The following is a 72,089-nucleotide window of genomic DNA, read 5'->3' on the forward strand; positions in this document are numbered from 1 at the left end:
TTGATTTATATGTAAACGTAATTAGTTTTATTGCCTAAAATGCACGTAATCCTCTGATCTCAGCCTGCTAAATAGCTAGGATCACAATGTGAGCCAATGATGTCTAGTTTGTCTTCATAGATATTATTGTCACAAAATGAGGAGGTTTTCAGTTTACAATCAGCGTGTCTCACTTGTAATCATACAATATTAGCTGTAAGTCAAAAATGCAAAAAGACATTTAAAAAATCACTAACCTTTTAATAGTTTGACAGCTATCTAGTAGGTTGCCTTTAGAAATTAGGAAAAATCTTCCATACTTCATTACCTCTCTCATCATCCTTGTAAAGAGAGAGCACCGATGATCCATTCTTCTCCTGAACACTTCATTCTATCCTGAAACTTATAAGTGGTTTAAGTGTTATCATAGAGATTTTATTTGTGACTAATTTATTTAATGTTACTACAAAATTGATCAAATTACATTCTTCTTCATTTATTACATTCAGTTCTCTGGAATATTATAAATGTCAGTGGATATGACATTAGTACAATATGCAGTTGCCTTTCTTTTAATATAATGGAGGATGCAAGCCTCTGTGTTTGTCAGGAAATTATTCCACAAAGAAAAATAATTCTCTGGGTAACTGAGGTGGAAAACATCATCTGCTAAGGGAATTACAGGTTATATGATTCATAAATGGTTTCTATAGATCATCATGCACTTCTGTGCATGCACATGAATGCACGTGCGCGTGAACACACACACACACACACACACACACACACTTTTCTTTCTCTTAAGTATGCATCCTGAAAAGTCACTGCTGATTCCACACACCAAACTTTTTAAATGACAGTTACAGGTCTCATAGTTTAAAGAGATGTGAGCAGTGAGAACCTAGGATTCTAGACCGCTGAGCCCCTCTGAATGTATTGCACTACAAGTATTTTGTTTATTTGTGTTTTATTTGCTGAACAACATATCTTGTGAAACACACCACATCAATTCACAGATACATTTGAAATCTGCTTTCAGATGCAAAGCACTCCTTTGAGAGGATTGATGATAATTTAATTACTCTCTTGTATGCCAGCTATTAGATTAGTTCCAATGGGGAGATTTAGTAGTTCCCCAACAAATAAAATCTGAATATGCATTTTGCAACAAATATTCATTAAAGTTAATTTTTACTATTGTTGAAGGTTAGATTTTTAGGATAATTTAAAATGAATTACTGAATCAAAATAAACCCTATAGTTTTTTTTTAAGTAATTGATCAATTATTTTTACATGCATTTTATCAATTAACATCTGTAACACATTAGAGTTTTTACTTCCCAACCTTTTAGATGACAGTGTAATTTGTTTTTATAATTATTGGGTGTTTATGAATTGTTTTGACTTTTTTTGCCAGTCCTGGGGAATCATCTGGGCCATATCCATATCTTGGCTGTGGTAAATTATACTTCACTGAACATGCTTGTATTGGTAGCTCCAGTGTGGTCCTCTACCACTTTGAACCACAGTTCCATTTCCAGTTTTCTGGTGGTTAGTTGGAGATAAGATTCTCACAGACTTTCTGCCTTTGAACTGGGATATTTAGGTTTCAGCCTCCTTAGGATTACAGACAGTACCCAACAGTGCCCAGCTGTTCTCTTAGTTTATATATATTTCTCAGCTTTGGTGCTCAAAGTATTAATACTCTACCACTTGAGCCACAGCTTCACCTCAAGATTTTTTTTTTTTGCTTTTTATTTGGAGTTATGAGTCTGATGGACTTTCTACCAAGGCCAATTTCAGACTGTGATCTTCAGATCTTATCTTCCTAAGTAGCTAGGATAATAGACATGAGCCACCAGCATCCAGAAATTATTAAATTTTTAATAAATTCATTTCACTATGTATTTTTGTGCATGGAAGCATCTGGCTTTTGTAAATTAATAAATATGAATATTATAATATAATGGATTTATGACATTTAAGTGAAGCATATAATTCATTTTGATCACTAAAGTGTCTATTGCCTTCTTTCTTCTCCCCTCACTCTGTCCTTTGATTTCCTTTACTTATTAATGACCCCCTTTCTGCCTTCATGTCATCTACTTTTTTATCTGTAATTCACATATGAGAGATATCTTCATATTCAATTTTTGGAGTCAGACTTTTTTGTTAGCAGGTTGAACATCTCTGCCATCTACATCCTTATAAACTCTTGTTTATGGATGACTATTATTCTGGTTGTATATGTATCAAATTTTATTTTTCCATTAATCTGTTGATAGGCACATCAGTGTTCCAATTCAATATTTTCCAACTTACTAAATAAATACTTTCAAAACCTTCCTTAACATATCTCTGGATTTTAATGGTATTTGTTCTGCGATCCTATTTTGGGGTTCTAATTTTATTAGTTTGTTTACACTCTCTCTTTTGGTCAGCTGGTATGAGCATTTGTTAATACTGTTAATGCATTCAAAGAACCAATCTTTGTTTCATCAATCTTTTGTATGGTTCTTTCAGATTCTATTTTGATATATCAGTGCTTACCTTTATTATTTCTACTCCTTACATTGCTCCAAAGAAAATTTATCATTTGCAAATTTTCTGTCCAATTTTCTTCTCTCTGATTTGCAATTACTTATGTGTCCAGTGTTTTAAGCATATTGGGTGTAAGAGTATGTCGCTGTTTCTCTAATCCAGTGGTGAGAAACTGCTTCTTAACCTTGCAACAAACCCAACTTATCTGAAAACTGTGAATACTTTAACTGAAAGAACAAAGGTAACTAAAAATGTAACCAATGACTTGATCAAGGAAGAACATAGAGCATATAAGTAAAGCTAATAGCATACAAATTCTCAACAGGAAATTAAAGCAGAGCTTAGGAAATGGGAAAACTTCCTGTGCTCCTGGGTTGGGAGGAATAACATTGTGAAAATGGTGATATTGCCAAAGGCTATCTACAAATTCAATGCAATACACATCAATATCCTAATACCATTCTTTAATGAAATAGAGGAAGCAGTCCAGAAATCATATGGAACAATAAAAGACCCAGAATAGCAAAAAACAATCCTAAGCAGAAAGAACAGTGCTGGAGGAATTTCAATACCAAACTTCAGGCTGTATTACAAAGCTATAGTAATAAAAACAGTTTGGTATTGGCACAAGAACAGGCCTGAGGACCAATGGAACAGAACTGAAGACCCAGAAAGACTGCAGACCTATGGCTACTTAATCTTTGATAAAGGAGCTAAAAAAATAGGATGGAAGACAGACAGCCTCTTCAACAAATGGTGCTGGCAAAACTGGTTCAACACATGTAATAAACTAAAACAAGATTCTCATATATCACCCTGCACCAAAAGCAATTCCAAATGGATCAAAGACCTTGAGGTAAAATCAGATACCCTGAAAACATTACAAGAAGGAATAGGAGAAATCCTTGGGCTCCTCAGCACAGGATGAAACCTTCTGTAAAAAGGCCAAGAAACACAACAAATCAAAGAAAGGTTGGGCAAATAGGATTGTATCAAACTGCATAGCTTCTGCATGGCAAAAGACATACCTTGCAAGATAAAAAGTAAATAACATGAAATCAGAAAGGGGGTAATTAAGGTTAAAAGGGTGGTCAAAGGACAGAGTGAGGGTGAAGAAAGAAGGCAATATTCTATTGATACATGAATGGTAAAACTGAAAAAGATTTCATTCTTTTCTGATCTATGTAATTTCTCTTGAGTACTATTTTTCTTTTCTTTATTGTCAAAGTGATGTACAGAGGTTATAGGTAAGGCAGTGAGTACATTTCTTTTCCAACTTGTTACCTCCTCCCTCATTTTCCCCTTCCCCCTCCCCATTTACCTCTCCCCTACATGAGTTGTGAAGTTGATTTATACCATATAGTTTAGTAAGTATTGCTGTTGCATTGGTTTTTCTTTTTATCCTTTGTCTCTCGATTTTGGTATTTCTTTTCCCTTCCCTAATTCCAATACATGTATATACAATATCCATGGTAACAAAATCTGTTACAGTGACATCAGGGGTAAAACCACAGAAAAGAAAGACAAAACAGAAGACAGTGGAGAAGCAGCAGAGCCCTAGCTGAGCTCCCTCCGACATCGCAGTTTTCTCACCCCATAGAAACTTTTACTCCTAGAAAGACAGCTTCAGTAAGTTCTAACAGTACAGGGATTCTGACCAGAAAGGAAAAATCGACTTTGCTCATCTGAAAACACAGATTTGAGCTCTGGGCCACCGCACCAGTGCCAGCACAGCACCCGGCATAGCAACTCGCACTCCACGCGGCTAAAGCACACAGTGTAGACCAGGAAGAAATCCTCCAAATGGTGACTGAGCAAGGATGGGCTGAAATTGCAGAGAAAGCGTGAGTACCCCAAGAAAGATATTCTCACTCGCGCCCACAGAGCAGCTTCTGGAAGGTAGCCCTTCCCCCACCGCCAGAGCAAAGCACCATCTTTGCCACTGGCATAGGGTCAGACCAGATTGGAACTAAAGCGGGCCTGGGGAAAGTGAGGACAAAGGAGCCATCTTTGAAAAGGGCAAGAGGGCCCGACCAGTGAAGGCCAGCTCCGCCCAGGAGAACGCCTCCTGCCCAGGTGGGAGGCTTGTCCTGGGCCGCGGCTTAGCCAGAGGTACCCCGCCCTGCCCACTGGAATTTCTAAATTTAAAGCGAAAGGGGCAAGCAGCTATCAGCAACATGGAAACACTTGATGGGGGAACAAACAGTTCCTGAGACAGATAAACGGTCCTATCACAGAGGAAGCCCAATTCCCGGCCCGAAACAGAGCTGTATTCCATAGCCACCTCCGCCAAGGAGGCCACCCCGCCCAGGAGGGAGGAACCACTCCAAGGCAAGCAACTCTCAGCCGGGTAAACCAGGCCAGAGGTGCCCCGCCCTGCTGAGTCCACAGCCTATTCAAAGCCAGGTGTTAAAGGCAGCGGTCCCACAGCAGACAGAGGAGCCACGGTTCCCGAGACTGCTCACGTCCCCATGTACAGAGGATGCCCAAGGCCTACCTGCAAGCTGTGTGAACCACAGAGACCCAGGACTCCACCAACAGGGGAGAAGGGTCAGAACAGATCCACCCCCTGCAAACTGAAAGCAAGTCAAACCAGCCAATAAGGAAAATAGACTGCAGACCATCTCAAGGAAACCAGAGACTGGGGAAAGACCACCCAAACAAGGAGGACTCCATTTATTTTTTCAAACATTTTTTAAACTTAAAAAACATTTTTTGAAAATTTTTTTCACTTCTGAAACGTTATTGGTTTTTTTGTTTTCCATTTTTACCTGTTTGTTTTATCAAGTCTTTTTTTGTTTGTTTTTCTGTTTTTTTTCTTTTTCTTTTTAAAATTATTTTTCTCTGTTTTGTGCATCTGTCTTCCAGTATTTTTACTTTATTTCTCTCTTTGCGTTCTCTTTCTTTAAAAATTACTTTCCTATGAATAATCCCTCCACTCTTTTCTGCTAACTCTCCATTGTCTATCATTTTAACCTTGTTCTCTCTACTGATTCTACTCTTCTCCACATTTCCACGTCACTGAAACTAAACCAAAATCACCACCCCCCCCAACACATTTTACTCAATTCTCTTTACTACGTCTAACTTACCCTCCTGACTTACTGCCTGGACATTCAGGTTCCATTGACTCCTGGTTATTGGATAGAGAGTATTCCTGCTTAATCTGAGTGAATTAAAGGGGTTCATAGAGAAAGCCAGTCCTAAAAGAACTTAATATAAGAACAAGAATTGCTTATAGGGTTGTAACAGTAAATAAGTAACTACTGAATACAGGGCCCAGGATCAGTTGTTATATTGAAATTGTATTCTTTAGGAATACCAAATCTAATTTAATAGACAGGCATACAAGGTATCTGTATATAATTGTAAACTTATAAGATTTACACAACAGTGCTTGGTAAGGGCTGCTTTGGGCCTTAAACGGTGCTGACAGGTGCTTGTAGATTGGCATTCCCAATCCAAATAGGCAGAAGAAACACAAGAAAGATGGCAAACAATGGAGTTTTTTCTCCCACTCAAAACAAGCAGGAAATAGAGCAGTCAATCAAAGACATAGAAGAGAGCCCCCCAAATTCTCTACAAAGTCTACTGCTAAACATGATAAATTAAAAGCTTGAATCTTTTCAGTTAATTATTCTAGAGCATGACCAAGACCCAAAGACCAAGGCTGAAATCAGGAAAACAACTCCTTTTGCAATAGCCTCAAAAAACATAAAGTACCTAGGAATAACCTTAACCAAAGAAGTGAAAGACCTCTACAATGAGAACTTTAAAAACATGAAAAATGAAATTAAGGCAGAACTAAGGAAATGGAAAAACCTCCCATGCTCCTGGATTGGGAGGATTAATATAATCAAAATGGCAATATTGCCAAAGGCTATATACAAATTCAATGCAATACCCATTAATATACCAACACCATGTTTTAATGAAATAGAGGAAGCAATCCAGAAATTCATATGGAACAATAAAAGACACAGAATAGCAAAAACAATCCTAAGCAGAAAGAACAGTGCTGGAGGAATTACAACACCCAACTTCAAGCTGTATTATAAAGCTATAGTAATAAAAACAGCTTGGTATTGGCACCCGATCAGGCCTGAAGACAAATGGAACAGAATTGAAGACCCAGAAATGAACCCAGAGAACTACACCTACTTAATCTTTGATAAAGGAGCTAAAATAATAGTTTGGAAGAAAGATAGCCTCTTTAACAAATGGGGCTGGCAAAATTGGCTGAACACATGCAACAAACTAAAACTAGATCCTTATATTTCACCCTGTACCAAAATCAATTCCAAATGGATTAAAGACCTGGAAATCAAAACAGACACCCTGAAAACACTAAAGGAAGGAGTAGGAGAAACACTTGGGCTCCTTGGCGCAGGACGGAACTTCCTTAACAAAGACCTAGAAAGGCTACAATTCAAAGAAAGGTTGGACAAATGGGACTGCATCAAACTTCAGAGCTTATGCAGGGCAAAGGACATAGCTCGCAAGATAAACAGAAAGCCTACAGATTGGGAGAAGATCTTTACTGGCCGTTCAACGGACAAAGGCCTCATCTCTAAAATATATGCAGAACTAAAAAAATTATCTTCCTCCAAAACAAAACCGCAAAAAACCAACAGCCCCCTCATCAAGTGGGCTAAAGACTTAAAAAGAGACTTCTCTGATGAGGAAATGAGAATGGCCAAGAGACATGAAAAAGTGCTCTACATCATCACTGGCTATAAAAGAAATGCAAATCAAAACAACATTGAGATTCCATCTCACCCCAGTAAGAATGTCATATATAAAGAAAACTAACAATAACAATTGTTAGAGTGGATGTGGCCAAAAGGGAACCCTACTTCATTGTTGGTGGGAATGTAAACTGGTTCAGCCACTCTGGCAAACAGTATGGAGATTCCTCAGAAGACTAAATATACAACTCCCCTATGACCCAGCAGCTCCACTTTTGGGTATCTATCCAAAAGACCACAAACAAAATCACAGTAATGCCACCAGCACAACAATGTTCATCACAGCGCAATTTGTCATAGCTAGAATCTGGAACCAACCCAGATGCCCCTCAGTAGACGAATGGATCAGGAAAATGTGGTACATATACACAATGGAATTTTATGCCTCTATCAGAAAGAATGACATTGCCCCATTTGTAAGGAAATGGAAGGACTTGGAAAAAATTATACTAAGTGAAGTGAGCCAGACCCAAAGAAACATGGACTCTATGGTCTCCCTTATTGGGAATAATTAGTACAGGTTTAGACAAGTCATAGCAGAGCATCACAAGAGCCCAATAGCTATTCCCTTATGAACACATAAGATGATGCTAAGTGTAATGAACTCTATGTTATGGAAACGATTGTTCTATCACAGTTGTAACTACTTTCAACGTTCCATGTGTATCTATAGCTTCTATTATTGATGATGGTCTTTTATCACTTTCTTGTGGTTGTATCTACACTATCTCTGTAATCTTATCTGAGTATATTGGAAACTGAGTATACTGATATTAGAACTCCGAAATTGAAAGGGAATACCAAAATCGAGAGACACGGGGTAAAAAAAGACAAACAACGACAAAAGCAATACTTGCAAAACTGGTGTAAGTGAACTGAACACCTCATGGGGGGAAAGGGAAAGAGGGAGGAGGGAGGGGGGTATGAGGGACAAGGTAACAAACAGTACAAGAAATGTATCCAATGCCTAATGTATGAAACTGTAACCTCTCTGTACATAAGTTTGATAATAAAAATTTAAAAAAAAAAGAAAGACAAAACAAATAGGGCATATTTTCACATGGTATGTTGAAAATAACAACAGCAGTGATAAACCAACTATGAAGGCAAGAGCATAAGAAAAATCATGTTATTATGGTCAGCATAAAAGAGAAAAAATTCTATTGTGTATGTAATCTGCATTTTTTTTTATACACTCATCTACTGACGGGCATCTGGATTGGTTCCATATTTTAGTAATGACAAGTTGTGCTACGATGAACATAGTTGTGCTGGTGGCTTTAGTGTGGTCTTGCTTGTAATCTTTTGGGTAGATTCCCAAAGTGGGGCTGCTGGGCCATACGGGATCTCTATGTTTAGACTTCTTAGGAACCTCCATATGGCTTTTCATAGTGGTTGAACAAGTTTACATTCCCACCAACAATGTAGTAGAGTTCCCTTTTGGCCACATCCCCTCTAGCAATTGTTTTTTTTTTTTTAATTTTTATTCACAAACTGATGTACAGAGAGTTTACAGTTTCATACATTAGGGATTGGATACATTTCATGTACTGTTTGTTACCTCCTCCCTCATACCCCCCTCCCCCCTCCTCCTTTTCCTTTCCCCCCATGAGTTATTCAGTTCATTTACACAAAACAGTTTTGCAAGTATTGCTTTTGTAGTCGTTTGTCTTTTTTACTCTGTGTCTCTCGATTTTGGTATTCCCTTTCACTTTCCTAGTTCTAATACCAGTATTCACAGTTTCCAATGTACTCAGCCAAGATACAGAGATAGTGCAGGTACCCCATAGGAAGGGGATACAAGAAGATCATCAATAATAGAAGCTATGGTTACACATAGCACATTAAAAGTAGTTACAACAGGGCTGGGGATATAGCCTAGTGGCAAGAGTGCCTGCCTCGGATACACGAGGCCCTAGGTTTGATTCCCCAGCACCACATATACAGAAAACGGCCAGAAGTGGCGCTGTGGCTCAAGTGGTAGAGTGCTAGCCTTGAGCGGGAAGAAGCCAGGGACAGTGCTCAGGCCCTGAGTCCAAGGCCCAGGAATGGCCCCCCCCCCCAAAAAAAAAAAAGTAGTTACAACAGTGATATAACAATCACATGTTTACATAACATGGAGTTCATTTCACTTAGCATCATCTTATGTGTTCATAAGGTTATAGCTATTGGGCTTTGTGCTCCTCTGCTGTGACTAGCCTAAACCTGTGCTAATCATTCCCTATGAGGGAGTCCATGTTTCTTTGGGTCTGGCTCACTTCATTTAGTGTAATTGTTTCCAAGTCCTTCTATTTCCTTACGAATGGTGCAATGTCATTCGTTATTATAGTTTTCCTGATAATGAACATTCTTACTGGGGTGAGGTGGAATCTCAGTGTAGTTTTGATTTGTTTTTCTTTTATGGCCAGTGAAGTAGAGCACTTTTTTTATGTGTCTCTTGGCCATTCTCATTTCCTCTTCAGAAAAGTCTGTTTTTAGGTCTTTAGTCCAGTGGTTGAGGGGGTCATTGGATTTTTGAGGATTTGTTTTGGGTGAATTTAATTTTTTGAGTTCTACATAAATTTTGGATATGAGGCCTTTGTTGTATGCCCAGTAAAGATCTTCTCCTAGTCAGTCAGCTTTCTACTAATCTTGCAGGCTATGTCCTTTGCCATGCAGAGGACATTGATGCAATCCCATTTGTCCAACCTGTATTTGATTTGTTCCATTTCTGGGCCTTTATTAAGAAAGTTTTGTCCTGTGCCGAGGAGCCCAAGTGTTTCTCCTATCCCTTCTTGTAGTATTTTCAGGGCATTTGATTTTACCTTGAGGTTTTTTTTTTTCCATTTGGAGTTGATTTTGTTGCAGGGTGGTATATAAGAATCTAGTTTTAGTTTTTTACAAGTGTTGAACCAGTTTTGCCGGCACCATTTTTTGAAAAGGCTGTCTTTCTTCTAATCTATTCTTTTAGCTCATTTATCAAAGATTAAGTAGTCATAGGTCTGCGGGTTCATTTCGGGTCTTCAGTTCTATTCCATTGGTCCTCAGGCCTGTTCTTGTGCCAATACTATGCCTCTGTCAGAAAGAATGGCACCACCCAGTTCATAAGGAAATGGAAACACTTGGAAAATATCACTAATATCACTTGGAAAATATCACTAAATGAAGTAAGTCAGACCCAAAGACACATGGATTCTATGGTTCCCCTCATAGGGAATAATTAGTACATATCTAGGATAGTCCTAGAAGGAGATAACAAACAATAGCTTAAGAGCTATGTCAGTATGAACACATAAGATGATCCTAAGCAAAATGAACTTCGTTATAAAAACAAGTGTATATCACTGTTGTAGTTTTTTTCAACATGCCATGTGTAACCATGCCCTTATTTTAAAAATGTTTTTCTTTTTTTCCTTCTTTTCCCATATTCCCTTCACATGGTTTTACCCCTGATAGCATTGTAACTGATTTTAATACCCTGGATATTGTATATATGTGTACTGGAATTAGGAAAGGGAAAGGGAACACCAAAATTGAACAAGAAAGAATAAAAAGACAAACCAATCCAACAGCAGTACTTACAAACCTTATGGTGTTAAACCATCTGTATAACTCATGGGATGGGGGAGAGAAATGGGGAGGGAGAGGTGGGGGAAAATGAGGGAGGAGGTAACAAGTTGGTTAAGAAATGTACTTACTGTATTACAGGTGAAATTGTAACCCCTCTGTACTTCACTTTGACAGTAAAATAAATAAATATGTAAAAAAAGAAAAAGATACAAAGTTCACAATGCATGGCTGCTTTTTAATGAAATTCCAGAAATCAAGCATATCCTCTAGTGGTGGATACAATACCAGTGAATATTTTGATTTATTAGAGGATGGGCATGGGGTGGAGACATGGATTGACAGGAAAAAGTCGAAAGGATGGTTTGCCATTTTACGAAAGGATACATCTTTTCCCTTAGCACTGGTTTCTAGTGTAGTATGCTCTTGTATGTAATACGTAGGCTATTAATTTGGTGAAAAATTACAACAGATCAGGAAATTACAGTTCATATTTTTAGAATCAAAAATTTTCCATACAAAGGTATAAATGAATATTTATCTCTAGTTGATTTTTAGGACTCAAGGTGTAAATAGTAACATCAATTATGGGAAGTAAAACCTTGAGTGCAGTTCTTTTTTGAATGATAAACAATTGTGCTTAAAAATAAACAATCCTAATTACTATATCTCTGAAGGGGAAAATTTGCCTTAGAATCTCATTTCTTTGCACATTTTATAACTCTCATCACAACAGTCTTGAATATCATTTTCTCATTCATTTTCAATGTTCATCATAAGTGATGCTTCCTCTTGAAAATTTCACTTCATTTTGAAAAGTACTCAGATTTTCTTCTTTTCTATCACACTCACTTGTCTCTTCACTATAGCCTGCTGATGTTGAAAAGAGGTTAAAACCACTGAATTCAGAACTCTTAATCTGGGTTTCTGTGCCTCTCCAGCTAGTTACTAAACATAGTTTGCTTAAGTCTGTATCAAAGACAAAGAAGAACTGGAGTAGTTGATGGAGAGATGATGCCTAAACACCACACATGACCATCCATTCTACCATCCACCAATATTTCTTTCTACTCTGGTCCAGTTAGGGTCTAGGAAGGAAAAGGAGAATATCATCAGGGGATATCTCACACAGGAATTGTATTCATGTTGGACAAAACCGGAAGAGAAGCAAAGGCACACTGAGCCCTCCAAATAGAAACTCCCTTCTAATTGAGTTGATTTAAAGAAAGCACAGTATGTATTTTTAGTGCTAGATCACAAAAGACCTTCGTGAGCCTTTGTCTACTTTTAACATGCATTGATTCACCATTCATTCTACACTTATTCTAGTTGAAATGCAGGTAACAAAATGCCTTTTCAGTGTAATAGTGTTCCCTTTTGGCCATATCCCCACCAGCAACTTGTTATTAGTTTTCTTGACAATGGCTATTCTAATTGGGATGAAAAGGAATCTCAATGTTTTGAATCACATTTCTTTCATGACCAGGGATGTTGAGTACTTCTTTAAGGGTTTCCTTGCTATTCTCTTAGCCCACGTGTTAATGGGGCAGTTGTTTCTTTGAGGATTTGTTTTGGAAAACTTAGTGTTTTGAGTTCTAAGTATATTTTAGATATGAGAACACTGTTGGTGGGAGTGTAAACTTGTTCAACCACTCTGGAAAGCAGTGTGGAGCTTCCTCAAAAGGCTAAACGTAGAGCTCCCCTATGACCCAGCAATCCTTCTTCTGGGCATTTACCCAAAGGATCACAAACAAGGTTATACTAAAGTTACCAGCACAACTATGTTCATAGCAGCATTAATTACCAAAGCTAAAACATGGAACCAAACCAAATGCCCTTCAGTAGATGAATGAATCATGTAATTGTGGCATATACACACAATGTAATTCTATGCTTCTATCAGAAAGAATGACATTGCCATATTTGTAAGAAAATGGAAAGACTCAGAAAAAAATCATACTAAGTGAACTGAGCCAGACCCAAAGAAACATAAACTTTATGGTCTCCCTTATTGGTACTAATTAGCATATGTCTAGGATATTCCTTGCACATGATTGCAATAGTTCAATATCTATGTATATATCAAAGATGACCCTAAGAGAAATGATCTCCAACTTATGGGAAGAAGTGGGTTATCATTGATGTTAATTTCTTTTTAAAAATTTTTAAAACATTTTTATTTTGTTTTTTCTTCTGTATTGTCAAAGTGAAGTACAGAGGGGTTACAGTTTCATATGTAAGGCAAGTACATTTCTTATCCAACTTATTACTTTTAGGTACATGGGGTAAGGCTCCATGCAGATGCCCCCACCTAGTTAAGTCTCCACCCAGTTGCCTGGGTAGGGCACATACCCGGAGACATTTACTTCCTCCTTTCCTGAGGATACATCCTAATCCACCTGGCCACACTGCCTGCCCCTACCCTAGATAAGGCACGGGGGAGAGGGTGGGGACTGGGAGGGAGCTCCCCCTTCTCTCTGGCCATGCCTCTCCTTGGCCACTGGCCAGCTGGTCAGTAATAAAATTTCTCTCCTGCTGGAATAACACAGGACATTCTCCTTTACTGGCTACCTACTTAATTTTTTTTGGTTCTTTTTTTTATTTTATTGTCAAATTGATGTACAGAGAGGTTACAGTTTTATACCTTGGGTACATTTCTTGAACTGTTTGTTACCTCCTCCCTCATTCCCCCTTCCCCTTCCCCCTTTCCCTCTCCCCCCAGGAGTTGTTCAGTTGGTTTATACCAAATGGCTTTGCAATTATTGCTTTTGGAGTCGTTTGTCTTTTTATCCTTTGTCTCTCGATTTTGATATTCCCTTTCACTTCCCTAGTTCTAATACCAGTATATACAGTATCCAGATGAGATACAGTGATAGCACGGGTACAAACTCAGGAAGGGATACAAGAGGATCATAACAAAAGAAGTTACATTTCACAGGGTGTGTTGAAAGTAATTACAACAGTGATATAACACTCATTTCCATAACATGGAGTTCATTTCACTTAGCATCATCTTATGCATTCATAGGGGCATAGCTATCAGGCTCATGTAATCCTCTGCTGTGAGTAGCCTAAACCTGTGCTAATTATTCCCTTTGAGGTAGACCATAGAGTCCATGTTTCTTTGGGTCTGTCTCAATTCACTTAGCATAATTGTTCTTCCATTTCCTTACGAATGGGGCAATGTCATTCTTTCTGATAGAGGCATAAAATTCCATTGTGTATATATACCACGTGTTCCTGATCCATTCGTCTACTGAGGGGCATCTAGGTTGGTTCCATATTTTAGCTATGACAAATTGTGCTGTGATAACCATTGTTGTGCTGGTAGCTTTAGTGTGTTATTGTTTGTGGTCTTTTGGGTAGATGCCCCAAAGTGGGGCTGCTGGGTCATAGGGGAGCTCTATGTCTAGCCTTCTGAGGAATCTCCATACCGCTTTCCAGAGTGGCTGAACCAGTTTACATTCCCACCAATAATGAAGTAGGGTTCCCTTTTGGCCACATCCACTCCAACATTTATTATTGTTAGTTTTCTTGATAAAGGACATTTTTACTGGGGTGGGGTGGAATCTCAATGTTGTTTTGATTTGCATTTCTTTTATGGCCTGTGACATAGAGCACTTTTTCATATGTCTCTTGGCCATTCTCATTTCCTCATCAGAGGAGTCTCTTTTTAAGTCTTTAGCCCACTTGTTGAGGGGGCTGCTGGTTCTTTGCAGTTTTGTTTTGGAGGAATTTAATTTTTTCAGCTCTGGATATATTTTAGATATGAGGCCTTTGTCCATTGTATGGCCAGTAAAGATCTTCTCCCAGTCTTTGGGCTTTCTGTTTATTTTGCATGCTATGTCCTTTGCCCTGCAGAAGCTCTGCAGTTTGATGCAGTCCCATTTGTCCTACCTTTCTTTGATTTGTTGTATTTCTGGGCCTTTATTAAGGAAGTTTTTTCCTATGCCAAGGAGCCCAAGTGTTTCTCCTGTTCCTTCTTATAGTGTGTTCAGGGTATCTGTTTTGATTTCGAGGTCTTTGATCCATTTGGAATTGATTTTGGTGCAGGGTGATATATAAGGATCTAGTTTTAGTTTGTTGCAGGTGTTGAACCAGTTTTGCCAGCACCATTTGTTAAAGAGGCTATCTTTCTTCCATACTATTATTTTAGCTCCTTTATCAAAGATTAAGTAGGCCATAGTTCTGCGGGTTCATTTTTGGGTCTTCAGTTCTGTTCCATTGGTCTTCAGGCCTGTTCTGGTGCCAATACCAAGCTGTTTTTATTACTACAGCTTTATAATACATCTTGAAGTTGGGTATTGTAATTCCTCTAGCACTGTTTTTTCTGCTTATGATTGTTTTGCTATTCTTGGTCTTTTATTGTTCCATATGAATTTCTGGATTGCTTCCTCTATTTCATTAAAAAATGGTGTTGGGTTATTAATGGGTATTTCATTGAATTTGTAGATTGGCTACCTACTTTAATAAACCTAACAGTTACCTCCTCTCTCATTTTCCCTCTGTTCCCCCCTCACCTCTTTCCTCCCTTCCATGAGTTACTATGTGCAATTATTTGTTTTATGTTCTGTCTATTTTTCCCTATGATTTAGCCCCTGTTGTCACTGTGTTTGATTCTGTTACCTTAGGTAATATTTATATGTCTGTCTGAATTAGGAAAGGGAAGAGGAACATTAACATGGTGAGACAAAGGGTCAAAGGTAAACCAATGCAACAGCAATACTTATCAGACAATGTTGTAAACTAACTGTACGACTCAGGTGGGGGGGCGGGGAGGGAAGGTGGTAGAAAAATTAGGGGGGGGGGTGTAACAGGTTGACCAAAATGTACTCACTTCCTTAAGTATGTAACTGTAACCCCTCTGTAATTCAACTTAACAATAAAAATAATTTTAAAAAAGAAAATGCCCTTCAGGTGGTAGCTTCTTTTAGGAAAATTGAGACTCTCTAAAACAAAAGTGTACAATACATACATATATATGTCTCATATTATATGTGATGTTTGTGTGTATATGTATATACTGGTGCTGATCAAATCTTGGGGCTTGAACTTAAGATCTGGGTGTTGTTCTGAGGTTGTTTTGCTCAAGGGAGCATTCAAGCACTTGAGGCATAGGTCCAGTTCCAGCTTTTTAAAAAGTAGTTTTTATTGAAGACAGTAGTTTCACAGACTTTTACATCCAAGCTGCCTTTAAGCCATGATCCTCAGATGTGAGCCTACTGATTAGCTAGGATTATAGGCATGAACCATGGGCACCACATGGGCATTTTTATTAATGAATAAAACATTTGAATGGTGTATGTCATGTGCTTGTGGATCCTCTCTTAATATTATCCTTCCTTCCTTTTTTCCTTCCTTCCTTCCTTCCTTCTTCTTTTTTTTTCATTGTTCCTTGCATTTGTCTTACATAAGTAACTTATTATGCTAGTTAGAAACTTGTTTCAGGTTTAAATATAATATTGAAATAAAAATTGAGATCTATCACTTTCTTACTGTTAGAATTATATACTCTTCTGACATTTCATGTGTTAAAATAATTTATGAAATATAACTAATTAAAATTACTCAGTGCTGTAGCCTCATCATTAACATCCCTCAGGAGAGACATCTGAATTCTGCTTTTCTGCAAAAGTCCCCTGTGTATGTTTTAAGGAAGTAAAAGACACATGTAAAACAAGTTTGCTTCTTTGGGAAAAAATATTTGCAAAACTAAATTTCCAACTGGCAGGTGCATAAGTAAAAAAAAAATGAAGAAAGATAAATTTCACAGTTACAGCCAATCTCTCACAAGAGTTACTGAAGGATAAGTAAACTATTGTATAGTGAGGATTTCTATTCTTCAGGGTCAGGGAAGGTGAGAACACAAGAGAAAACAAATATGCCTTCTTGGACTATGTAAACTAGAAATGTCAATTTAAAAATTTAACTACATTCTGTCTCACCAAATTTCATTTTTATGTCATATTCATTTTTTCCATAGCTGTTGATTATTGACTCTCACTTATGATTTTCTCTCGTTTTTTTCCCAGCTTCACTTAATTAATGAGCAAAATGTACAATTTTGTCACATCTACTTTCTTTTCCACTGTAAGTATGGCTTCCAAACTCTGACAATGTATTCACAGTTCCTTCCTTCCTTCCTTCTTTCCTTCCTTCCTTCCTTCCTTCCTTTCTTCCTTCCTTCCTTCCTTCCTTCCTTTCTTCCTTCTTCCTTCCTTTCATCTGTCTTTTCTCTCTCTCCTCTCTGTCTTTCTCTCTGTATAGCTATTTCTGTCTTTTATTCATCTTACAGAAAAACAGGATCTCTGGTTCTGAATTCCTGTGCTGTTTCTAGTTCCATACTCTCCATTTAAGCTACTGACCTTCCTCATCTCTATATCCTTTAACTAGTTAACAAAGACACTCTCTCAACAAAAATTTTCTTACACTATTTGACATCCTGACTGAATATAAATTTCCTGATGGGACTGCTTAGAGAACCTTTACCACTGCATGAGTTACTCAGCTTTCCCAACATTAATTGCAGAACTTAAGGGGCACTTCAGTTCTGGTGGAAGCACCATCTACCAGCAACCAACATTTTGTCTCCATCCTACTGGCAATCCATAGAGTGTGGTCCATCTCACTGTTCATAACCAGAACCATCTTGCCACACTCTACCTATATATCACATAATTATTATATCAAGCACGTCTCCATAGGTGGAAAAGTGTACAAATTCTCCAAAAGTAAAGCATAAATAGTCACACACAGGGAAAAACAATAGTACACTTGGGTCTGAGCAATACCACTACTGGTCTGCTATGAGATTATATAATTGTAAGTACATATTTTATTTCTTTATGTTTCTTATTGTATAATGACTACATATACGAGATCATTTAGACTTGCCTATTAGAACTTGTATAGGAAGAGATCATTTGTTATTTTATTAGGAAAGTAAAAACTTCAAAGTTTTTATTTGTAAAATGTTGACTTTGTTTAGGATTATATGAGTATTAGGTTGATGTTTGTGATTCTTTTGTTAAAATATTAATTCTCTAAATATGGAGAAGTTATGTCATCATCATTAAATAACAAAACTTTTGGAAATGTTTAATTTTCAGAAAATAAGTACATAGTAATTAGGCTAATGTTTTAGCAACAAAGTAATTTTAAAAAATTTTAACATTACACTCTAGTTTTCTAGTTTTTCTTCCCATAAAGTATTATTTAAAAAGAAAAACATATTTGTTAGGCACTTTTCTTATACTCATGCATTTATTAGTAACATCAAATAATTAATTATCAAATAGGTAGTTATGGAAGGTTGATAAGACACACATTTTTGTGGTGAATATGTATTTTTTTAAACTCACTATACCTTCATCAATGATTCATTGTTTCATCATAATCTTTCATGTTACCTAACCAAGCAGATAAGACAAAAAAAATGATACCCTGTTTTAAGTAACTGTTTCTCCTTTTGATTTTTAGACTTGACATACAGCAACACTAAGAAATGAAAAATCAAACATCTGTGAAAGAATTCATCCTTCTGGGATTAACTAATGACCCAACACTAAATATTTTGATTTTTCTGTTTCTATTTCTTGCTTATATACTGAGCGTTACTGGAAATCTGACAATTATAACCCTCACACTGATAGACTCACACCTCAAAACACCCATGTACTTCTTCCTTAGGAACTTCTCTTTCCTGGAGATCTCATTCACAACAGTTTGTATTCCTAGATTCCTAGTCAGCATTATCACTGGGGATTTGACCATTTCCTATAACTCTTGTATGGCCCAGGTGTTTTTCTTTATACTCCTTGGATCAACAGAATTCTTCCTTCTGACAGCTATGTCCTATGATCGTTATGTAGCCATCTGTAAGCCCTTGCACTACACAACAATAATGAGCAGCAAGGTCTGCTTCCAGCTTGTAATTAGCTGCTGGCTGGCTGGGTTTCTCATTATCTTCCCACCAGTCATCATGGGGCTTCAGCTGGATTTCTGTGACTCCAACGTCATTGACCACTTCACCTGTGACTCCTCTCCTATGTTGCTGATTGCCTGTACAGATACAACCTTCCTGGAACTGTTGGCATTTTTCCTGGCAGTATTCACCCTCATGATGACCTTAATACTAGTGGTCCTTTCCTATGCATTCATCTTGAGGACAATTCTGAGAATCCCTTCTGCTGAGCAGAGGAAAAAGGCCTTTTCCACCTGTTCCTCACACATGATCGTGGTCTCCATTTCTTATGGTAGCTGTATTTTCATGTATGTGAAAACTTCAGCAAAGGAAGGAGTGGCTTTGAGCAAGGGGATAGCAGTGCTCAATACCTCTGTTGCTCCAATGCTAAATCCTTTCATTTACTCCCTGAGGAATCAGCAGGTAAAGCAATCCTTTAGGTACTTGGTCAAAAAAGTGCTGGCCAGCGAAATTTGAATGGTAAGAAATTCATTTCCTTCAACTGAAATGGCATGTTGCATATATTGAAACATTAACAATGTTTGCTCCGTCTGTTATTGGTGTTCAAGTTCCTATGGCTACAGTCTATTAAGTTTAAATGTTAGTCCATGTATTTGTTAAAAGCATCTTTGTTGTTTTATATTAGTCCTTTTATCCTTAGCTGTTCACTTTGCAGCCACCGTGGAATCTAGAGAAAGCAGGACTGCTCAATAATGAAGGCCTGAAACTACCTCTGAAGAATAATAGATCCTTGCAGAATAGAAAGCTTTTTATTTTCCCTAAACCATCTCCTGGTCTTGAACTCGGGGCTTGAGCATTATTCCTAAGCTTCTTTTGCTGTGTGTCGGGCTCAGGTTGCCTCCCCTGGCGCGGGTATCAAGGCTCAGCTAAGCTTCTAACAGCCCCCTTTCTCACCCTCTCCCCTGGTCACCCAACCCGCAGGCAAGGCCAGGGTGGAGCGGGGGAGCCAGCACAGACCTCATGTGCATGCGGCCAAACGAGAACGCTTTGCCCACCTCCTTACCAGTAAAGAAAGCCAAGCATACGCGGATCTCAGGGAAGCTTCAAGAGCAATCTGATTTATTAAGGCGGTGGTAAAGGGAAATGATAGGAAGGAAGGAAAGGAGACTGACCAGCCAGGACGCTGATAGGCTACGAGCTTGTCATATGACCCCCTCACGAGCTAAAGTCACTCGAAAGCGCCGCGCCAGGGAGAGACTGGGGGCACATGTGCTGGCGAGAAAGTTGGGGGCTGTTTGCAAAGCTGGTTCTTCTGGTTCCGGACCCAGAGAATTGTGGCCTGCTTCCGCATTCCCCAGGGCTGGGGGGAGGGTGGCATCTCGGGAGCGCTCTACAATGCCCATCCCCCATCAAGTCCAAAGGCTGGATCCCAACAGCTGTGGGTTAAATCACTCTATCACTTGACCCACAGTGCCACTTCTGTTTTTTCTGAGTAGTTTCCTGGGGATAAGAGCGTCATGGACTTTTCTGCCAAGGCTGGCTTTGAACTGTGATCCTTAGATCTGAGCCTGCTGAGTAGCTAGGATTACAGGTCAGAGTGTCCACCTTCAGATAACTTCCAATGTAGGACAGTTTCCTGTTTTGATGAGGCTACACCTTGAAATAAGCATAGTCATCTTATGGGAACCAAAAGGCTCTCCTGAAATGAGATTATTCACAACTCCAGAGAAACAGTACTGAGATAATGACCAGAGAAATGGTTCATGCAAGTTGCATCATTTAACCATAAGAACCTGTCTCTTCCTGCTTCTCTTCCTTTGGCTACTTAAACCTGTGTGTATACTCAATGATGGTTCCTGATGAACTGCAGTACTTTCTTCCCATGGCTGCATGAACTATGTAATAAATATTTTTTAATTTTCCTGGTACCGTGTCTCTTTATTTGGCAAATGGTGTTTCAGCCAGGAGCCTAAAATTATAGTTGCACATTCATTGCTTCATTTAGCTTCCTTTTCATAAATGCTTTGTACTTCATGTTTACCATTTTGACCTTGCTGAGCATGCTTACATTTTCAGAATGCCCTAATATTCCTGGTAATGAGTGATGGATATTACAAATAATAAGATTGTCATTTTGCAAGAATAACTAGAATTTACTTTTAAATTATCTATAATAACTCTCATCAAGCAATTCTGAAGTTGTTTTTTTCAGTGTGTAAGACAGAGAACCTCTGAGGTATTCCCTCCTAACTCTGTCATGTTCCATGTTCCATTCTCTTTGCATCTCCATTGCTTTTCATAAAGGCATAATGGCCTATACTAGTGGGTACACAGGTATGTTATCTCCATAGTGGGTGCCATCCTTTATTATTCTATTGCATGTGCTTCATTCTCTATCCAGCCTCATCGTATATTTTGGCCAGCAAATACCTCACCAGGAAGCATCATTCGTGAACTATATTCATGGTTGCTTCATTCCCCATTCCTCTCTTCAATTTGCAAATCCTGAGCTTTGGGCTTCATCTGGAGCTTCTTTGGGAAGAATCTAGCTTGTCTTCATTTCTTTAGAGCTTACAACCTTGGGTTTTATGTTTTCTTCTTTTTGTTTCTTTTTTTCCTTTATTTTCAAAGTGAAGTACAGAGGGGTTACACTTACATATGTAAGGCAGTGAGTACATTTCTTGTTAAACTTGTTACCTCCTCGCTCACTTCCCCCCTCCTCATTGGCCTCCCCCCCTATGGGTTGTACAGTTGGTTTACACCAAATGGTTTTGTAGTATTGCTTTTGGAGTCATTTGTCTCTGGATTTTGGTATTCCCTTTCCCTTCCTTAGTTCCAATGCACATATACACAGTATCCAGGGTACTAAGATCTGATGCAGTGATAGCTGGGGAAAACCCTGGGAAAGGAATACTAGAGAAAAAAAAGGGCACAGTTTCACCTGGCATGTTGAAAATAATTACAACAATGATATACCCCTTGTTTCCATAACTTGGAGTTCATTTCACTTAGCATCATCTTATTTGTCCATATGGGCATAGCTATTGGCCTATTGTCATTTTCTTCTATGACTACCCTAGACATGTACTAATTATTCCCCATGAGGGAAACCATAGAGTCTATATTTCTTTGGGTCTGGCTCACTTCACTTAGTATGATTTTGTCCAAGTCCTTCAATTTCCTTACAAATGGGGCAGCAATGTCATTCTTTCTGATAGAAACATAGAATTCCATTGTTTATGTACCACATTTTCCTGATCCACTCATCTACTGAGGGCCATCTGCGTTGGTTCCATATTTTAGCAATGACAAATTGTGCTGCACTGAACATAGTTGTGCTGGTGGCTTTAGTGTGGTCTTGTTTGTAATCTTTTGGGTAGACCCCCAAGAGTGGGCTGCTGGGTCGTAGGAGAGGTCTATGTTTAAGCTTCTGAGGAACCTACATATTGCTTTCCAGAGTGGTTGAACAAGTTTACATTCCCACCAATAATGTAGCTTAAACTCATATTGTTTGTTCCATTTCCTAGGAAGTTCTTGAACTTTCTGGTACAATGATAATATCCTAAATTATTTTTCCATGGTTTTATTTTTCTTTTGTCCTTTGTATTTTTATGGTTTGTTATTTATTTATTTTTTATTTCCATGGTTTCTTTCTTTTCTTGAATAATTTTTTAGAAGGTGTGGGAATCAGAATATTCATAATATCCACACCATGAAATAAGCTTTTCCTCTAGGAGGTGATTATTAGCTCCAACTAAGGTCTTAGAATAAAAATGTGCTTAGGACTCATCCATTTGCTTTTCTATCTTCTTCCTCAACAAGATATGCATGTACACTTAATATCAGTAAATCACAACACTTTAAAAAAATTAACTCAGAATCTCAGCTGTGTCTACTGCCTAAAGACCACTCCAGCTCCACGAGATTAGTCCTTAAGGGAAAATCTAAACTGGTGAGAATACACAGTCAAAAGTGTATCATTCAGTCTCTCAAAAAAGGGGGAGTGGGAGGGGGAATGAAGGAGGAGGTAACATGTTGAACAAGAAACATACTCACTACCTTACATATGAATCTGTAACCCATCTGTACCACACTTTGACAATAAAAATTTGAATAAAAAAATAAACCATGCTTGATGCTGGAGTTAAAAAAACACACAAAAAAACAGTTTTGTGTTGTTCCCTCAAGACTAGGACACCACACCAGGAGTGCAGGCTGCTTTAACTATAGATCCCTCAGTGTTTTGGAAATGAGGAAGGGAATAAATATGAGTGCTCACAACATTATAATGTTTCTCATAAAAATTTACCTCCTTTATTACACTAACCAGTCTTCTATTGCTGTTCATAATTAGATAATAGAGTCTATGAAAATTATTCTCTCAGATTTCAACTTCCTGATTTCTTCAGTAAAAAAGCTAATCCTTTAAGTTGCTTACTCTGTTATCTTTTAGTCACTCAAAGCATCAGGTTTTAATTGTGATGATGGATAGTTTTTATCTTTTTTTTCTTTAATGAAATTTTCCTGAAGTGGGGTGGGGGAGAGCACTTCAAGTGGGTGTTTTGCAATGATACAGTTCTTAAGGATTTCTTCAGTGTAAAGCTTTATTGTAAGGGAAAGGGGGATGGAAAAGAAAGAGCAAAAACAATATAGTTGAGTAATCATAAGGATATCTGTTGTTCCAAAGTCACTGATTTAGACTGACTGCTACAAGATTTGAGATAACTTCTTCAGATTTGCTCAAGCTCTTTGGGCTCATGAGGCTTGATAATCTGAGCGCCTTGGTTCATAGAGTCATGACATTAAGCCCCACCAATGCTCCCTGTCATTCAAAGTGCCAAGAATGGTTTTTGCTTAGTTCATGGTAGAGCAAGCACCACATGGTCTGGCTCTTCGATGATACTGTTTTTTTTTGCCAACCAGGAAACATTTTCTAAAGACTTGCCCTTTAATTAAACCCCCAAACATCTAATCTTACATGTCTTACTTTTCATCTGTTTTGTCTGTACCCATAATTATATCTGTGCATTTATTTAAGAAAAATTTTAATACTTTGCTAAATCACTCAACTGGCATACAATTGATTTCCCCAAAGAACTTCAAATCTTCTCAGAAAATTCCTTCTCCTCTTTATTGTTGGCTATAGCATCTCTAAATTGTCAAGATTTATTTCCCACTCCAATCTCCAATTCAAGTTTTCTTGTTGAGAATTACTAGAGCTCCTTGGTAAGACTGTCTTCATTAAAACTAGCATTTATAAGGGTAATTTGAAACAATTATGCAACGAGTAATCATTCTTTCATCAGTCTTTCCCTTTGCTTCTCGTACAGCTTAACATTGTAAGCACAATTATCTTTTCTTCTAATACTAAATGGCTTCCCAAGAGAACTAAGTGAACTAAGAGAACTAAGTGTTGCCAAAATTGGTATGCATAGGAAATCATTTTATTTTATGTCCTTATGAGGATTTTCAGTCTTGAATGCCTATAATACCAGACCCCAGTTCTTTCTGAAATATTTTCATTAGAAAAAAAATTAATAGTGATGTAGATAGCAAAAATATTTCACTCCTAGCCATAGTTTGAAAGCATCCATAGTGTAGTGAAGCTTTATGTGTGATAAATGATTGTAGAAACTGAGAAATACAAAAATGCATTTAGAATATGACCTGGAACATAAATGTAAATTTAAAAAAGGCTCAGGGAGGCCTAACCATAAATAATGTATTTTTCTAAATTATAGAAATGGAGAAATTAAAAAATTAAAACTATGGAAGTCAATATATAAATATGAAAGATGTATTAGTATTAAAAATTTTAGGGGCTGGGGATATAGCCTAGTGGCAAGAGTGCCTGCCTCGGATACACGAGGCCCTAGGTTCGATTCCCCAGCACCACATATACAGAAAACGGCCAGAAGCGGCGCTGTGGCTCAAGTGGCAGAGTGCTAGCCTTGAGCGGGAAGAAGCCAGGGACAGTGCTCAGGCCCTGAGTCCAAGGCCCAGGACTGGCCAAAAAAAAAAAAAAAAAAAAATTTTAATATAGGATATAATTGTATATACAAATGACCAAGAAGTAGCAATCAAATAATAACAATTCTTGGCTCTACTGGGAAATGTATATCAAATTTTTGTGATTATTTATATATTCACAGTAAATGAAGTAAATTGTAAAGAAGAAAATTGTATTCTTGCTTGGGAGTAGGAGATTAGATTAATAGGATGTATCCTCAAAAGCTATGGTTTTAAAATCATACTTTCAGAATGGTTGTTACAGGCAGTTTATTTTTTAAGTTGTTATTAGAAGCCATGTGATGAAATAAAAAGAAAAGAATTAGTGATACTTCAAGGGAAAATTCATTCTTAGTTTTTAATCAACAAATTCATTTAAATGGACACTATTTAAGATCATATATGAGAAGGATATTAACAGAATTAGTTTCAAGCTGTAAAGCATGAATTATTCTTAAGAAAAAAGAATGCATAAAGAACCAAAAAATAATTGAAAATGAGAACATTTTCCAGTACATGTAAAGGAAGTTACAAAAGGACCTTGATCTGTGCATTTGGATCATTAGGACCTAAAATAAGATGATGAAATTAGACAATATTGTGGGCAAGCTAAGCAGTATAAACTAGAGGACAGTAAGGACTCATGTTATTTTTGAAAAAAAAGCAATTATAACTCTCACATCTAGTAATCTTTTAATAAATCATAAATTATGTAAAAACAATGTCCAGAGTTCCTTATTCGAGTACATTCAGACTTTAAGAAACAGTATATTCTCACAAATCATCAAGTGACAATTTCATCTTATCAAGCTATTTGTCCAGCTTCTCCACTGACATATTCCATGGGTCCTGATAGCAGATACTATAGTATAAATCACAGAATAAAACAATGAGAACATAGGTTAATAAATGCAATCACATTCTGTTTTGTTACATGACATTATTAATTTAACAAAATATTCTAAATGGAAAGTCTTTTAATTTTTAAATCATTATTACTTCTCACTTCAAAGGTGTCATTGAAGCCAATGTGGTTAAAATACTAATTCTTAAAATACTTTAACAGGCTTCCTCAATTAGTTGAGTACCAAAATATGGGCAGAATGTTTGGGTTTATCTTGTTCTGTAGTTCAGAAAGAATTTGTTTGACATATTTAGGGTCTCTTTTGTTCGGTGAGTATAAATTTATCACGGTGATATCTTGTTTCTGGATTTTTCCTTGGATTAAAATGTAGTGTCCTTCTTTATCTTTTTGAACTGATATTAATGAGAAGTTTAGCTTGTCTGAAATCAGGATGGCTACCCCTGTTGTTTCTTCTCTTAGAATTCTCAGTAAGGCTGTTTTTTTTTTTTTTCTTCACATATTCTTTTAGCTTCTCTTTGCTATGGTAACATTTGGTTTTTCCCTTGAAAGTTAATTCTAATTTTGCTGGGTATCCAAGTCTGGATTGGCAGTAGTTGGCCTGCAGGATTTGAATGTTATTCTTCCAGGCTCTTCGTGCGATGTATTTTTGTGTGGAGAGGTCTGCCATGATTCTGATCTTTTTTCCGTTGTTGTATAGTTCTTTCTTTGTTTTGACTGCATTCAAAATATGTTTCTTGTTGAAATCTGAGGCCTTGACTATAATGTATATGGGGGCGTTTCTTCTAGGGTCTGGTCTGCTAGGTGTTCTATTTGGGTGAGGTTTTTCCTTCTGAGATTGGGGAAATTCTCTGTAATAATTCTATTGAATATGTGTTGTATACCTCTTCTCTGATACTCCCTTCCTTCATCTATTCTGATTATACGCAGATTATATCTCTTCTCCCTTTCCACTATCTCCTGGATTAGTCTGCCCTGGAGTTTGACAGTTTCTTGAAGTGTGGTAATCTTCTGGTCCTTATCAGCTGACTCGTCATCCAAAAGAGAGACTCAAGATTCAAGATGATCAATTCTTCGTGATGTGGCTTTGAGTGTGGTTTTCATCGAGGCCAGTGAGCTGTTTATGGTTGCCAGATCAGCTCTCATTGTGGTAATTTCTTCTTTTAATGAGTTGTGTTTTGAGTCTATTTTTTCATTTCTCAGGATGTTAAGGTCTTTAAAGGAGGAGTGGCTGTATCTATTTTTGCTTCCATTTCTTTCTTGACTTCCTGAAGGTCCTTCGAGACTTCCATTCTAAACTCCTAGAACTGTTTTCTGAATTCGTTCCTGAGGCTTTCGATCATTTCTGCTATCTTATCCTCAGTTGTGTTTTTATTCTCCATTTCATCCTTGGTTGTACTACTTTTTGGAGGTGGCGAGTTGGCTTGACCTTTCATGAAATTTGTAATGGGGTTAAGTCCTCAGGCCAGAGTCTGGGCTAAGACTGGAGTAGTCTTTGCACAAGAGCCCAAGGCTTTGTCCTTTGTGCTGGGCTTACCTATGCCCAATGTCAGTCAGAACTGAATCCTCTCTTGCCTAGTATGAGCTGAGATGAATGACTTCTCTGAGTGCCCATTACCATCTTGGATCATATGCACATACCTAATGTGATCCTTGTGATCCTCCCCGATGAATATTCTCCTTTGGCCTCACTGTGTGAATGATTAGAGTCCAGTGTAATTTGTCATGTCCAAGCATATATTTTGTCATTTACTATTGTACTTGTAGATTTATATCACATTCTACTTAGGATAAATGAAGGAAAATATATAACTTGAGTTTGTTTGGATTTGGTTCATTTTTGTTTTATATATATTAAACAAAATATATTTTTCCAAGTCTTTCCCTTTCCTCATGAATTGGGTGAAATCATTCTTTCCTATGGAAGAATAGAATTCCATTGTGTATATATTCTACTTTTTCTTTTTTTTTTAGTTTTTGTTATCAAACTGATGTACAGAGAGGTTACAGTTTCATATGTTAGGCATTGGATACATTTCTTGTACTGTTTGTTACCTCCTCCCTCATTCCCCCCTCCCCCTCCCCCTTTCTCTTCCCCCCCCAACGAGTTGTTCAGCTCATTTACACAAAACAGTTTTGCAAGTATTGCTTTTGTAGTTGTTTGTCTTTTTTTTAACCCTGTGTCTCTCGATTTTGGTATTCCCTTTCAATTTCCTAGTCGTAATACCAATATACACGGTTTCCAATATACTCCGATAAGATACAGAGATAGTGTAGGTATGACCACAGGAAGGGGATACAAGAAGATCATCAATAATAAGCTACAGTTACACATAGCAAGTTGAAAGTAGTTACAACAGTGATATAACAATCCCATGTTTCCATAACATGGAGTTCATTTCACTTAGCATCATCTTATGTGTTCATAAGGGTATATATACTACATTTTCTTGATCCATTCACTGAAGGGCATCTGGGCTGATTCCATATCTTGGCTGTGATACATAATGCTTCACTGAACATGTGTGTACAGACAGGTAGCTTTAACGTGACTTTCTTTGTGTTCTGTGGGATAAATGGGATTGCACCAAACTAAAAAGTTCCTGCATGGCTGAGGAAATAGTTAATAAGTCAAATAGAAACCTCCAGAATTAGAGAAGAGAGAGATTTGTTACCAACTGTTGGGGTTTGGACAACCCCTTTCTCCCCCCACGGGGAGAATGGTAACCACAAAATCTATGAAAGAGCACTCAGCCTGGCCCTCCGCCAGCGGAAGGCCAAAGGCGTGCTCACATGGGCAAGCGCTAAATTGAGGAAGGGTTGCTGAAGCCTCCCCTCCCCCCAGTCCCCCCACATGTTACCAAGGGCGGAGGCGAAAAGGAAGGCATCAGGGACACGCTGCGGTGGTGGGAAGCGTCTCAAAGACTTTAATATGGAAGGGCACTTATATAGAAGTAATGGCGGGAAAGAAAGGGGATTGGCCAAAGGGCCAGTCATAGGCTAGGGATCACGTTCATCAAGTAACCTCACGAAACTTCCCTTTGTGGGCAGGACAACCGCATCATGGTGGCAAGCAAGTGTTCACCTCCCAAGGGGTGGAGGCCAGAAGGTGGGAGGGACTTCCATTGTCCCAAAGCTGTCAGAAGGGCAGCCTTCCCAAGGCCATAATAATCCCCAACAACCAACTACAAGTGAGAGAGTGGCCAAATATACATAAAGATAAAAAAAATCAACCCCCCCAGAGAACTGCATTGTTTCTAACCTGGTGTGTATGTGGGGGGACTATTGGGTGATGGGTGTGTGTGTAGCAAAGGTAAAGAAGATTGAATATCATTAAAATAGATGACTTAAATCTATGTAAACAGAAATGGTGGAAACAAGGAAACCTGCTATTGGACACTATTTTTCAGAGGTAAAGGTATAGGGACTGTGATACAGGAGTTAAATTTGATCGAAATGGGGCTGGGGATATAGCCTAGTGGCAAGACAGCTTGCCTCATATACATGAAGCCCTGGGTTCGATTCCCCAGCACCACATATACAGAAAATGGCCAGAAGTGGCGCTGTGACTCAAGTGGCAGAGTGCTAGCCTTGAGCAAAAAGAAGCCAGGGACAATGCTTAGGCCCTGAGTCCAAGCCCCAGGACTGGCCGAAAAAAAAAAAAATTGATCGAAATGCAATGTAAACATATGTAAAGATGTAACAATGCAGTCCCTAACATGTATATCTGATATAAGCCTATAAAAACAATAATTAAGTAAAAGAAATTACTGAAATTTACACTCTTTCCAACTAATATTTTCTGCCTCTTCTCAGCATAGATCTAACTTGAAATGGTTAATATAATATTAGTTTCATAAATATCCAACCAGCAGCATTTGAAGTTTGGTTGTCTCAGTTACTCAAATAGTAGTTAAATGATGAAGCTGGTTGCATTTAAGTACAAGTAGGTTAATAAATTAATTATAAGCAGAAGTAGAGTGTAAAGGGAGCAATAGAATATAGACTATGGCCCTACACAGATCTCTTCCTTTTCCTCTAGGAAGAATTGCTTCAATCCTTCTGGAGAATGGGAATTGAGGAGTAGAAATCCCAATACTTACAGGACAACCTCTCATATATGAGATAGTTTAATTTAAAATAGATTATAAAGGAAACATATGTTCAGGGGCTATCCATTCAATGTATTTAATTTTCATACTGATTAATAAAACCATTCAGCCCTGTTTTTTTCACATAGAATGAATATAACATGTATTGGAATGAAAAGCATGTCTGAGAGAAGAAAAGCATGCATATTACTGAGTCTAGATAGCCAAAGACCCAAGTATGAATGTTGGCAAGAGTATAGGAAAAATCATATGATTCTGATGAGAAAAAAAAGGGACACAAAGTTCATGAGGTGTGGCTGCTTTTTGCTCCTTTTTAAAAACTGTTATTTTAAAGATGGTGCACAAAGGAGTTACCGTTACATAAGCCAGGTAAAGAGGATATTTCTCTTTGGATAATGTCACTCTCTTGATTTCTCCCAGTTTTCCCACCTGTCCCAACCCACAAATTGTAAAGTTCATTTTCAGCATAGTGTCTAATGAGGAGCAGTGCTGCACTTGTTTACCCTTTGTCCAAACTCCAGTCCTGTGTCCCCATTTGCACTCCCAAATATAAATAAATGAACAAACAAGACAAAAGCAAAATACAAAAACAGCAACAAAGAAAAATCTTCCTTTCCATTTCCTGGAGTTTACTTTGATAATCATTAATTTACATGATCAGATGGATATAAATATTGCACCTTTGTATTCCTCTCCTAAGAGTGTGTAAATGCCTTGTTGTGTGTAAATGCCTAGAGTCCTGTACAATTTATTTTGACCCTGTCTAGCTTCTGCTTATGGATGTGAACATGGGCCCTTTCTGTCTCTGAGCTTGGCCTACCTCATGTAAAATGACATGTTCTGGTCCATCCATTTCCCTGAAAGGGACATGATGTTTGTCTTTCTACTGGCTGTGTAAAATTCCATTATATATAGGTGCCACATGTTTTGGATCCAGTCATCTCTTGTAGGGCATCTGTGCTGTTTCTGTAGCTTGGCTATTGGAAACTGTGCAGCAAAGAATATAGATGTGCAGAGTATTAATTATATTTTAGTTTGTGATGCACTGGGCACATGCCCATGAATGGTGTGGCTGGGTCCTAAGGAAGATTTATATTTAGTTTTGTGAGAAACCTCCAGACTGTTGCCCAGCTTGGGGGTCCTAATAACCGTGTAGTAGGTAGAAGTCCTTCCCCCCACATTACCACCAACATTTATTATTGTTGAATTTCACCATGTTGGCTCATCTAATGTGGGTGAGATGGAATCTCAGACTTGCAATTCCTTTATGACTAGCAATGAGGACCAATTCCTGATGTGTTCCAGGACCATTCTTACCCCTTCTTCTGTGTAGTCTCTCCTTAATTCCTTTCATGTGGCTGATTTTTAACAAAATTCCAAAAAGCAAGAATAATTTCCATTGCTTGATAAAAGAACAATGAGTAAGTTTTGCTTCAGTGGAGGATGGAGGTAGGGTGGGGACATGGAGTTACTAAAAAAAGTCAAAGAGAACAATTTGCTATGATGTTTTTTCATACTACACAGGGGTACATATATTTGCAAAGGACAAGTTTCCAGCATTGTATCTTTTTGTATGCAATATATGGGTTATTAAATTGGTGAAAATGTACAAAAGCACAATAAAACAGGAAATTCCATGTTATAGGAAAATTAAAAATTTTTCCTGACCATTATATAAAGGATTATTTATGTACTACATGATTCACACCTAGCATTCAAAATTTGTAAGGTAACATGAGCAATTGGCTCTACAGCCTGTACTTTGGTGCTTTTTAGGCAATACAACTAATTATGTTTACATATAAATCAATCCTAATTATTATAATGCTGCTGGAGAAAATTTTGTTTAAAAATATCAATTCCTTTGTATACATGATAACTCTCATCATAATCTTTATGAATATAATTTTCCTCATTCGTTTTTCAATGTTCATCATGAATGGTGCTTTCTCAGCCTAGTTTCATTCCCCACAAAAATTATTCATCCTTCCTTCTTCCTTTCTTTCACAGTATAAACTGAATGACATAGTAATCACCATCTTTCTTGTTTCTCTCTGACCATTTTAGCAATTCAAAATTATAGAAGCAAATGTAAAATGAACAGCGATGAACACAAATAATCAAACATCGCCTGTTCACTTGAATCAAGCATTTGCTAAGTAAAACTCTTATTCATTAATATAACATTAAATTTTAATAGTTAATAAATTTGTTTTAATAGCATTATATGTTTAACTTAATAGTCTCGGTTTATAACGAGTTTTTTGACAGGGACATATCATTTGAGAGAAAAGAATAAAGTAAACACAAAGGTAAGATTTGCCTTTATTTCCAGTTAGGGGTAAGTTTTAATACCCTTTAATTCCAACACAATTTAAGCCTTGAGGTCTGAATGCAGAAGGAAAAGCATAGAGCTATTTGTACACCTAATATGACATACCCAATTGAGAAGCAGCATAGATCAGGTATAATATACTACATGCCTGAACTCATTATTTCATTAATGTTGCAGCACCATGTCATTTATGTGACTCATTGTTTTGAAAAGAACAAAACTTTTGAAGCAAATATTTAAAAGCTTCTTTTACTTGCTGGTTTCTTAGAGTATAAATGAAAGGATTCAGTAAAGGGGCCACAGAGGTATAGAGCAGAGATATGATTTTTATGAAAGTCACCCTATCCTTTGCTGAAGTTTTCAAATACATAAACATACAACTCCCATAAGTAATAGAGACCACAACCATGTGTGAGGAACAGGTGGAAAAGGCCTTTTTCCGTTGTTGGACAGAAGGGAATTTGAGAATTGTTTTGATGATGAACGTGTAAGAGACTACCACTAACAAAAACGTGAATAAAAGTGTGGACAGACATAATATAAAAGCCAACAATTCAAAGAAATGGGGTGCATCACAAGCGATCTGTAGGACAGGGGAAATTTCACATATGAAGTGATCAATTTCTTTTGATGCACAGAAATCTAACATGTTTGCCAAGATGACAGGAGGAACATTGTACAAGTATCCAAGTAGCCAGCAGCTGAACACAAGTGTGTAGCACACTTTGGAGCTCATGATGACTGGGTAATGCAGGGGTTTGCAGATAGCCACATAGCGGTCATAGGACATGGCAGCCAGGAGGTAAAACTCTGTCACTCCTAATTGAAAATGAAAGAAGAATTGAGTTGCACACCCATTGTAGGTGATTGTTTTGTCTCCTGTGAGAATGCTGTTCAAGAACCGTGGAATGCTGACTGATGTAAAACAAATTTCAAAGAAGGCAAAATTTCGAAGGAAGAAGTACATGGGAGTCTTGAGGCGGGGGTCCAGCAGTGTGAGCAGGATGATGACAAAGTTTCCCATCAGGCACAAGGTATAATTAAGAAATAGAAACAGGAAAACTACAATTTGTAGTTGAGGGTCATCTGTCAGTCCCAGCAAAATGAACACTATCTCCTCTGATTTATTCTTCATTTCTTTTCTTCTATGAAATCTACAGAAAAATAAAAACTAGTATCACCCAGAAGAAAAGCCAAGTTGTCCTTTTTAGCCATATAACATCTCATACTCAGAAACCTAAAAACATTTTCACAAATTGACTTACACAAAGGGCATATGTTCACACTAGCTGTATGTTCCTGTGGATGCAGATATTCTCCATTAGCCCAACTATGAGTCAGTGTATTGAACAATTTCCACAAGTCTTACAGAAAATTACTTGAGAGGCAGGTTCTCACTTTGATAATTGTTCATCTGTGACTCAAATATTTCATCCAAATAGGTTGTTGGAATGCTAGGCATTTTTGATTTTCTGAGTCATCTAACAGGGGTTCTGCATTTAGGATAGTATCATATTTATTTTTTTATGCCTACAACCTAAATTATTCTTTACAAAAAGAGAAAGTATAGAAATAAACATGAGAAGAACCTAAAGGTAATCAAAAGAAAATGTTATTTATTGTGTTATTTGGAGAAATATGTTGAGAGTTATACTTGGCTGAGCATTTGATTTTTCTCTTATTAAGATGAAGAGAAAAGGTAGTTAGTCTGATAAAATTCTACAGGACAAGGTGATATTTAGGCTCAACATTATTTGGTTGGAAGCCTTACTTGAATGTGTCCTATCTCATCATCTCTGATGTGGAAAACTCTGGCAATATTGAAAAAATGATGTTTCTTAAGTTCAGGTAATTATGAAAATGTAAATTATAAAATGGTCGCATGTAAGCAAATCATCTAGTTTCAACATTGTGTACATGAATAATTAAATAATATTTAAACTATTGGTTAAAGTTTTTTTTTTCCCTGTGGCATCACTCATACTACATATTCACACAGTACACCCAGTGTGGGGAAATCCCTCAAATCACATTACTTCATTTAATCACAGATCAATTAATGCAATTAGACAATATTTCATTTCGTTTTTTTGTTCTTTTGAGCCAGTCCTTCAGTTGAATACTTGGGCACAGTCCCTGAGAGTTTTTTTTTTTTGTCTTTCTCTAAGCTATTGCTTGACTACTTGAGCTACAGTGCTATATCTGTGTATTTGATGGTTAATTGGAAATGGGAGTCCAATTGACTTTCCTTTCTGGGCTGTTGAAACCACAATCCTCTCATCTCATCCTGCTAAATAGCTGGGATTACAAATGTGAGCCATTGATGTCTAATTTGTTTTCATAGATATTATTAATTTCACAAAATGGAGAAGCTCTTCAGTTTAAGATGATCATTGTATCTTACACTATTATCACTAAGTCAAAATGCATAAAGACATTTTAAACAATCACTAACCTTTTCATAGTTTAACAGCTGTCTTTAGTAGATAGCCTTCAGAGATTTGGAAAAAATCTTTTGTATTTCAATACTTGATTCATCATCCTTGTAATGAGGATGGTCCATTCTTCTCTGGAACACTTGATTCTACCTTGAAATATATAAGTAGTCTAAGTGTTAAGTCAGAGATTTTTTTTGTCTTTTCTTTTTCTTTTGGTACTGGGGATTGAAGCCAGGACGTTGCACTTGCTAGGCAAGTGCTTTGCCACTGAGCTACATCCCAGCCCAGAGATATTATTTTTGACTAATCTATTTCTTGTTGTAACAAAATCTATCAAAATCTATTTTGTTACAAAATCTATCTTTGTTTAATACATTCATATCTTTGGAACATTATAAACCTCACTGGAAGTGACATTAGTATAACATGCAACTTGCCCTTCTCTTGATATAACGGAGGTTATAAGCCTCTGTGTTTGACAGGAAATTATTTAACAAGAATAGAGAATTCTCTGGGTAACTGAACATCATCTCCTAAGGGAATTCCAAATTGTATGATTCATAAATGGTTTCTATAGAGGTGGATCATCATGTACTTGCGTGCACAAACGTGTGTGTGCGCGCACACACAGTTTTCTTTCTAAGTGTGCTTCCTGAAAAGTCACAATAGATTGCTATGTTTGACTACCACACAGCAGACTTGAAATGGCAGTTGCAGGGCTCATGGTTTAGAAGAAAAGAGAAGGAAGTCCTTCTCTTTTAAATAGGTGTGAGCAGTAAAACATATGATTCTAGACCTATGTTCCCTCCTAAATGTATTGCATTACAAATCTTTTGGTTATTTCTATTTTATTTCCGGAGCAATACATCTTGTGAAACACACCATGTCAGTTCTCAAAGACATTTCAAGTCTGCGTTTATCTGGAAAGTCCTCCTTTGAGAAGATGGATGGTAGTTAGTTTAATTACTCTCCTGTGTACCAGCTATTTGATTAGTTCCAACTGGGAGAGTTAGAAATACTCCACTAAGTGAAGCATGATGATATATTTTGCAACAAGTATTCACTAAAGTTAATTTTTTCCTATTGTTGAAGGTTAGAGTTTTAGGATAACTTAAAATGGATTTACTGAATCAAAATAAACCCTCTAGTTTTAAAAGCAATAGATAAATTATTCTACATGCATTTTACTGATTAACATCTATAATTTATTAGAGCTTTTATTTCCCAACATTTGAATGACAGTACAATTTATTTTTACAATTATTGAATGCTTATGAATTTTTAATGTATCTTGTACAGGTGCTGTGCTAATGTCTGTATTGTTCCAATTTGGCATATGTGCTGGTGTGGTGAAGGAGGCACAGGGTAGGTTATTTGACATTCACAAGGTGTATTCAATGAATATGTCTTATATCTAGTCTCTTTGATATTATTGAATATTAATATTTTTGTTGGTTGTGTAATTGTATTTAGGACTCACTATGCTAGATAGCTACTTTACCACTTGAGTCACAGCCATAGCCTATTTCTTTGACTTATTTCTGGAAAGAGATCACATTGTTTACATTCTTACCTGGTCTGTAATTTTCCTATTTATAACTCCAGTGTAAATAGCATAGCAGAAATACCCCACCACATTAGGCTATTGGTTGAGATGACGTATTGATAATATATTACCAGATCTGTCTTTGAACTATGGTCTTTTCAACTCTGTCTCAAGAATAGCTTGGATTAAAAGCATGAGGCACTGTAGCTGGGCTCTTATTTATTTAGCCATCCACCAAAGCAGGTTATGAATACAGTGCATCTTGATCATTGTCACCCCTTTCAACATTCTCACCCACCTCTTCCATTTCTCCCTCCCTTTATCTTAATTTTAAAATATATTGATATTTTTAAAATTTAATTTTATTGTCAAAGTGATGTACAGAAGGTTACAGTTACATATGTAAGTTAGTGAGTACATTTCTTGTCATACTTGTTATCCCTTCCTTCCTTCATTTTTCTCCCACCTTCCTCCCCCAACCACCACTCCATATTGATTGTTTTGCCATTATGCATCTTGATCCGTGTCATCACTTCAACATCTTCACCACTCTTTGGTCCATTTCCTCCCTTATATTTCTCAGTTCTGTGGTATATACAACAAGGTCTTGCCTACATTCTTCCCCCTTCCTCCATCCATTCTTCTACTCCTCTCCTCCTGACCCTACCCTACCCTCTTCCAAATACATATTTCCTGGTACTTATTTTGTTGGGCTTCGACCCCATCTTCTTAAAGAATTTCACTACTTACACTCTGTGTAGAGTCTACTACACTTCAGTTAACTCTTTCCTAATGCCTTCCTTACCACCCAGTGTGTTAACTTGTAGATTTATAGGCACATTCTAGCTAGCATAAATAAGGGAAACTGAGCAACCATTGTTTCTTCAGTCTGGCTTCCATTGTTGAATACGATTTTTTCCAAGTCTTTCCATTTCCTTACAGATGGCAGTATATCTTTCTTTTTGGTGGATAAATAGAAGTCCATTGTGTGTATTCACCATGGTTTCTTCCTCCATTCATTCATTGAGTCATCTGGGCCTATTCCATATATTGGCTATGGTAAATTCTACTGAACATGTTTGTGCTGGTAGCTGCAGTGTGGTCCTCTAAGACCACTTTGAACCACAGTACCATTTCTAGTTTTCTGGTGGTTAGTTGGAGACAAGATTCTCACAGACTTGCTCCCTTTGAACTGCGATCCTCAGATCTCAACTTCCTTAGTAGCTAGGATTACAGACATTAGCCACTAACACTGTGCTGGTCTTTTATTTTTATATATTTCTCAGCTTTGGTGCTCAAAGTGTTAACACGATGCCACTTGAGCCGTAGCTTTGCATCCAGATTTTTGGTTTTTTCTTGGTGGCTATTTGAAGATATAAGTCTCATGCACTTCCTGCCAATGTTGGTTTCAGACTGTGATCCTCAGACCTTGGCTTCCTAAGTAGCTGGGATAATAGGGACAAGCTACCAGCGTCAAGCAATTATTGTTATTATATCTTTAACACATTCACTTGTTATGTATTTTTGTTCATGAAGAATCTGGCTTTTAAAATTAGTAAATATGAATATAATATAATGGATTCCATTTGACATTTCAGTGAGGCATATAATTCACTTTGATCACTAAAGTGTCTATTACTCTCATTCATCTCCCCTCACTCTGTCCTCTGACTCCTTTTACATCTTAATGACCCCTTTTCTGCTTTTGTCATCTATATTTTTTTCCTCATCCATATTCCACATATGAGAGATATCCTGATATTGGGTTTTTGAAGTCAGACATTTTTGTTAGCAGGCTGTTCATCCATTCTATCCACTTCCATATAAATTCCTTTTTATGTATGACTATTATTCCAGGTATATATTTATCACCATTTATTTTTCCCTTCATCTCTTGATAGTCACTTACATGATCCAATTTTTCTATGTTTTTCAATTTATTAAAATTAAAATTTTAAAACATTCCTTAATGCATCTCTGGATTTTAGTGGTATTTGTTCTGCTATCTTATTTTTGGGCTCTACTTTTATTAGTCTGATTACCCTCTCTCTTTTGGTGAGCTAGTATGAGCATTCATTAATAATGCTCATCTTTTCAAAGAGCCAATCTTTGTTTCATCAATACTTTGTGTGGTTCTTTCAGTTTATACTTTATTTTATTCTGTCAACTCTCACATTTATTATTTCTTCTCTTTACATTGTTCCCAAAGACAATCTATCTTCTGCAGCTTTTCTGTCCAGTTTTCTTCCCTTTGACTTGCAATGAATTATGGGTCCAGTGCTTCAAACATCTTAGATCTTTTTTTTTTTTTTTGCCAGTCCTGGGCCTTGGACTCAGGGCCTCAGCACTTTCCCTGGCTTCTTTTTGCTCAAGGCTAGCATTCTGCCACTTGAGCCACAGTGCCACTTCTGGCCATTTTGTATATATGTGGTGCTGGGGAATCAAACCCAGAGCTTCATGTATACGAGGCAAGCACTCTTGCCACTATGATTAATTTTAAACAGAAGTAGAGCCTAAAGGGAGCAATAGAATAAAAAATATAGTCCCACACAGTTTTTTTTTCTTTTTCTCTAGGGATAATTTCCTCAGCCTCTGTCTGGAGAATAATTGAAGAGTAGAATCCCCAAGACTGAGGAACAGCCTCTCTTTGTGAATTCACTTTTGGCACAGTCTATTTAAATGTATATTGTGAAAAGAGAAGTATCAAAATATATTGCTTTTAGAGAAGTACAGCACGCATACTATTGATTCTAGATAGTGAAAGAAGCCAACTATGAGTGAAGACAAGAGCACAAGAAAAATCATATTGTTATGGTCAGTAAAAAAGAAAAAGCCATTGTAAGTTCACAATGCATGGCTTCTTTTTAATGAAACTCCAGAAAAGCAAGAGTAACCTCCAGTGAGTGATACAACACCAGTGAATATTTTGATTCATTAGAGGATGGAGATGGGGTAGGGACATGGAGTGACTGGAGAGTCAAAGGAACACTTTGCTATAATGTTTTCCATACTAATGTAGAGATACATGTTTTTCCTTAGCACTGGTTTCCAGTGTAGTATGCTCTTCTATATAATGTGTAAGTTATTAATTTGGTAAAAAAGCACAATGGATCAGGAAATTATAGTTCATATTTTTAGAATTAAAATTTCCCCAAACCAAGATATAAATGAATATTTATTCTCAAGCTAGTTGATTTCTAGGATTCACAGTATAAAAATAATGTAAGCTATGGGGAAAAAACCTTAACTTCAATTTTTTTGAATGATAAACAATTGTGTTTACAAATAAGTTATATCTCTACTGGGGAAAATTACCTTTAGGACCTCAATTCTTTGTATATCTTATAATTCTCATCAAAACATTCTAGACTATAATGTTACTCATTTATTTTTCAATGTTCATCATAAGTGATACTTCCTCTTGAAAATTTTCTTACATCTTGAAAAGTATTCATATTTTCTTTGTATTTTCTATCAATCAATACTTCAGTATATAATAATCATTGTGTTCTGTGCTTGTCTCTCACCATTTTAGCAATGGAATATATAGGACAAATGTAAAATAATTAGCAATTAATACAAGTATCAATTCAATGTCTAGTTGAAGTTCACCTGTATCAAGAATTTGCAACATAAAACTCATTTATTAGGCTAATACTAAAGTCTTACTATTTAAAATTTTTGTTTCCATAGTCTTAATTGTTGTGTTTGTCCAATATTATTCTTGCATTTTAAAGTATGGTTGACGTAGAGCTGTCATTTATAAGGAGAGATTTAGAAGTAAACATAAGCTTTAATATCTCCTTCATTGAAAAAGGCAGTTGAGCCTTGAGGTTAGAAGGCAGAAAGAAAAGCAGAGAGCATCAGTAAGACTCTGTTGAAATACACAGCAGGATAACATTATATTCCATTCTCTCATTTATGTTGTAGCAGCGTGTTATTTGTGTCTACCTTGTGACTCATTGTTTTGAAAAGGATAAAACCTTAGAAACACATACTTAAAACCTTCTTTTACCTGCATTTCAGCCTTAAATAACTGTATTGACCAACTAGATGTAACAGATATCAACAGACTATTTTACCCAACAGTATCAGAATATACATTCTTTTCAGCAGCCCATGGCACATTCTCCAAAATAGATCATATGTTAAGTCACAAAGGAAATCTGTACACATTTTAAAATATTGAAATTTGCTGGGGTCTGCTTTCTCTGCTCCTGCTCAGATGCTTATTTCTTTCTCGCTTATTGCCCTCGTATCGTCCTCTCCCCTAACCCTCGGCCTGCAGGTCTGTCAGGGTGAGACGTAGGGGCGTCTCCGTCCTGGCGTGCGCGCGACCCCCGTGGCAAGGTGACCGTTATCCCACCCTGGGAGCTAACGTACATAGACCACGGGTCAGCTTCTGAGAGCGAACTAACTTTATTGAGAGAGGGACAAGGGGAGATGATCCGGGGGAAGGGGGTTGGCCAGGATTCCCATAGGCCACGAGCTGTCAGGTGACCTCCAAGGGGCTGGTCACTTGACCTCCAAGGGGCTACGTCACTCTGAGCGCGCCAAACCAGGGCGGGGCTGGTAGGCGCCAGGCTGGCTGCCAGCTAAGTTGGGGGTCTGTTCGCCCAACCGGTTTCTCCGGATTCCAATGCAGAGAGGATGGAAGGGCCGCATTCCCCAGCTGGGGGAGGTGCATCAGGCCCCTTCCATCTAGGGGGGAAGATGGACCCCAACATCTGCCTCTTTTATATTTTTTTTCGAACAGCAGGAGGCGCCCTACTCGAGAGCGCGCCATGTCTTAGGTTGCCCCCCCCCCCCAAGGGGAGTCTTACCCGTCTCGGGCTAACGCCCTAGCTCTTCAGGCTGACCTTCCTGCCGGGCTGGCGGGCCCGATGAGAGGCCTTGGGGAGAGTAGGATTGGCATTCGAAAGAAAGCCTGAAAATTTTTTCCGGTGCCGGCAGACCTTACTGAGCAGCAGGTCCTAGGGTTTGAGTGACGAGCCTCTTGGGGTTCTTATATGGCTAAAAGGCCAAAGGCCACTTGGTACCTAGACAGCTCTGGCCCATCGATTACAACAAGAGACCCAATGTAAACATAAGGTAAATGGGAGCATAAAGCAGACATGAGCATAAGCAATCATAATACGAGGCAAATGCAAACATGAGCAACTGTAACACATGAGCAATTGTAACACATGAGTAATTACAACAAGGCACAAGGCAATGGAGGGTCTCTTATCGGGGCCAGTCCACGGAAAACAGGAATTCTGGTCCAGTCTGGTGTCGATCAAGGTAGCACAGGTGGCTCTTCCTTCCCTCGATGGTGAGGTAGAGGGGCAGGTTCAGGTCCTGGTGATGTGGCAGCCAGGATGCTGGTAACTTAACAACTGAGGTTAGTAAACACTTCACAGTAAACATTGTGGCAAGGTGCCAATACCTTACTTATCATAAACATTTATCATAAAACATTAAAGTGTCCAAGTCCTTTAGCTCCTATTTCCCTCCAATGGGGACCCCCGAGATAAGCAGCAAAGGGGGGAGCGAAGGGGAGGGACAACCGTGCAAAATTTCCCTTTGGTCCTTGTGCAAGGCTGTGGGCCACGCTGCCACAGCAAACGTTACTCCAAAGGGCGTCAGGCAGGGTCCAGGGAAGAAACAGGGCCGACACTGGGTCCAGGTCCATCGCTGGTGCAGGCAGGCTTTCCCGTTTCTCCTTAGAAAATTCCACCTCGGTCTTTGCTTTCCTGAGAGGAAACAAGGGGAGACATCCCTCAAGGGCAGGTGCCCTTGGGTGGTCATTCTGTTGGACAATATTTTACATCTCTAGCTGGTATCCAGATTGGATTCGGTTCCCCAGTAGGGAAGACGCAGGCGAATCCCCTTCCTGCACTGATAATTGGGTCGAGTCCACGCCACGCCCCTGTCAGAGAATCCTTCCACCGGGCCTCCACTTTTAAGTAGGGTGTTTGGCTTGACCAGTGTCTCTGGAAAGCCGACAGAGGTTGGTCCTTAGAGAAATTTAAAATATTCAATGTAAACATCGTTGTCCTCAGCTGGTCCTGGGGGCTTCCCCCCCCCCCTTTTTGTTTTAATAATTGATCCTTCAGGGTCTTTTTATGCCTCTCAATTATGGCCTGACCATTTGGGTTATAAGGTATTCCAGTGGTATGTTTAATATTCCACATTTGGAAAAATGCCTGTAGAGGCTTACTGGTGAAACAAGGTCCATTATCTGTTTTAACCTGTAAAGGCAGTCCAAGGATAGCAAAACATTGTAAGAAGTGGCTTTCAGCATGCCGTGCTCTTTCACCGGTATGCAGAGAGGCCCAACATGCACCGGAGCACGTGTCAATGGACATAAATATATATTTTAGCCTTCCAAAGGGGGCGTAATGGGTCACATCAGTCTGCCAAATTAAATTGGGTCTTAACCCTCTGGGATTCACACCTGGAGATTGCAAGGGAGGGACTTGCACGAAAGGCATACATGATTTGCAAGTCCTTATAATCTTTTTTAAGTCTTTTATAGGAATTGAAGGAAATCTCTGATGTAACCCTCTCCAATTTAAGTGAGTACGCTCATGAAGCCCTTTGGCCATTTGGAGGTTTTGAGGTTGTACAATGGCCAGAGCTATGATGGTTCCATTAGTGGCCAGCTGGTCAGCCATACGATTACCTTGTGCCAGGTCCCCAGGCAGTCCTTGGTGTCCACGAAGGTGCTGTTAAAAAATAGGCTCACTCCGCTCTTTTAACAGAGACCTGACTTGGATCATCAGAGGAGTGATTGGGTTTCCATCCAACTTGATATGTGAACATACCAGGTTGGGTAGCAAATTAACCACATATAGACTATCAGAGAACAAGTTCATTGGCTGTTTAACATGGGTCAGTGCCAAGGCGACTGCATACAACTCTTTAAATTGTGCAGAGCCAGTGACGGCTTCAAAGTAATGGGTGTTCTCTTTCCCACCGGCAGGGGGCGAGGCGGAGCGCACCACTACGGCAGAGCCGGCTCGCCCACCATCTGTAAAGACATTGGCAGCCTTGACAAGAGGCTTGGTAGAAAAAAGCACAGGGGGTGTCCATTGTAGCCTGGAAAATGAGGTCACCCATCTTGAAGTGCCATAGTGGCAATCTATCTTACCCATAAAGCCCTCCAGGGCACTAGAGACACGTGCATTATTTCTTCTGACCCATTCAAAATCTGACAACCGGTAGGGAATAGTTAGCACGTCAGGATCTCTTCCATAATGTCTCAGGGAAGTATCCCTGCCCTTAATTACCAAGTCAGCTAGCTGGTCCATCTGGGAATAAACTCTGGGAGCTCCTCCCACTGATGCGTGCACCCACTGAAGTGGCTCGCCTGATTGCGTAATTGCAGCTGAAGAAAGTTCGGATCCGGGGAGGATCCAAAGGCAGAGTGGGCACTTAGGCTTGTAGCGTGCCAGCTGTGCCTTATTTAAGGCCAATTGGATTTTCTGGAAGGCTGTTTGGAGTGATGGAGTTATTGTAATAACATCAGTGGGCGCTTTGCCCTTCAAAGAGTCATGGAGCGGTAGTAACTCCTCTGTAGGCAGTTGAAGCCAGGATCTTAGCCAATTAATTTCACCTAACAGTCTTTGCATCTCCACCAGAGTATAAGTTGCCTGGAAGGATAGCTGGGGCTTGAGTGGGCATACAGAGTCTAGTTTAAGCTCTGCCCCCAAGATCTTGAAGGGGTATACTTTCTGAACCTTGTCACTGGCTATACGCAGCCCTCCTCTTTGAAGGAGTGTTTGGGCCTTGCTATAGGCCAAATCTAGCACATGGGGGTCTGCTGATCCAATAATAATGTTGTCCAATTAAATGCATATGGTCCGATCTGCTCCTGTATTAATTAAGAATCGGAACTTTTTTCCAAATATCACAATTACTGTCTCTGGCAATAGGGACTGCCCAGCAAGGGGCTTTAGGCTGTTTATTGCCTTGGTTGGTGGGGAATCTGAAAGTCAGGCCGTAAAGTTAATATTTTGCCCAGGGCGCGTTTACCCGCCTCTCTCAAGAACCATCCTCCTGGACTCATGAAAATCTGTAGTTTCAAGGCCTCTGAATTTAAAAGTGGCCAGGCCAGTTTTTTTTTTTTTTTTTTTGCTGCGGGCGCCGCCGCCGCCGCGGAAAAGCGGCAACTCAGCGCTGCTGAAATCTGCATATGTATAGAGTCAAGCTGAGTCTCACATGGGGGAGGGGTAGCAAGCCTGCGGCTGCTCTGCTCATCTCCTGCCGGCCACGGCTTGGATTCCTGGGTGCCGAACGAGCTTTCGTCCCAGGGCCTCTTGGAGTGGGGCGTCGGGGCCCGCTCCAGATCAAAATTCCCTCCGGCTTCCTATCCTGAGTCCAGGGGTTCCCCGCCCGGGTCCCAAGAGAGGCAAGCCTTGAGAGTCTTAATGGCTCGCAGTGGGGGTTCTCCTCCACATTTTGTCGCTTGTAATTCCCGCTCTAGTCGGTCCCAAGTTTCCCATGAGAGTGGGTTGGCTCCAGTTAGCCACGGGACCCTGTGGGTCAATTCCTCCCAAATTTGTATAGCGCAGGGCTCTGAGATATTAATCCCCGCGTTTTGGAGGGTGAACTTTAAGATCTTAGGGGGCGAATTGTTTCGCCGACTCTGGACTTGTCCCATCCTCTTACCTGGAGTGGGAGGATCGCGCGTCTCAGGATTTACAACCTGCTTTCCGTCAGGGCCGGTCGGGAGCCGGGCTTCCTCGCGTGGATTTGTGCAACCCACGTGGGCGCCACTTTGCTGGGGTCTGCTTTCTCTGCTCCGGCTCAGATGCTTATTTCTTTCTCGCTTATTGCCCTCGTATCGTCCTCTCCCCTAACCCTCGGCCTGCAGGTCTGTCAGGGTGAGACGTAGGGGCGTCTCCGTCCTGGCGTGCGCGCGACCCCCGTGGCAAGGTGACCGTTATCCCACCCTGGGAGCTAACGTACATAGACCACGGGTCAGCTTCTGAGAGCGAACTAACTTTATTGAGAGAGGGACAAGGGGAGATGATCCGGGGGAAGGGGGTTGGCCAGGATTCCCATAGGCCACGAGCTGTCAGGTGACCTCCAAGGGGCTGGTCACTTGACCTCCAAGGGGCTACGTCACTCTGAGCGCGCCAAACCAGGGCGGGGCTGGTAGGCGCCAGGCTGGCTGCCAGCTAAGTTGGGGGTCTGTTCGCCCAACCGGTTTCTCCGGATTCCAATGCAGAGAGGATGGAAGGGCCGCATTCCCCAGCTGGGGGAGGTGCATCAGGCCCCTTCCATCTAGGGGGGAAGATGGACCCCAACAGAAATTATTCTTTGTTTCCTGTTAGATGACAATGGAATAAAATTACAGCTTAACAGCAAATGCTATCACAGAAACCTCTATAACTCATGGAGAATGAACAACATGTTGTTGAATGATCAATGAGTTATTGAAGAGATTAGAAGGGAAAATCATATGCTTATGGAATTTAATAAAAATGAAAACACAAAATATCATTTCTTCTGGGACACAGCAAAGGCAGTACTCAGAGGAAAATTTATAGCTCTGAATGTCTACATAAGGAAATTGAAGAAATCTCAATCAACACTTTAATGATGCACCCCAAGCTCTTTGAAAAACAAGAACAAAACAAATGCCAAACCAGTAGATGGAAACAAACGATAAAAATTAAATCATACATAAATGAATTTGAGATTGAAAGAAAATCCTAGAAATTATTAATGAAGAGTTGGTTCTTTGAAAAAAATGAACAAAATCAATAGACTCTTAGAAAATCTGACTAAATAGAACAGCAAATATACCAAAATTAATATACTTAGAGATGCAAATGAGAACATGACAACAGAAATAAGCAAAATTTAGCATATTATAAAGGAATAATTTACAGACATTTATGCCAACAAATTGGAGAATCTGGGAGAAATGGAAGAATTGCTAGAGAACATTGATATAACCAAATTATATCAAGGAGATTCAAACCAACTAAACTGAACTTTAAATGGCCTCCTTTAAAAGGTTCTTTAAAAGACCTCCTAGCCAAGAAAAGCCCATGACTTGATTGATTTACAATAGAATTCTATAGAGCCTTTAAAGGAGAACTCACACCAATACTCCTCAAACTCTTCAATAAAATAGAAATGGAAAGATCACCACCAAACTCATTCTATGAAGCCATCATAGCCCTCATCCCCAAACTAGATAGGGACTAATCAAAGAAAGAGAACTATAAACCCATCTCTTTGATGAATACCCATGAAAATTTCCTCAATAAAATTCTGAACAACGGACTTCAACAACTAGCCAACAGCCAACAAAAAACATATACTATGATTAAATGGGATGCATTCCAGGGATGCAGAGTTGGTTTAATATATGCAAGTTAATTAAAGTAATTCAACAGATTAACAGAACCAAGAAGGAAAAAAACCACATGGCCATCTCAATAAATGCAGAAGAAGCATTTGACAAGATCCAACACCCCTATATGATAAAAGCTCTAGAGAATGAAAACCAGGAATCCCTGGAACATTCATCAATATAACAAAGGCTGTATATGACAAACCTACAGCCAGTGTTATATTTAACAATGAAAAGTTAAAACCACTTCCTCTAAAATCAGTAAGCAGACAAGCATGTCCGCTCTGTCCACTCCTCTTCAATGGAATAGCATTGGAATTCCTAGAGGAATAAGCCAAGAGATAAACATAAAAGGAATCCAAATAAGTAAATAAGATAAGAATAAGTAAAGGTTTTTTTGTTTTGTGCAGATGACATGATCTGTATTTAAAGAACCTTATAGATTCCTACTTGAGCTGATTCCAAACAATGGCAAAGTAGCAGGGTATTGAATCAACCCACAAAAGCCAGTAGCTTTTCTGTATGCTAACAACAACAAGACCAAAATCAGGAAAGCATCTCCATTTGCAGTAGCCTCAAACCTTATATGTGAAAATTTAAAAAAAATCTTAAATGACAAATTAAAGCAGTTTTAAGGAAACCAAAAAAAAAAATTCCTTTCTCCTAGATGGGAAGAAGTAGCATCATTAAAATGGCAATACTGTCCAGAGCAATTTACAAATTCAATGAAATATCCATCAAAATCCCAACAAGTTTCTTTGAAGAATTGGTGAAAGGAATCCAAAAATTTATGTGGAATACTAAAAGACCCTGAATAGCAAAAACTATCTTTAGCAGGAAGAACAGAGTTAGAGGAATATCAACACCAAACTCCTAACCATTATAAAGCCATCATAATAAGAACAGCTTGGTACTGGCACAAGAATAGGTCTGAGGACCAATGGAACAGATTAGAAGACCCAAATGCAAACCTATAGCCATCTAATATTTGATAAGTGAGCCAAAAACACAGGTTGGAAGAAAGACAGCCTTTTCAACAAATGGTGCAGGCAAAATTGGCTATCCACGTGCAAAAAACCTGAAGCTATATCTTTATATATAACCGTGAACCAGAATCAATTACAAATGGATCAAACACCTTGAAAATATTACACCTTGAAAATATTACAGGGAGTGATAGAGGAAACACCAGCACCCCCCGCCACCCCCCAGGCAAGGGTTGAAATTTCCTAAGATCCAGAATCACAACAAATTCATTAAAGACTGAATAAATGAGGCTGCATCAAATTGAAGAGTTTCTGCATGGCAAAGGAAATAGCTAACAAGATAAATAGCCCAGAGAATGGGAGAAGATTTTTACCAGCGTGCATCATACATGAGCTTCCTATTGAAAATATACTTACAGTTCAAAAAATTAACTCCCACCCCAATCTCCCTCAAAGAATGAACAAACCCATTAACAAAATAGACTGAAGACTTAAAGGAAGACCTTTCAGAAGAAGTAAAAACATGAAAAAATGCTCAATAACTATGGCTATATGTAAATGTAGTCAAAACAACATTGAGATTCCACCTCACCCCAATTACAATGGCCATTATGATGAAAACTAACAATAACCTGCTTGTGGGGATGTGGCCAAAAGGGAACATCTCTGCACTGTTGATGGGAATGTAAACTTTTCAACCACTCTGGAAAGCAGTATGGAGATTTCTCAAGAGACTAAACATCCAGCTTCCCTATGACCCAGCAATTCCACTCCTGGGTATTTATCCAATAGACCACAAACAATGCCCCAAATAAAACCACCAGCGCTTTTATGTTCATTGCAGCATTGCTTGCCATATGGCCAATCTATGGAATCAATACAGATGTCCCTCAGTGGACAAATGGGGCGATGGTATATATACACAACGGATTTCTCCTCTTTCACTAGAAAGAACGATACTTGTAAGGAAGTTTGTAAGGAAAAGGAAAGACTTAAAAATTATATTAAGTATGGGCTGGGAATATGACTTAGTGGCAAGAGTACTTGCCTCGTATACATGAAGCCCTGGGTTCAATTCCCCAGCACCACATATATAGAAAACAGCCAGAAGTGGTGCAGTGGCTCAAGTGGTGGAGTGTTAGCCTTGAGCAAAAAGAAGCCAGGGACAGTGCTCAGGCCAGAAATTCATGGCCCAGGACTGGCCAAAAAAAAAAAAAAAAGATTATATTAAGTAAAGTAAGCCAGACCCAGAGAAACATATGTTGCATGTTTTTTTTCTTCTCATTTATGGTAGCTAGAATGTGCCAATAAAATCTACAAATAAATACACTGGATGGTTGAAAAAGACACTGGGACATGATAAATTATACATTATGAATTAGACATTCATATGGTGAGACTAAAGGAATATTTTCTTAGGAAAGGAGCACAAAAGCTCAACAGCTATATGCATATGATCATATAAAATAATATTTGTAGAAATGAACCCATTAAATGGGTACAAGAGATTTGTTGTTCTTGTCTTTTCATTTTGTTTGTTAAATTATTTGTCTTTGAGAGGGTAAGGAGGGGCACAGTAAAGGTAGGACGAAGGATGAACAAATGTAGCAATGATGTGCACTGTCACTATCACAAAAGATATTGATAACACTGGGTCTGGTTTTTCTCTTGAATTGACTCACCAATCATTTACTAATTGAATTCTATCCCTATTCTAGTTGAGATGCAAGTGAAAAAAATGCTTTTTACAGGTGGCAGGTTCTTTTAGGAAAATTGAGACTACCTAAAACAAAAGTCTAATAATATATTATAAAGAACAATAATATAATATGTAAAGATAAATCTAATAACATGGTGTGTGTGTGTGTGTGTGTGTGTGTGTGTGTGTGTGTGTGTGTTTATATGCTGTTCTAATCCTGGGGCTTGAATTTAGGAACTAGGTGTTGTCCCTGAGCTTGATTTACTCAAGGTGAGCACTCAATCACTTGAGGCACAGCTCTAGTTATAGCTTTTTTTTTTTTTTTTTTTTTTTGGTAGTAGTTTTTATTGAAGATAAAAGTCTTACAGACTTTCTTGCCCAGGATGTCTTCAAATCATGATTCTCTGATCTCAGCCTCCTGGTTAGTTAGGATTACAGGCAAAAACCATGGCACCCCATTTAATGTATTTTTATTAATAAATAAATCATGAGTCATGTGCTTCTGGATCCTAACTCTTGCAGTTTCTTCCTTCCCTCCCTCCCTCCTTCCTTTCCCTTCTCATTCTTTCCTTCCTTCCTTCCTTCCTTCCTTCCTTCCTTCCTTCCTTCCTTTCTTCCTTCCTTCCTTCCTCCCTCCCTCCCTTGCTCCCTTCCTCCCTTGCCTCCTTCCATCCTTTCCTTCTCTCTCTCCTTCTTTTCTTTTTTCTTTCCTTCCTTTTCCCCTTCTTTCCTTTCTTCTTTCCTCCCTCCCTTCCTTCCCTTCTCTTTCCTCCCTCCCTCCCTCCTTCTCTCCCTCCCTCCCTCCTTTCTTTACTGTTTGCTTGCTTGCTTACATATTATTTCTTGGAGAGATTATATTCCTTCATCAGACATTTGTTTCAGATTAAAATATAATAGTAAAATAAAAAGATGAGGTCTATCATTTCCTTAGTGTTGGAATTATATACTCTTTTGACATTTATAATAATGTAAATAATGCAAATTTAAATAATGTAAATTGTGTTAAAAATAATTTCTGAAATATAGCTAGTTAAAATTATTCAACTTTGTGCTGTGGCCTCATCATTAACATTTCTCAGGAGAGACATCTTAATTCTGCTTTCCTGTAAAAGTCCCTTGTGTATGTTTCAAGGAAGTAAAAGACAGATAAAACAAGTATGCTTCTTTGGCAAATAATATTTGCAAAACCAAAATTGCAACTGGCAGGTGCATAAATTAAAAAAATTAAGATAAATTTCAAAGTTATAATCCATTTTTCACAATAGTTACTGAAGGATAAGTAAGCTATTATACTAGCAAGGATTTTTACTTTTTAGGGTCAAGGACTTTATTTTTTTAATAACTTTTTTTGGAGCATGAGGAGAAAAAAAGAAACCAAATATATCATCTTGGATCTTACAAATTAGAAAAGCAATTGTAAATTTTTAATGACATTCTGTCTCAATAAATTTCATTCAGATGACATGCTCATTTTTTCCATAGCTGTTGAATATTTATTCTCATTTATAGTTTTCTCTCTTTTCTCCCATCAACTAATAGCTTCACTAATAAGCAAAATGCATAGCGTTTTCACCTCTATTTTCTGTTCCACTGTAAGTATGACTTCAAATATCTGAAAAGTTGTTCACATGTCCTCCCTTCCTTCCTTCCTTCCAACTTTTCATTTTGTTCTCTTTCTTTCTCTGTGTCTATATCTGTCTTTCATTTGTATTAGAGAAAAACACGATTTCTAGTTCTGAATTCCTGTGATGTATTCAGTTCTAAACTGCTCAGTTAGGCTACTGACCTTCCTCTTCTCCACATCCTTTACTCCTAAGTAATAACTACTTACCAAAGACACTCTCTCGACAAAACTTTTCTTACATTATTTGACTTTTTGATTAAATATAAATATCCTGATGGGACTGCTTATAGAACTTTTGCCACTGCATGAGTCACCAGCTTTCCCACAATTAATTGCAAAACTTATTGGGCACTTTGATCAATTCTGGTGGGAACACCATCTACCCACAGGTAAGATCTTGTCCTCTTTATACTGGTGATCCAAACAGCGTGTTTCATCTCACTGTACATAACCAGATCCATCTTCCCAAACTCTACTTATAAATCACTCTACCTATAATCATATAAGTGCTATGTAAGGCACTTCTCCATAGGTGGAGAAATGTATAAATTGGCCCAAAGTAAAGCATCAAATACTGATATTCAGAGGGAAACAATAGTACACTTGGGTCTGAGCAATGTAACTGCTACTCTGCTATGAGATTATTTAATTGTAAGTACATATTTTATTTCTTCATGTTTCTTACTGGATAATAACTGTACATACTAGATCATTTAGATTTGGCTATAAGAATGTTGTATAGGAAGTGATAATTTGCTATTTAATTCAGAAAATATACTTCAAATTTTTTAAATATTCCAAAATACTGACTTTGCTTCTTTAGGGATATATGAATATTAGATTGATGCTGCGGTTCTTTTGTTGAAATATTAATTCTCTATATATGGAAAAGTGACACTACCATCTTTAAAATAACTTCAAAACACATTTGAAAATGTTTCATTTTCAGAAAATAAGTACAGGTAATTAGGTTAATGTTTTAGCAATGAAATGATTTAAAATTTTAACATTATAATCTAGTTTTTATGCCTATAAGAGATTATTTAAAAAGTAAAGTATATTAGGTAGGCATATTTTTCTTGTATTCATGTATTTATTAATGCCATAAAATGATTAATTAAGTATCACATACATAGTTATTTAAGGTTGATAAGGAACATATTTTGGTGATGAATATGTATTTTCAAAACTCACTGCGCCTTTGTCACTGACTTATTGTTTCATAATAGGCATCACATGTTACCTAATCAAGCACATAAAAAAATAAAATTTTATCCTCTTCTAAGTAACTGTTTCTCCTTTTGAATTTTAGACTTGACATACAGCAATACTAAGAAATGAAAAATCAAACATCTGTGAAGGAATTCATCCTTCTGGGATTAACTAATGACCCAACACTAAATATTTTGATTTTCCTGTTTCTATTTCTTGCTTATATACTAAGTATTACTGGAAATCTGACAATTATAACCCTCACACTGATAGACTCACGCCTCAAAACACCCATGTACTTCTTCCTTAGGAACTTCTCTTTCCTGGAGATCTCATTCACAACAGTTTGTATTCCTAGATTCCTAGTCAGCATTATCACTGGGGATTTGACCATTTCCTATAACTCTTGTATGGCCCAGGTGTTTTTCTTTATACTCCTTGGATCAACAGAATTCTTCCTTCTGACAGCTATGTCCTATGATCGTTATGTAGCCATCTGTAAACCCTTGCACTACACAACAATAATGAGCAGCAAGGTCTGCTTCCAGCTTGTAATTAGTTCCTGGATTGCTGGGTTTCTTGTTATCTTCCCACCAATCATCATGGGACTTCAGTTGGAATTCTGTGACTCCAACATCATTGACCACTTCACCTGTGACTCTTCTCCTATTCTGCTGATCACCTGCACAGACACAACGGTCCTGGAGCTATTGGCATTTTTCCTGGCAGTATTCACCCTCATGATGACATTAGTACTAGTGGTCCTTTCCTATGCATTCATCTTGAGGACAATTCTGAGAATCCCTTCTGCTGAGCAGAGAAAAAAGGCCTTTTCCACCTGTTCCTCACACATGATCGTTATCTCTATTTCTTATGGAAGCTGTATTTTCATGTATGTGAAAACTTCAGCAAAGGAAGGAGTGGCTTTGAGCAAGGGGATAGCAGTGCTCAACACATCTGTTGCTCCAATGCTAAATCCTTTCATTTACTCCCTGAGGAATCAGCAGGTAAAGCAATCTTTTAGTTACTTGGTCAAAAAAGTGCTTGCCAGATAAATTTTAATGGAAAAGGAATTCATTGCCTCCACTTCAAATGGAGCATTACTTGTAATGAAATATCAGCAATGTCTCCTTAAGTAATAGATACTTAAAACTCCTTTTGCTAAACAATGATATTTAAGAAAAGCTCTTCATTCAGACCCATTAATCAAGTAAAAACAGGTGGAAAGTTTAGCATCTCTTCGACAATTTTGTATCTGTCCTCATCTCAACTTTGTAGCGACGTTGGAATCTCATAAGACAGGCCTAGTGTTCCAAGTCAGGGTTTCTGTAGCTGATGCTGGTGCAAGAGTGAGGTGGCCTCTTCAGGCCTTCCCAAGCTCTTACTTTTCATGAGGCCTGATAATATAAGAAACTTGGTTACCAGAATTAACTCCCTCCAGCCTCATGAATGTTCCCTGTTATTCAAAAGCCCAGGTCCCATTTTAGCTTCAATTGTCACCATAGAGCAGAGGTCAAATGGTCTAGCATTGCCATGAGTGTTCATTTGAAGCCTGGAATACACTGTACTACTGACTTGCTAAAAGCAAGTCTAAAGCACACAATCAGGTATCTTTTCCAAATCCTCAAGTGCCCTATATTCATAAGAAAACATTTTTTCAGATGGGCTAACTCACTCAACACAGAGTAAATGGTCTGCCCCCCAAAGAATTTCAGCTCTGCCCCCCAAAATATTTCTTCCTTTTGGTTGCACTATGGGATCTCTGGTTGGGATTTATTTTAGGCCATGATTCAAATCAGGAAAACACCTTCAAAATGTTAAGTATCTATACATTGGGACTCTTACATTTATTACCCAAAGTTCTGTTTCATTGGTATACACTACTAATAATAGCTATATTAGTCAGGATTAACTAATTCAGATATATCAGTGTGGGAACCAGCATGGGAAGGAAGGAATGGGTACAAAGATTATGAATACAAAAAGTATGAATGTAAACAATGATCAGAAAGCTATTCTGTATGTATAGACTGTCTAGAACTCAGGCAAACTTCTGGCAAACATGACTGGTAAGTGTTCTTGCTATGAACATTCTGTTTGTAGCATGAAGATAAAACACAGGCCCAGGGACAGAAACAAGGTATTGGCATTTAATTCATCTAGTTAACAGTGGGTTATGTTTAAGTGACTAAAATACTTTGTCTCTCTTATTTTCCTAAGTACATCCTAAAATATAAGGCCTGCTCAACAAATATGGAGACTGAGATTGGTTCAGGAGTTGCAGAGTCTTTCCTGCCTGTTCCTTCTCAGCTCTCTTGAATTTATTTCACCTTGAGTAATTCCTTTTCCATCAGCACCATATCTACTGGACAGATGTGGCAAATTAATATATAAATGCAGAGATTAGGATATATCCCTGAATTCTGAGGCTATTGTTAGTCAGCATATTATCCAATTCTTAATTCATTCTTTCACACACCAAGTAAAATTCAACCCTGTCTTTGTAAAAGACTAGAAATGGTGGAGGAGAAGATAAACATGGTTGCTTTTCTAACAGTTTATACTGCTATGGTACATTGGTCACATAAAATATATGTCTATATATTGATCACTCATCCACAAAATGATTACCTTAATAGATTAGTCTCATAGTAGGAAGATTTCTTGTCATCTAGTAAAATTTGCATAGACTTTTCTATGAAAAGGGCATAGAGGAGGAAAAAAGTATTATAATTTATATAACTATCATTGTTGCTACTACTGTTATTGTCATTACTGTCTTCCTTGTACTTCCTTCCATGCCCTTGTCATCATGTCTTTCATACCTCTTTGCATTTTATGTATCATTGTTTGTCAAAGGAGAGATATATAGAGGTTGTTATGAAACAACTTTCTGAGATGATTTTATTTTATTTATTTATTTTATTTTTTATTTTTTGGCCAGTCCTTGGCCTTGGACTCAGGGCCTGAGCACTGTCCCTGGCTTATTCCCACTCAAGGCTAGCACTCTGCCACTTGAGCCACAGCACCACTTCTGGCCGTTTTCTGTATATGTGGTGCTGGGGAATCGAACCTAGGGCCTCGTGTATCCAAGGCAGGCACTCTTGCCACTAGGCTATATCCCCAGCCCTGAGATGATTTTAGTCTTAATAGAATTATCTTCCTTTGTTGTCTGTATGATTGACCACACTTAAGCCAAATTAAAAATTTTCATATTATGTCCTTGCTTCATTAATAAAGGAATGATATTGTATTTGTGTAGCATCTGAGAAAGTCAAATGCAAATGGTTTGTAACTATAATCCTAGCTACTTAGGAGGCTGAGATCTTCAAGGATCATGGTTCAAAACCAACCAGCCAGGAAGACAAATTTGAGAGACTCTTACCTCCAATTAACAAACAAACATTGGAGGCATGGCTCAAGTAACAGAATGTTCATTACATAAACAAAATGGGAGGACTTTGCTGGGTGCCAACGCTTTATGCCTGTAATCTTAGCTACTCAGAGGGTTGAGATCTAAGGATTAAGATTCAAAGTCAGCATGGACAGGGAAGTACATGAAATTCTTATCTCTAATTAATCATGCCAAATAACAGTAATAAAAGTATAGCCCAAGTAGTAGAGCACCAGCCTTGAGGAAAAATACTCAAGGACAGCACCCAGGCCTTAAGTTTGAGCCCAGGACCCATATTAAAATGTGTGTGTATGTGCGTGTGCGTGTGTATATGTGTGTGTTAGTCTCACAGCTCAAACCATAATAAATAAAACCTCCTGTGCAAACAGATTTTTTGAAGTTATCAGTGTCACTATTTTAACAATTCTATTCCTTTAGAAACATGTCCCCCATATTTTCATATCATAGTCTTCTCATAAGGAATAGAGCTGAGAGGTGCTGGAGCAAATGGAGAGGATGGTCTTATCCAGTGAAGTGCTCTAATTGGTTAGAAGAAATTGCTAATATATATATATATGCATATATGTATATATAATATATGTCTATATACATATACTATATATACATATACATACTTGTATATGTATATATATATATGGTTAACCAATAGATATAGTCAATTAACCTTGGATTAGCCTGTCACATATTGGCTTTACTATGAACATAGCAAATTCTCTTTAACAAATGGTGTTTAGGAAACTGGATATTAATAGGTAAAAGAGAAACCTTGAATTGGATTAAAGACTTAAACTTAAGACCAGAAAGTCTTTGAAGAAAGCACAGGAAAAATAATATCCTGACATCAATTGTGACAATGATTTTTTTTATATCAAAAATCAGGCTACAAAAATAGAAATAGGGGACTTCCAGGAAAATGGTGGAGGAGCAGCAGAGCCCTAGCTGAGCTCCCTACAACATCGCAGTTTTCTCACCCAGAGAAACTTTTACTCCTAGAAAGACAGCCAAAGTAAGTTATAACATTACAGGGATTCTGGCCAGGAAGGAAAAATCGACTTTGCTGTTCTGAAAACACAGATTTGAGCTCTGGGCAGCATCTCGCCGCCATGCCAGTGTTGTCGCTGGCACAGAGCCCAACACTCTGCGCACCTAAAGCACACAGAGGCGACCAGGGAGAAATCCTCCAGGTGGCAGCAGACAGATGTGGATTGCAGGTTGAGCACTGATGGGCCGAAATTGCAGAGAAAGCATGAGTACCTCATGAAAGACATTCTCACTTGTGCACACAGAGCAGCAACTGTGAAGTGCTCTACCCCCAGCGCCAGAGCAAATTCCCATCTTTGACACTGGCATAGGGTCAGACCAGACTGGAACTAAAGCAGGCCTGGGGAAAGCTGGGACAAAGCGGCCATCTTTGAGAAGAGCAAGAGAGACCGACCAGTGAGAGCCAGCTCTGCCCAGGAGAACAAGACTTGCCCAGGTGTGGGGCTGGTCCTGAGCCATGGCTCAGCTAGAGGTGCCCTGCTCTGCCTGCCGGAATTCCTAAATTAAAAGTGAAAGCAGTGAGCAGCTACTGGTGGCACGGAACAGCCAGATGGGAGAACAAACAGTTCTCAAGACAGATAAACAGTCCCGTCACAGAGGAAGCCCAATTCCCAGCTGGAAATGGAGCTGAATTCCATACCCAGCTCTGCCCAGGAGGCCGCCCCACCCAGGAAGGAGGAACTTCCCCAAGCAGGCGACTCTCAGCTGGGTAAACCAGGCCAGAGACACCCTGTACTGCTGAGTCCACAGCCTATTCAAAGCCAGGTGTTAAAGGCAGCAGCCCCAGAGCAGATGAGAGGAGCCACGGTTCCTGAGACTGTTCACGTGCCCATCTACAGAGGACGCCCAAGTCTTACCTGCAAGCTGTGTGAACCACAGAGCCCCAGAATTTCACTAACAGGGGAAGAGGGTCAGAGCAGATCCACCCTCTGTGAACTGAAAGCAAGTCAAACCAGCCAAGCGGCAAAACAGACTGCAGACCATTGCAAGGAATCCAGAGACTGTAGAAAGCCAACCCAAACAAGGAAGACTCCATTTTATTTCCTCAAACATTTTTTTATTTCATATATATATTTTATTATCAAACTGAATTACAGAGAGGTTACAGTTTCATACATTAGGCATTGGATACATTTCTTATACTGTTTGTTACCTCCTTCCTCATTCCCCCCTCCCCCTCTCCCTTTCCTCCCATGAGTTGTTCAGTTCATTTACACCAAACAGTTTGCAAGTATTGCTTTTGTAGTTGTTTGTCTTTTTTTACCCTGTGTCTCTTGATTTTGGTATTCGCTTCCAATTTCCTAGTTCTAATACCATTATACCTGGTTTCCAATATACTCAGATAAGATACAGAGATCGTGTAGGTACAACCACAGGAAGGTGACAAGAAGATCATCAATAATAGAGGCTACAGTTACATATGGCACGTTGAAAGAAGTTACAACTGTGATATAACAATAATTTCCATAACATGGAGTTCATTCCACTTAGCATCATCTTATGTGTTCATAAGGGTTTAGATATTGGGCTCTTGTGATCCTCTGCTGTGACTTACCTAAACCTGAACTAATTATTCCCAATAAGGGAGACCATAGAGTCCATGTTTCTTTGGGTCTGGCTCACTTCACTTTTTTCCAAGTCCTTCCATTTCCTTACAAATGGGGCAATGTCATTCTTTCTGATAGAGGCATAAAATTCCATTGTGTATATGTACCACATGTTCCTGATCCATTCGTCTACTGAGGGGCATCTGCATTGGCTCCATATTCTAGCTTTGACAAATTGTGCTGCGATGAACATTGTTGTGCTGGTAGCTTTACTGTGATTTTGTTTGTGGTCTTTTGGATAGATACCCAAAAGTGGGGCTGCTGGGTCATAGGGGAGTTCCACATTTAGCCTTCTGAGGACTCTCCATACTGCTTGCCAGAGTGGCTGAAACAGTTTACATTCCCACCAACAATGAAGTAGGGTTCCTTTTTGGCCACATCCCCTCCAACAATTGTTATTAGTTTTCTTGATATATGACATTCTTACTGGGGTGAGATGCAATCTCAATGTTGTTTTGACTTGCATTTCTTTTATGGCCAGTGATGTAGAGCACTTTTTCATATGTCTCTTGGCCATTCTCATTTCCTCATCAGAGAAGTCTCTTTGTAAGTCTTTAGCCCACTTGATGAGGGGGCTGTTGGTTCTTTGCGGTTTTGTTTTGGAGGAAGGTAATTTTTTTAGTTCTGCATATATTTTAGAGATGAGGCCTTTGTCCATTGAATGGCTGGTAAAGATCTTCTCCCAGTCTGTGGGCTTTCTGTTTATCTTGCGAGCTATGTCCTTTGCCCTGCAGAAGCTCTGCAGTTTAATGCAATCCCATTAGTCCTACCTTTCGTTGATTTGTAGCCTTTCTGGATCTTTGTTAAGGAAGTTCTGTCCTGCGCCATGGAGCCCAAGTGTTTCTCCTACTCATTCCTTTAGTGTTTTCAGGGTGTCTGTTTTGATTTTGAGGTCTTTAATCCATTTGGAATTGATTTTGGTGCAGGGTGATATATAAGGATCTAGTTTTAGTTTGTTGCATGTGTTGACCCAGTTTTGCCAGCACCATTTGTTAAAGAGGCTATCTTTCTTCCAAACTATTGTTTTAGCTCCTTTATCAAAGATTAAGTAGGCGTAGTTGTGAGGGTTCATTTCCGGGTCTTCAATTCTGTTCCATTGGTCTTCAGACCTGTCCCGGAGCCAATATCAAGCTGTTTTCATTACTATAGCTTTATAATACAGCTTGAAGTTGGGTATTGTAATTCCTCCAGCACTGTTCTTTCTGCTTAGGATTGTTTTTGCTATTCAGGGTCTTTTATTGTTCCATATGAATTTCTGGATTGCTTCCTCTATTTCATTAAAAAATGGTGTTAGGATATTAATGGGTATTGCATTGAATTTGTAGATAGCCTTTGGCAATATTGCCATTTTGATTATATTAATCCTCTCAATCCAGGAGCATGGGAGGTTTTTCCATTTCCTTAGTTCTGACTTAATTTTGTTTTTCATGTTTTTAAAGTTCTCATCAGAGAGGTCTTTCACTTCTTTATTTAAGGTTATTCTTAGGTATTTTATGTTTTTGAGGCAATTGCAAAAGGAGTTGCTTTCCTGATTTCAGCCTCGGTCTTCAGGTCATTAGCATATTGATTTTTGAGGGTTTATTTTATATCCTGCAACTTTGCCAAAGTTTTAGATCAGTTCTACTAGCTTCGGAGTAGAGTCTATGGGGTTCTTTAGGTATTGGATCATGTCATCTCTGAAGAGAGAAAGTTTAACTTCATGTTTTCCTATTTGGATCGCCTTTATGTTTTCTTCTTGCCTAATTGCTCTGGCTAGGACTTCTAGTACTATGGTGAAGAGCAGGGGAGAGAATGGACATCCCTGCCTTGTTCCTGATTTTAAAGGGAATGGCTTTAGTTTTTCACCATTTAGAGTTATGCTTGATGTTGGTTTGTCATAAACTACCTTGATTATATTCAGGAATGTTCCCTGGAATCCCAGTTATTTCAGGGCTTTTAGCATAAATGGGTGCTGGATTTTATCGAACGCTTTTTCCGCATCCAGAGATAAAACCATGTGGTTCTTTAGCTTGCTCCGGTTGATGTGGTGGATTACATTAATTGACTTGCGTATATTAAACCAACTTTGCATCCCTGGGATGAATCCAGTTTGATTGTGGTGTATGATTTTTTTGATGACCTGTTGAAGTCAATTGGCCAGAATTATGTTGAGAATTTTTGCATCTATGTTCATCAGGGAAATTGTTCTATGGTCCTCTTTCCCTGATGAGTCCCTGCCTGGTTTTGGGATGAGGGTCATTCTGGCTTCATAGAATGTGTCTGGTAGTGAACGTTCTCTTTCAATTTCATTGAAGAGTTTGAGAAATATTGGTGTGAGTTCTGTTTTGAAGCCCTTGTAGAATTCTGCAGTGAATCCTTCTGGACCTGGGCTTTTCTTGGCTGGGAGATCATTTATTGCCCTTTCTATTTCAATACTGGATATGGGTCTGTTTAGAAGGTTTAAATCTTCATGGTTAAGTTTGGGGATATGAACTTTTCCTAGGAAATCATCCATTTCTACCAAGTTCTCGAATTTGTTGACATAAAGTTTTGCAAAATAGTCCCTTATTTTTTTTCTGAATTTCGGTTATTTCTGTGGTGATGTTACCTGTTTCATCTCTTATCTTGTTTATTTGAGTGTGCTGCCTTCGTTTTTTGCTCATATTTGCCAGGTATCTATCTTGTTGATTTGTTCAAAGAACCGACTCTGTTTTGTTGATTATTTCCATGTTTTTTTTTAATCTCTTATTGATTTAATTCTGATTTGATTTTAATTATTTGTTTCCGTCTATTGACTTGGGATTTGGCATGTTGTTCTCTTTCAAGGAAATTAAGGTGCTCCCTTAAATTATTGATTTGCTGTTTCTTCAGTTTGTTGGTGTATGCACTCAGAGATATAAATTTTTCTCTGAGTACTGCCTTTGCTGTGTACTCATGGAATTCAGCTCTGATACAGGCTGGGAATTGGGCTTCCTCTGTATGGAATTCAGCTCTGATACAGGCTGGGAATTGGGCTTCCTCTGTGACGGGACCATTTATTTGTCTCAGGAACTGTTTGTTCCCCTGTCTGGTGTTTCTGTGCCATATGTAGCTGCTTGCCGCTTTCGCTTTAAATTTAGAAATTCCGGCGGGCAAGGCGGGGCACCTCTGGCTAAGCCATGGCTCAGGATGCACCACCCGCTTGGGCAGGGGGCATTCTCCTGGGTGGAGCTGGCTCTCACTGGTCAGTTCCTCTTGCCCTTTTCAAAGATGGCTCCTTTGACCTCGCTTTCCCCAGGCAAGCTTTAGTTCCAATCTGGTCTGACCCTATGCCAGTGGCAAAGATGGCGCTTTTCTCTGGCGGTCTGGGAAGGGCTGCTTCCCAGAAGCTGCTCTGTGGGCGTGAGTGAGAGTATCTTTCGTGGGATACTCAAGCTTTCTCTGTGATTTCAGGTCATATGTACTCATCTGCCGTCTGGAGGATTTCTCCCTGGTCTATGCTGTGTGTTTCAGCCGCGTGGAGTGCGGGTCACTATGCCGGGTGCTGTGCTGGCGCCGGCACTGGCGGGCGGCGGGATGCACCTGGATCTCAAATCTGTGTTTTCAGATGAGCAAAGTCGATTTTTCCTTCCTGGCCAGAATACCTATACTGTTAGAACTTACTCTGGCTGTCTTTCTAGGAGTAAAAGTTTCTATGGGGTGAGAAAACTGCAATGTCGGAGAAAGCTCAGCTAGGGCTCTGCTGCTCCTCTGCTGTCTTCCTGGAAGTCCTCCTGAAATTGTATTCTTTAGGTACACCAAATCTAATTTTATATACAGGTATGCAAGGTATCTGTATATAATTGTGAACTTCTAAGATTTCCACAACCGTGCTTGATAAGGGCTGCTTTGGGTCTTAAACAGTGTTCACAGGAACTTGTAGATTGGCATTCCCAATCCAAATGGGCAGAAGAAACACAAGAAAGATGGCAAACAATGGAGTCTTATGTCCTACTCAAAACAAGCAAGTAGCAGAGCAGTCAATCAAATACATAAACCAGAACCCTCAAAATGCTCTACAAAGTCTACTGATAAACATGATAAATGAAAAGCTTGACTCAATACAGCAATGCTTCCATAAAGTAATAGATGATTTCATGGCCTGGACAAATAGGAAGTTAAATGAACTTCAAGAGTCAAATGAAAAGATAGGTACCCAGCTAAAAGATTTGAGAGACAGCACTCAAAACCAAATTAATTAAGTTAATGAAGTAAAGCAGTCCATGCAGGACCTAAGAGATGACATGGAAATCATCAGGAATAACGAGTCAGAAGGACAAGAGAGTAGAAATCAAATAGCTAGCCTACAATAACGACTAACAGAAGCAGAGGATCAAATCTCAGGAGCTGAAGATTCCCTATAATCTATGGAGAAAGATAAAAACTCAATACAAAACCAATCCTATCGACAAAACAGATGGCTCCAGGAGATTAAAGACACAGTCAGGAAGCCCGATTTAAGGCTTATAGGTATTGAGGAAAACCTAGAGAAAGAAGTTAATGGAATAGGCGACCTATTTAACAGAATATTTGCTGAGAACTTCCCAAAAGTCCAGGCCTATACAGATATAAGAAGCATTTAGAACCCCAAACAGACCAGACCAGAACAGGACATCCCACTGAAACATTGTGATCAAAACAGAATCAATAGAGTTCAAGGAAAGAATCCTTAAAGCTGTTAGGGAGAAGAAAACAATCACATATAAAGGAAAAGTAATCAGAATTACCCCAGACTTCTAAGCAGAAACCGTGAAAGCAAGGAGAGCCTGGAATGAGGTATGCCAAACCCTAAATAAAAATAACTACCAACCAATAATACTGTACTCAGCTAAACTGTCATTCATAGCCGAAGGTCAAATAAAAGTCTTCGCCAATAAGGAAAAACTGAAACAATATATCTCCACCAAACCAGCTTTACAGAAAATCCTCAAAGATGTACAATACAGGGAAAATAATCAAGATCCCAATACAGACAGAAAAACGAACCCTAAATAGTAAACCAGAATATCAGATCAAGTAATGGGAAGACACAGGTTTTAACAAGATAGTGATAATGAAAGGAACAAACGATCATCTCTCAATCCTAACTCTCAACATATATGGACTTAATTCTTCAATCAAACAACATAGGCTTGTAAGTTGGATCAAAAATCAAGATCCAGGCTGGGAATATGGCCTAGTGGCAAGAGTGCTTGCCTCCAACACATGAAGCTCTCGGTTCGATTCCCCAGCACAACATATATGGAAAACGGCCAGAAGGGGCGCTGTGGCTCAGGTGGCAGAGTGCTAGCCTTGAGCGGGAAGAAGCCAGGGACAGTGCTCAAGCCCTGAGTCCAAGGCCCAGGACTGGCAAAAAAAAAAAAAAAGAAAAAAATTAAAAAAAGAAGAAGATCCATAGTTCTGCTGCCTCCAAAGACTCATCTATCCAGCAAAAGCAAAAATCTTCTAAAAGTGAAAGGCTGGAATCAAATCTACCAAGCAAATGGCCCCAATAAGCAGGCTGGAGTTGCAATCCTAGTATCAGACAAAATTGACTTCAAATTAAAATTTGTAAGAAGAGACAAAGAAGGTTACTACATACTAATAAAGGGATCTCTATTACAGGAGGATATAACCGTCCTAAATATCTACACACCAAATGCAGGAGCACCCAACTTCATCAAACAAACACTACTGACTCTAAAAGCACTCATAGACCCAAACACATTGATAATTGGGGACTTTAACACTTCACGGTCACCTCTGGACAGATGAACACGCCAAAAACTGAACAAAGAAACCACAGAACTAAACGATTGCTTAGACCAACTAGACTTGGCCGACATCTATAGAATACTCCACCCAGCAACAACAGAATACAAATTCTTCTCAGCAGCACATGAAACATTCTCCTAAATAGATCACATATTAGGGCACAAAGAAAATCTGTACAAATTCAGAAGTATCAAAACCATTCCCTGCATTCTCTCAGACCACAAGGGAATAAAATTAGAGCTCAGCTCAAACAGCCACCATCGAAAATCTTACAATTCATGGTGACTAAACAACACACTGCTGAACCATCAGTGGGTCATTGAAGAAATTAAAATGGAAATTCAAATGTTTATGGAATTCAACCAAGATGAGGACACAAAGTACCAGCTCCTTTGGGACACAGCAAAGGCAGTACTCAGAGGAAAATTTATATCTCTGAGTGCATACACCAACAAACTGAAGAAACAGCAACTCAATAATTTAAGGGAGCACCTTAATTTCCTGGAAAGAGAACAACAAGCCAAATCCCAAGTCAATAGATGGAAGCAAATAATTAAAATCAAATCAGAATTATATCAATAAGAGATTAAAAAATCATGGAAATAATCAACAAAACAAAGAGTTGGTTCTTTGAACAAATCAACAAGATAGATACCTGGCAAACATGGCCAAAAAACGAAGGCAGCACACTCAAATAAACAAGATAAGAGATGAAACAGGTAACATCACCACAGAAACAACCAAAATTCAGAACAAAATAAGGGACTATTTTGCAAATCTTTATGCCAACAAATTCGAGAACCTGGTAGAAATGGATGATTTCCTAGAAAAAGTTCATATCCCCAAACTCAACCGTAAAGATTTAAACCTGCTAAACAGACCCATATCCAGCATTGAAATAGAAACAACAATAAGTGATCTCCCATCCAAGAAAAGCCCAGGTCCAGATGGATTCACAGCAGAATTCTACTAGGACTTCAAAACAGAACTCACACCAATATTTCTCAACTTTTCAATGAAATTGAAAGAGAACGTTCACTACCAGACACATTCTATGAAGCCAGTATAACTCTCATCCCAAAACCAGGCAGGGACTCATCAGGGAAAAAGGACTATAGACCGATTTCCCTGATGAACATAGATGCAAAAATTCTCAACAAAATTCTGGCCAATTGACTTCAACAGGTCATCAAAAAAATCATACACCATGATCAAACTGGATTCATCCCAGGGTTGCAAAGTTGATTCAATATACGCAATTCAATTAATGTAATCCATCACATCAACTGGAGCAAGGTAAAGAACCATATGGTTATATCACTGGATGCAGAAAAATTGTTTGATAAAATCAAGCAACCATTTATGGTAAAAGCCCTGGAAAAACTGGGATTCCAGGGAACATTCCTGAATATAATCAAGGCAGTTTATGACAAACCAACAGCAAGCATAACTCTAAATGGTGAAAAACTAAAGCCATTCCCTTCAAAATCAGGAACAAGACAGGGATGTCCACTCTCTCCCCTCCTCTTCAACATAGTACTAGAAGTCCTAGCCAGAGCAATTAGGCAAGAAGAAACTATAAAGGGCATCCAAATAGGAAAAGATGAAGTTAAACTTTCTCTCTTCGCAGATGACATAATCCTATACCGAAATACCCCCAAGCTCCTAGAGCTGATCCAAAACTTTGGCAAAGTTGCAGGATATTAAATAAAACCTCAAAAATCTACGGGCTTTCTCCATGCTAACGACCAGAAGACCGAGGCTGAAATCAGGAAGCAACTTCTTCTGCAATAGCCTCAAAAACCATAAAATACCTAGGAATAACCTTAACCAAAGAAGTGAAAGACCTCTCTGATGAGAACTTTAAAAACATGAAGAACAAAATCAAGGCAGAACTAAGGAAATGGAAAAACCTTCCATGCTCCTGGATTGGGAGGATTAATATAATCAAAATGGCAATATTGCCAAAGGCTATCTACAAATTCAATGCAATACCCATTAATATCCCAACACCATTTTTTGATGAAATAGAGGAAGCAATCCAGAAATTCATATGAAACAATAAAAGACCATGAATAGTAAAAACAATCCTAAGCAAAAGAGCGGTGATGGAGCAATTACAATACCCAACTTCAAGATTTATTATAAAGCTATAGTAATGAAAGCAGCTTGGTATTGGCACGGGAACAGGCCTGAAGACCAATGGAACAGAATTGAATACCCGGAAATGAACCCACAGAACTATACCTACTTAATCTTTGATTAAGGAGCTAAAAATATAGGGTGGAAGAAAGATAGACTCTTTTAACAAATGGTGCTGGCAAAACTGTTTCAACACATGCAACAAACTAAAACTAGATCCTTATATATCACCCTGCACCAAAATCAATTCCAAATAGATCAAAGACCTCTAAATCAAAACAGATACCCTGAAAACACTAAAAGAACGATTAAGAGAAATGCTTGGGCTCCTTGGCACAGGACCGAACTTCTTTAACAAAGACCCACAAAGGCTACAAATCATAGAAAGGTTGGACAAATGGGACTTCATCACACTGCAGAGCTTTTGCAGGGCAAAGGACATAGCTCGCAAGATAAACAGAAAGCCCACAGACTGGGAGAAGATCTTTACCAGCCTTTCAAGGGACAAAGGCCTCATATCTAAAATATATGCAGAACTAAAAAAATTACCTTCCTCCAAAACAAAACCGCAAAGAACCAACAGCCCCCTCATCAAGTGGGCTAAAGACTTAAAAGAGACTACTCTGATGTGGAAATGAGAATGGCCAAGAGACATATGAAAAAGTGCTCTATGTCACAGGCCATAAAAGAAATGCAAATCAAAACAACATTGAGATTCCACCCTACCCCAGTAAGACTGTCCTTTATCAAGAAAACTAACAATAATAAATGTTGGAGGGGATGTGGCCAAAAGGGAACCCTACTTCATTGTTGATGGAAATGTAAACTAGTTCAACCACTCTGAAAGTAGTATGGAGATTCCTCAGAAGGCTAGACATAGAGCTCCCCTATGACCCAGTAGCCCCACTTTGGGGCATCTACCCAAAAGACCACAAACAAGAACACACTAAAGTTACCAGCACACAAATGTTAATCGCAGCACAATTTGTCATAGCTAAATATGGAACCAACCTAGATGATCCTCAGTAGAGGAATGGATCAGGAACATGTGGTACATATACACAATGGAATTTTATGCCTCTATCAGAAAGAATGACATTGCCCCATTTTTAATGAAATGGAAGGACTTGGAAAAAATTATACTAAATGAAGTGAGTCAGACCCAAAGAAACATGGACTCTATGGTCTCCCTTATAGGGAATAATCAGCACAGGTTTAGGCTAGTCACAGCAGAGAAGCACAAGAGCCTAATATCTATACCTTTATGAACACATACGATGATGCTTAGTGAAATAAACTCCATGTTATGGAAACAATTGTTATATCAGTGTTTTAACTACTTTCAAAGTGCTATTTGTAACTGTAGCTTCTACTATTGATGTTGTTCTTGTATCACCTTTTTGTGGTTGTACCTACACTAGCTCTGTATCTTATCTGAGTATATTGGAAACCGAGTATACAGGTATTAGAACTAGGAAATTGAAAGGGACTACCGAAATTGAGAGACACAGGGTAAAAAAAAGCCAAACAACTACCAAAGCAATACTTGCAAAACTGTTTGGTGTAAATGAACTGAGTAATTCATGGAGGGGAAAGGGAAAGGGGGAGGAAGGATGGAGGAATGAGGGATGAGGTAACAAAGAGTATAAGAATTGTATCCAATGCCTATCATATGAAACTGTAACCTCTCTGTACATCAGTTTGATAATAAACATTTAAAAAACAAACAAAAACAAAACAGAAATTGTCAGGTAGCAGTGGCTCATGTATGTAATCATAGATTCTCAAGAGGCTGGAATCTGAGGATCACAGTTTGAAGCCAGCCTGTGCATCAAGACAGTCCATGAGACTATTATCTCCAATTAACCACCAAAAATCCTGAAGGGGAGCTCTGGTTCAAGCATTAGAGAGCTGGCCTTGAGCAAAAGAGCTGTATTCCCATCTGGAGACTCCCATGTGTTTCTTTCTCAAGAATTTCATCTTCTTGGAAATTTCACTTACTTCAGTTTGTAACCCTAGGTTTCTGATCAGCATTTTTACTGAGGACAGGTCTATCTCGTTTAATGTTGTGTCACTCAGGTATTTTTCTTCATCTTCCTTGGCTCCATAGAGTTTTTTTCTCCCGTCCTGTATGTCTTATGATCATTATGTGGTTTTCTGCAAGCCCCTGCATTATACAAACATCATGAGAAACAAGATTTTTTACCAGCGCTCATCAGCTCGTGACTGGCTGGTTTCTTGGTCATTTATCTACCCCAGCCTTACGGCTGAAGCTAGACTTCTGTGACTTCAATGTCATTGACCATTTTACCTGTAACTCTGGTCCTTTGATGCAAATCTCTTGCACAGACACAAGCACAGACACATGAGCTCATGAGATTTGTTTACTCTGATGACCACCCTGACACTAATCCTTCTGTCCTACGCTTACATTCTCAGAACAATTCTGAAAATCCCCTCAGATTAGCAAAAGAAAAAGTCTTTTTCAACCTGTTCCTCTCACATGATTGTGGTTTCCATCTCCTATGGAAGCTGCATCTTCATGTATGTGAAAACATCCACCAAAGAAGGAGTTGCTTTGATAAAAGGGTAGCCGTGCTCAATACCTCAGTGGCACCTATGTTAAATCCATTCATTTACACTTGAGAAACCACCAGGTGATACAAGCCTTAAAGGACATTGTGAGAAAGGTACTTGCCTCAAAAACTTGATATGAATGTGATTTTATATGTGACCCAGATAATTTTAACCAGAATCTAATCTCCCTCTTCTAGTATTTCCCTTTCTTCTTCAGAAATACAATGGTCTACAACATTTGTCCTTCTTTACAGTACTTACATGACAGTTCTTTCATGAGTTCATGTACAATATTTTTGGAATGATTTTATTCAGTTTATCTCATACAATTGAAGACAGCAAAAAGGTCATATCATATATTAATTTATGTACTTTGAGTAATATAACTGTTTCACCTAAGTTATTTTCTGAACAGAATATAACATTGGTTTACTTGTATTCCATGCTTGTGTTTACACAAACAGGTATACAGATATACTTTCATATATGTGCATATATATATGCATCTGTTTTTATGTGTATGTAGATCTTGTTTATTTTACCAGTGGTAAAAGTTTTTACTCTACATTTAATGTCTGTTGTTATTGCTATTTTAAAGATACATACAGACATACGTGGTACAGGCATCACTAATTTACCAACAGTAAACTGACAATTTAAAAAGGGATCAAAATGTTAATTTTTCTACTGAAAAAGAACCTTAATTTGTAGCTAATTTATAAGTCACCTAACTTTTTAAAATTTGAATTATGTCAGTAAGAAACAGTATGTAGTATTGTTTTAATCATTATCATGTGATTGCTTATTTATGTGGTTTTAAATAAAATATTCTATAACTAGGATTTTAATAGTCAAAGTGTAGAACTCTTCTAATTATAGTTATTACAGAAATGACAATGCCACGTAATCCCATCTTTGCTTTTGTTTTTTTTTGGAGGGGCTTGAATTTAAGGCTTGGGGGCACTATCCCTGAGTTCTTTTTGCTCAAGGCTAGTGCTCTACCACGTTGAGCCACAGCTCTACTTCTAGTTTTCTGGTGACTAATTGGAAATCAGAGTCTCATGGACTTTGCTGCCTAGGCTATCTTTGAACCATGATCCTTAGATCTCAGCCTCCTGAATAGCTTGGATTACAGGTGTGAGCCACCAGCACCTAGCCAAGTAATCCCATTTTTTAAAGCATTTCTACAAATAGTGATCAATATTTGACTTGGAAATGACACAGTGGCAAACCTTACCTTTCCTTGGGTTGTGATGCAGAAATCTTTATCTCTACAGTATGCTCCCTAATAATAATGTTTTGTGCCTGCGTCTTATACCTGTAATCAGGCTGAGACCTGAGTCTTATGGTTAAAACCAACTAGGCAGGAAAATTCATGAGGCTCTGATCTCCAATTAACCTCCAAAAAATCTGGGAATAGATGTAGGGCTCAAGTGATAGAGTGTCAACCTTGAGCACAAGAGCGCAAGGACAGCACAGAGGCCCTTAGATCAATCTTCAATACTGGTACACACACAGAAAGCATAATCTTGTATATCTTTTACCATTAGTCTCACTTTAATTTTGATAATTTTCAAAAATAAACATCAAAATCAAAACAAGTTAAGAGAAAAATAACAGAATGAAAATTTTAAGAAGACATGCAAAATAGAAATTTCTACCTAGTTCAGGCACTAGGAAGGATGGCTCAGGTACTTAGGACATATTAATTACTGCTATACTTCTACATAAATGATACCTACATAAATTTCTAACTTCTCATCAGCATCCAGATTCAAACACAAAAGCTATTGTCCACTCCTTTCCACTAAAGTTTCTGTCTAGTATATTTTTTGCTCAATAATCACCATCATTTCTAGCTTGTCAAATAAAAAACCTGGAATTTATCTTTTCCACTTATTTGCTTTTTTGTAATATTAAACTGATTAGCAATTAGTCATTTAGTATATTTACTTATAGATTTAGAGGCATATTACTTGTAGATTTGTAGGTACATTTTAGTTAAGACAAATGAGGGAATCCATGTAACCTATGTTTCTTTGGTTCTGGCTTACATTGCTTAATATAATTTTTTCAAAGTCTTCTATTTCCTTACAAGTAGTACAGTATCTCTCTTGCCGATGGATGACTAGAAATCTATTGTGTATATATACTGCATTTTCTCCATCCATTTGTCCAGTGGAAGATGTCTAGGTGGATTCCATATATTGGCTATGGTAAAAAATGATGCAATAAACAAATACTTAGGAATTAATCAAAGGTGTGAAGGACTCTATGGTGAAAACTTTAAATTCTAAATAAAAAAAAGAAATTGAATGAGACTTAAGGAGATGGGAAGCCATTCTCTGGTTTTGGTTGGGAAGAATTAACATAGTAAAAATGGTAACTATGCCCAGTGCAACACATATGTTTAAAACAATTGCCATCAAAATCTGAATATCTTTCTTTAAAGAAATAGAGAAATCAATAAAAATTCATATGCAATAAAAAAAGATTCAGGAGAGAAAAAATAATCATAAATGAAGAAGTCAACTACTTGCTGGATAAAATAGAGCAGATGGCTACATAGCAATCATGGGACATGGTAGCCAAGAGAAGAAATTTAGTTATGCCAAAGAAATAGGAACAAATTGATTGGTACATGTACTATAGGTGATTGTTTTATCTCTAGTGAAATTACTATTTGTGAATTTAAGGGAAATGGGAAACAGAAAACAACCATGAAGCAAATGCCATATTAATTTTTTTATCAATAAAATCTAAAATTTGTGTACAGGAATTTGAGGAAGAACATAATTTGCATTGCCTTAGAATATCTCCCCATAATATTTGGCAATTGTGTTTTCCCTTTGCTGTATGCCACTTCATATTTTATTCTTCCTTGGTTATCCAAACTTATTCTCAGGGCCAAGTGTCGGCCCCTCCTGCTGTTAAACAACATTAAATTAACCTAACGTTATATCTCTACATAGTGAACTATAACCTAATTTAATGTGTAAGGAAATTGTAGCCTAAGATGACAGTTGCACCCTGGTGAAAAGTGATAAATCTTAGCCACCACCGTAATTTGTGCATGTCCCTGGAGACCCTTCTCTACCATTTTATCCAAGATAGTCACTATTCAGGCACTAACATCTTAACTTGCTTAACATCTTGTACATAGTAGTGCTTTTTGTTACATTTTTCTCAATTATTATTTGTTTTTGTGTTACCTTCCATACTCCTTAAATTAAAAGTACCATTAAGTGAAAGAGGTTATTGAATATGTTATCAATAGGACCTGAAAATGTGAGCCAAACATGGTGGGCTATGCCTGTAATTCTCGTTGTGGTCCTAGGCTGGTACAGGTAAAAGCAAGAAACTCTTACCTGAAAAATAACTACACTGGACATGGTGGCCTATGCCTATAATCCTAGCTACTGGGGAGGTTGCAATCTGAGGGTTGTAGTTTGAAGCCAGCTTGGGCAGAAAAGTCCAGAGGACACTTAGCTACAATTAATCAGTAAAAAGTCAGAAGTAGATGTGTAGTACAAGTAGCAGAACACCACCCTTGAATGAGAAAGTCAAGCAAGAGCTTGAGGTCTTGATTTTAAACCGCAGTACCTCAAAAAATAAGTATAACTTGTACATATTTGGAATG

The 72,089-nt window shown here is 38.3% G+C and overlaps 3 protein-coding genes and 1 pseudogene across 3 annotated transcripts; 2 read left to right on the forward strand and 2 right to left on the reverse strand.

The window, feature by feature from the left end:
• Positions 1 to 319, reverse strand: part of LOC125348369 — a 10,049-nt pseudogene extending 9,730 nt beyond the window's left edge.
• An 18,000-nt stretch (positions 320 to 18,319) lies between these two features.
• Positions 18,320 to 19,255, forward strand: LOC125363467 (olfactory receptor 6C76-like). The gene has a single exon (XM_048362721.1). The coding sequence runs from the start codon at positions 18,320 to 18,322 to the stop codon at positions 19,253 to 19,255; it is 936 nt and encodes a 311-aa protein (XP_048218678.1).
• A 7,703-nt stretch (positions 19,256 to 26,958) lies between these two features.
• On the reverse strand, positions 26,959 to 33,192 carry LOC125348374 (olfactory receptor 6C6-like). Its single transcript, XM_048341566.1, has 2 exons — positions 32,255 to 33,192; positions 26,959 to 26,998 (listed from the first exon to the last, which is right to left on the reverse strand). The coding sequence occupies exons 1-2, from the start codon at positions 33,190 to 33,192 to the stop codon at positions 26,959 to 26,961; spliced, it is 978 nt and encodes a 325-aa protein (XP_048197523.1).
• An 18,849-nt stretch (positions 33,193 to 52,041) lies between these two features.
• LOC125363489 (olfactory receptor 6C76-like) lies at positions 52,042 to 55,731 on the forward strand. Its single transcript, XM_048362758.1, has 2 exons — positions 52,042 to 52,939; positions 55,718 to 55,731. Exons 1-2 carry the CDS (start codon positions 52,042 to 52,044, stop codon positions 55,729 to 55,731), a joined length of 912 nt encoding a protein of 303 aa, XP_048218715.1.
• The last annotated feature ends 16,358 nt before the right edge of the window (positions 55,732 to 72,089 follow it).

This window comes from Perognathus longimembris, chromosome 1, assembly GCF_023159225.1.
Source record: "Perognathus longimembris pacificus isolate PPM17 chromosome 1, ASM2315922v1, whole genome shotgun sequence".
Lineage (NCBI taxonomy): Eukaryota > Metazoa > Chordata > Mammalia > Rodentia > Heteromyidae > Perognathus > Perognathus longimembris.

Excerpts from the sequence above, each read along its gene's own strand:
- LOC125363467 (XM_048362721.1), top strand. The coding sequence starts at position 18,320 with ATGAAAAATCAAACATCTGTGAAAGAATTCATCCTTCTGGGATTAACT.
- LOC125348374 (XM_048341566.1), bottom strand. The coding sequence starts at position 33,192 with ATGAAGAATAAATCAGAGGAGATAGTGTTCATTTTGCTGGGACTGACA. Across the intron at positions 26,999-32,254 it reads TGTTCTTTTCAAAACAATGA|GATGAAATGGAGAATAAAAA; the intron begins GTCACATAAATG and ends AGTACAACCAAG.
- LOC125363489 (XM_048362758.1), top strand. The coding sequence starts at position 52,042 with ATGAAAAATCAAACATCTGTGAAGGAATTCATCCTTCTGGGATTAACT.